General features: G+C 40.0%; 4 protein-coding genes and 2 long non-coding RNA genes across 9 annotated transcripts in view; 4 read left to right on the top strand and 2 right to left on the bottom strand.

Moving 5' to 3' along the window:
• Positions 1-3,378: 3,378 nt before the first annotated feature.
• AUG5 (HAUS augmin-like complex subunit) lies at positions 3,379-14,020 on the top strand. The gene is made up of 10 exons (XM_086588857.1): positions 3,379-4,034; positions 4,561-5,100; positions 5,223-5,364; positions 5,464-5,640; positions 10,293-10,502; positions 10,834-11,019; positions 11,482-11,641; positions 12,314-12,509; positions 12,749-12,881; positions 13,485-14,020. The coding sequence occupies exons 1-10, from the start codon at positions 3,511-3,513 to the stop codon at positions 13,614-13,616; spliced, it is 2,400 nt and encodes a 799-aa protein (XP_086444983.1). The 5' UTR covers positions 3,379-3,510; the 3' UTR covers positions 13,617-14,020.
• Positions 14,021-14,491: 471 nt separating this feature from the next.
• Positions 14,492-15,916, bottom strand: LOC147521838 (uncharacterized). The gene is made up of 2 exons (XR_015210963.1): positions 15,450-15,916; positions 14,492-15,216 (listed from the first exon to the last, which is right to left on the bottom strand). It is a non-coding gene; the product is annotated as an uncharacterized LOC147521838 (long non-coding RNA).
• A 2,062-nt stretch (positions 15,917-17,978) lies between these two features.
• On the top strand, positions 17,979-46,440 carry LOC147521837 (uncharacterized). 3 transcript variants are annotated; one of them, XR_015210952.1, is made up of 6 exons: positions 17,979-18,309; positions 19,273-19,488; positions 19,737-19,847; positions 20,106-21,283; positions 21,452-21,733; positions 22,800-23,193. XR_015210952.1 is itself a non-coding variant. In XM_086588825.1 (4 exons), exons 1-4 carry the CDS (start codon positions 18,034-18,036, stop codon positions 46,236-46,238), a joined length of 1,173 nt encoding a protein of 390 aa, XP_086444951.1. In that variant the 5' UTR covers positions 17,993-18,033; the 3' UTR covers positions 46,239-46,440. The 3 variants fall into 3 exon arrangements, 2 of the variants coding, with proteins under 2 accessions (XP_086444951.1, XP_086444961.1); XM_086588825.1 differs by lacking the exons at positions 20,106-21,283; positions 21,452-21,733; positions 22,800-23,193 and adding an exon at positions 45,669-46,440 and having other exon boundaries at positions 17,993-18,309; XM_086588835.1 differs by lacking the exons at positions 17,979-18,309; positions 19,273-19,488; positions 19,737-19,847 and adding an exon at positions 22,570-22,656 and having other exon boundaries at positions 21,121-21,283.
• Positions 46,441-48,403: 1,963 nt separating this feature from the next.
• GAUT11 (galacturonosyltransferase 11) lies at positions 48,404-52,456 on the top strand. 2 transcript variants are annotated; one of them, XM_086588799.1, is made up of 2 exons: positions 48,404-48,873; positions 50,651-52,456. In XM_086588799.1, exons 1-2 carry the CDS (start codon positions 48,724-48,726, stop codon positions 52,103-52,105), a joined length of 1,605 nt encoding a protein of 534 aa, XP_086444925.1. In that variant the 5' UTR covers positions 48,404-48,723; the 3' UTR covers positions 52,106-52,456. The 2 variants fall into 2 exon arrangements, with proteins under 2 accessions (XP_086444925.1, XP_086444934.1); XM_086588808.1 differs by lacking the exon at positions 48,404-48,873 and adding an exon at positions 50,246-50,284.
• A 4,294-nt stretch (positions 52,457-56,750) lies between these two features.
• On the bottom strand, positions 56,751-58,217 carry LOC147521835 (uncharacterized). The gene is made up of 2 exons (XR_015194573.1): positions 57,535-58,217; positions 56,751-57,331 (listed from the first exon to the last, which is right to left on the bottom strand). It is a non-coding gene; the product is annotated as an uncharacterized LOC147521835 (long non-coding RNA).
• A 1,708-nt stretch (positions 58,218-59,925) lies between these two features.
• The window catches only part of LOC147521834 (uncharacterized), a 2,337-nt gene continuing 1,314 nt past the window's right edge, over positions 59,926-60,948 (top strand). Inside the window, exons 1-2 of the mRNA XM_086588783.1 lie at positions 59,926-60,171; positions 60,242-60,948. The exon at positions 60,242-60,948 is cut by the window's right edge and continues 1,314 nt beyond it. Coding sequence (XP_086444909.1) covers positions 60,000-60,171; positions 60,242-60,948 — 879 coding nt within the window. The 5' untranslated portion in view covers positions 59,926-59,999. The remainder of the gene's footprint in view (positions 60,172-60,241) is intronic.

Here is a 60,948-nt window from a genome sequence, read left to right as displayed (position 1 = left end):
CCAACAACTAATACAAACATACCATACGATAATAAAAAGGCATTTAGTTCCTCCACGAGGCGCCTTAGGTTCTAACTAAACTACTAACCAGCCAAGCATATACAATCATCTATCTAAAGATATATCATTTACCAATATATTACCATAATTATATTAATTAAGGCTTTCTTTGTGTGTCCCTAAAATTCACGTCGTATCTATGTCTTACCTAGTTTCCCTGGCTACCACAATCGCTACCCAATGCCGAACATGTACATCCACATGCCTCCCCTTACATAATGTACCACTCCGTGCGTAACTACCCTGAGCGGGATGCCGCACACCAGGTAACCCTCACACGGAAGCCATTATGCAAATACTGCCACTATTCGGCATAAAATATCGCGCGTCTCGTTCTATTTTGCGAACGGAATAATCAAGCCACTATTCGGCTACACCAGAAGGGCCATTCAGATTTACTGAAACGCCATAAGGGCCAATCACATTACTTACGCCCGAAGGCCATTCAGATTCACTAAAACGCCAAAAGGGCCAATCACATTACTTACGCCCGAAGGCCATTCAGATTCACTGAAACGCCAGAAGGGCCAATCAAATTACACACGTCCACACAGGGCAAATCACATGAGTTGTGGTAGTTAGGTTCTAGGATTTTCGTTATGTAATTTATTCAGGTGTCATACATTTATGACTCATAATCATTTCACTATATCACGTGCATGTTAAATACATTATTGCACTAAGCCACAATATTTAGAAATATCTCAATTATATCTCATAACCACTTTCATTCTTTCACGTGCCAATATATTATTGCACTAAGCCATAATCCCGTGGGAAAATATCCACACATACTATACTATCTCATAGTAGCATCTCACATATAAAATAATGGAGTGTTTATACATTTATTTCTCCAAAACTATTGCATTTAATATATATATATCCCAACATATTATATAATGTCACAATATCAACGTTAAATCTTAATTAGATAATGACCACCAAATTTATACAAGCCTCCACAGCATTTTAGCATTTGATTTCTCCATACAATTTACAACATAAAATGCAGCACAATTAAATAGTCCACAGTCCACAATCAAAGCCCAATATATATATGCTTTACACACTACTCACGTCAAATCTTAATTAGATAATGACAAACAACGTTATATAATTTTCGACAATATTTTATTACTATATTTGTCCATATTCTTAAATATGTGAAAAACTGGAAAAAGTCAACATTCCACAGTCAACGGTCAAAGTCAACGGCCAATGGTCAACGGTCAATGGTCAACAGTCAAAGTCAAAGTCAACACATCATGGTCGAAGTCAAACTGTTAGTGTCAAAGTCAAACTGTCGTTTCCATGTTCGACAGGTTCAGGGTCATAGCCATGGTTCATGGCTAAGGTCAATGTGCATGATTTCGTGGCTTGCCGTGACCAAGGTAATGGTTCGGACCCAACGCCAAGCCCCAAACCTTAGAACCGAAAGTCTAAACATTTAAAGACCCAATTAGATCTATTTTAAGTTATATGGACCCCCCAAAACTAACTTAAAAGCTGGTCCAAAGAAAAGCAATTAAAACTGGCCCCCAACAAGAAATAACCGCCCAACTCAAAAGATTAATATCGCCCAAAAGCGAGAAAATTGGATTTCGCCCAACCAACTAAACAAGCTAGGCCCCAACCAAAACTAAAACATTTCGGCCCAACTAACAAATAATTAGAATTTGGCCCAGCCAGAAATAGAACCGGCCCAACATAAAATAAGGTGTTTGGCCCAACCAATTAAGCCCAAGCCCAAACCGAATTATTGTTCATCTTCTCCAACAGTTTTTCTCCTCCACCACCAGCACCAAACCGACCACCACACCTTCCACACGACCACCCAATTAAACTAAGCGGTTTTACTCCCGGCAAAAACCCCTACCTCTTTAATAAAGCCAAACATCTCAAATCCTTAAATCCAAACATCACCACAACTAGATCTGGAAATAATTTCCGCCGCCATTAATAGCTTCTCCAAGCTTTAACGGTGCCCCCCTCACTCTACTACACTCCCCACTTCAACCAATCATCAATTCACCACACAAACCATTAAAAAGCAGTTCAACACCTTTTCTTTGGAGTGTTTGGGCGAACCGCCATTAACAACTTCCAAGGTTCAGCAACCCCCATCCTTCAGTACACGACCCAATCACAGTTTTATCAACACCCTTCACCCATCCACCCCGACAGTTTCACCATCAATTTCAATCTTGACAATTTAACCATCGATCACTCACCCTCCACCAAATCGCGCAGACGTCATTTATGAACCGTGCAAGCTTCACAGCCACCCCCAATATCAATAACCAACCTCAAATCCACAAAGAAAAAAAACTAAAGACAAGAGTTCAAATAAAAAAGGTCCGGACAGGTGACGCCATTAACGGCCTATTAGCTTCTACAGTTAAATGTCGAGTTTCCGAGTCTCAATAGAGTTTAATCTAATAATACGATGCGACGCCGAAAATAACTAGAGAATGAACAGTAACAATGGACGGAAACATTTGACAGACAAAAATGTCTGTATACGCGTAAAACTAAAATATATGTTCGATGAAAAAAAACAACATAACGACTCACCTGTATTAACAGCTCCTACGAATTCTTCCGAGTCCGAGTCGTCGCGCTCTACCCTCCAGCAATCCAGCTTTTTTCCTCTGCCTCTATTTTTATTATTTTTATTCTCCAAGAACCCTATTATCTAGAACAATGTGATTATATCTTGGAGTGCAAAACCCAAGCCAACACAATTCGACTTCGGGCCCGTAAATCAGGCCTGTGTATTCCAAATCCAATCCAGCCGATTTTTAAATAATAATTAAATTAATAAATTAATATTTAAAATACATATTTTAAATACGGGTGTTACAATACACGCCTATGTATGTCTCAAATTAATGTGCCTACTACCTATCCATATCGTCCATCTCAATCTTTAGTACTTCTATGGACTTATTCATATTCTCCGATGTTCATTTGTTTAAACTGACAGAAAAAGAATTCACGCGCGTTTCACATTTTTGTGCTAATAAGTGATCTTTTTACATACTCTTAAGTACGATTTATTTCTACCCAACTTGCAGAGCACGTGCATTTGGTTAGTATCTATAATTATTTCACCTTTTTTTTATATTATTATTAGGCTAAATCTACTGTGCGCGAAGTGCTCTTATTATTATTATGATGAAAAGAACTAATCAGGAAAGCGAATATGTGAGAATATTTGGGTTTTTTGGGGTTTTTCGTCGGTTTGGGCTTTTGATTTGCGAAATAAGCCTTTTCCACTAAAACTATTTTTTGGGGCTGATCAGCAAATTCAAAAAGAAAACAAAATTAACACACTTATGGTTCAACAACAACTGAAATTGCCGGCTCCAAAACAATGTCAGATCTTAAACCTTAAAAAACCTCAAACAGATCAAATTTCCAACTAAACCCGAAATTACCCTTGAAATGCAGAATCCCATATCAATTGCACAACCAGAAGCAATACTAGAATGGTTACAAAAAGAAATGGGGTACAGACCACAAGTTCAATTTTCATCTACATCATCAAACAAAACAACAGCAACATTGCCTTCAATTGAAACATTAAGAAAAATATGCCGTGGAAATATGGTGCCCATTTGGAGTTTTTTATTACAAAGAGTCAAGTCAGAGAAAACTGTTGAGAAAATTAGAAGGAATATTCTTGTACATGGAAGTAGTAATAATGAGAGTGAGAATGTAGTGAAAAATGATGAAGGGGGAAGGAAAGGGGGGAGGAGGAGAGAGAAGGAGAAAGGGAAGGTAGGGGGTGATGGGGTGAATGAGAGTAGGGAGATTGCGTTGAGGGAACGGGAGTTGGCGGAGAAGGAAGTGGACAGGTTGAGACATGTTTTGCAAAGGCAGAGGAAAGAATTGAGGGCTAGAATGCTTGAGGTTTCCAGGGAGGAAGCGGAGCGGAAACGGATGCTGGATGAGCGGTCGAATTACAGGTTTTGGAAATTAGTTAGATTAGTTTCATTACATGTTATGTTGTTTGTTACTTACTAACATGTTTAGTGTGTTGCGAATAACTGTTGGGGAGTTAGGATAATGGTCGATGTTGTGATTTATGTGGACATTTTCTAGGACACTTTGCTAGATAATGTATTAGTGATAAGTAAGAAGGGAAAGTTTGTAGTGGCATTTAAACGGGTAATATTTGCACTTCAACCCAGCCATTTTTTTGGGTCAGGAGTGGATTGGATTTTAAAGATTACACATAACTCACAGTTAGCACCTTATGGGTGATTGTCATTTGTTGCGAAGTAGTTGACACAAAGCTGGTCTGTTTTGCCGAGCTCCTTTGTTGTACTTAAACGAAGGTTTCTAGTTTTACTTTCTTATACATACTTTAGGAGGACTTTGACAAGAGCATAAGAGTGTTGAACATCCTTCCATTGCTTTAGGCTAGGCTTGTTTTCTGCTAGTAGTTAAACCTGTTTAGCGTCTATTTATGTGTACCCTTCCATCTTGCAGACACAAGCAAGTGATGTTGGAGGCTTATGATCAACAGTGTGACGAGGCTGCTAGAATATTTGCAGAGTACCAGAAGCGTCTTCATTATTATGTTATTCAAGCAAGAGACGCCCAAAGGTCTAGCACTGGCACAGTTGATGCAATAGATGATACAAAAGCTAACAGTGGAAAGGAAGCTGTTTACTTGACTGTCAAGGGAAACAAGTCATCAGATGATGTCATTCTTATTGAAACTACCCGAGAAAGAAATATCCGTAGGGCTTGTGAGACCCTCGCTACTCTCATGGTTGAAAAATTACGCAGCTCTTTTCCAGCTTTCGAAGGAAGTGGCATTCATTTGAACCCGCAGTTGGAAGCTGCCAAGTTAGGGATTGACTTTGATGGGGAAGTACCTGAGGAGGTCAAGGCTGTTGCTTTAAATTCCCTGAAGAATCCTCCTCAACTTCTTCAGGCTATTACAATGTACACATTACGGCTGAAAACATTAATAAGTAGAGAAACAGAGAAGATTGACATCAGAGCTGATGCTGAACTTTTAAGGTCCTTTTTTGCACCCAAGTGTTTAGTCTGGCCATTAGGCCGGCTGTGTAACATTCTTTTTCAGATGAAACTTTATCTCTTTTTTCTTCTCATATTCTAATTACGCTTGTTTTGTTGTGTAGATACAAATACGAGGACAACAGAGTGACAGATGCATCTTCTCCTATCGCAAGTTCACCTTTACAATATCACTTGTTTGATCATGGGAAAATAGGAATTGATTTCCCTGCCAAAGGAACTCACAATCAACTTCTTGAGCGGCAGGTGTCATTTCCCCCTCTAATTTCATCTTATAAAACATAGTGGCTTCAAATAGCCTTATCTCTTTTCTACTCACCACTTCTAATATTTCTTATTTCACAGAAAGCACATGTTCAACAGTTTGTGGCTACTGAGGATGCACACAACAAAGCTGCTGAAGCTAGGAACTTATGCCAAGTGTATATAAATAAATTGCATGGGAATAGCGATCCAGTTTCATCTAACTTAGTTATCTCTGGAGGCAGTTCACAAAATATAGGCAGTCTTCGGCAATTTGAGGTACTTTATGGTTTGCATTTATGAAGATATTTTATCTTCCACTTAGAACTTAATTTATGCTTTACTAAAGACATTAAAAGGAAATTAGATAACGTAAAGAAACAATATCCGACCCACATGGCAGGTCTGCTTTCCTTCTCACACTTTATACCCAATTTAGTCTGTATGTATCTCACATGTGCAGCAATTTTATACGTAGTTTGTGATGTCTCATCTTCTTGCATATATACTTCATGCAAGGCGTTGCGTGCTCAAAGCCTCAAAGCACCTATATCTAGGGGTGTCAATGGATCGGATTCTGTAAAATCCGAACCCGAACTGATAAAAATTTAGTGAACCTGAAACCGATCCGAACCGATAAGAATTTAATGAACCCGAAACTGATCCGAACTGATAAGAATTTAGTGAACCCGAAACCGATCCGACCCGAACCGCTAATTAGGACAAAATATTAAGGATCTGATAAGTAATCCAAAATAACTAAATAAGGGACCAAATGAAAAATTCAAGATCTTTTACATATACTTCCAGCAAAAATTCAAGATCTTTTACATATATCACATCCAACAAAATCTCATAAAGCTTCCAAGCAAATCATCTCCTGCCAAAATCTAACTACCCCAAAATCAAGAGATTTTTTTTGCATATCATTGCATCTGCTGATCACATCTAGCAAACTCTCAAAGCAAGCTTCCAAGCAAAATAAATCCTGTCAAAATAAAACAACCCCAAAATCAAGAGATCTTTGGTATATCATTCCATCTATTTATCTAGCAAATCGAGGACATTGTAAACAAAAGGACTTATGATCAAATGTTAAATATGACATTAAAATACTTTAGTATTTAAAGTGTGTAATAACAAGAAGTAATTAAAACATACCAAGCTTTTTAATTCAACTGATAGTTCCTACCACCGCATCATTCTTTGCCATATGTTTTGCTTGTGCTAATTGAAGAGAATGATGTAGATGAATCTGAGATAAAAAATTAACTGACGAGTTACGTCACTATAAATTACAATAGACACCACTTACGAGTTAATATATTATTCATACATTACAATAGCGAACTTAACTATACGTACCTGCTGGGCTGCTGGAATTGCTGGCAACCAATTTTGTGTGCATAAGAGAGCTTTAACCATGTCAGTCCCCAATGATGTGCGTTTATCACATAACACTCTACCCCAGTACTGAATGCTGATTCTGAAAGAACCAAAGTAACGGGAATACTCAAAATATCTCGCGCCATCCTTGTCAAAGTGGGATACTTGGGAGCGTTAATCCTCCACCAATCCAATACACTTGCACCCTGGAGTGGAAATACAGATTCCTCCAAGTAAAGTTCCAACTCATATTTTGTTTGTATACCAACAATAACTTCTTGCAGATACCAATTTTCCATTCTTCTAGCTTTCTTTCTAACCACACTTTCTGCACTAGTCGATTGTGTACTAGCACAACCGCTTGAACTCATGGACACCTGACTTGTCGAGAGCGAATCATATATCGTAAAAATATGAACTAAGGCATCTTTAATCTTTTTTGTCTGTGACTCGGCCAAAGTTTCATCGTAAATATCTGCAAAATAGTACTCTATAAATCTAATCTTGAACTCTGGATTCAACATAGCAGCCACTCCCAATATCAAACTGCAATCAGACCAGTATTTACTAAATTTTTCCATCATCTTACCTGCCATAACTTGCACACTAAATATAGGATTGTCTTGCCATTCTAAAATGCTCAAGTGAATCTCACAAGCCTCAAAGAAATAAATGTCTGCAGTTGGATACTTTTTACCTAAAGTACACATTTAGAAACATGATTACTCACTTAATTATATCAAACAATAAACTAATTACTAAAAAAAAGGGAATTGCTTATTAAATTATATACCTGAAAGAGTGTTTGTTGAATTAGCAAACACTTTCAAGCAATTGCAAATAAACTCTTGCCATGTCCCATTCTTCTCTCGAAGGATTCACCATAAAATCATCATCTCGTTGGTCTAAACGCATGAAAGCTTCTTGGTACTCGAGTGCAGTTTCAAGCATTTGTTGTGTTGAATTCCACCTAGTCTTGCAATCAAGAGAAATAGACTTTTCTGTTGTTACTTTGACTTGATTAATTGCAGCCTACCATTTCGTCTTTCTTTGAGGTGGAAGCCTAACATACTTACAACACTCTCGAATATTTTTCAAAGTATTTCCTAATACTTCTAGACCATCTTTAACAATAAGGTTGATGATATGGGTTATACAACGTATATGAAAATAATCCCCACCCGATACTAACAAACTATCTTGATTGAGAGTCCCTTCAAGCTTGCAATCAATGTATCATTAGATGAGGCATTGTCCAGAATAATAGCAAACAATTTTTTATCAATGTTCCAGTCAAGTAAACAGTTCATCATTACTTTAGCCAATTCCTCCCCTGTATGACCACAATGAAACTTCAAAAAGTTTGAAATCTTTTACCTCAAAACCCAATCATTGTCAATAAAATGACAAATTACACACATATATGAATCTTTTGTATTTTCAGATGTCCACAAGTCGGTTGTCAAACTGATTCGGCTTGGAAGCTTCTCTAATAGACGATATAGCTCAACCTTTTCGTCTTTAAAAAGTTCGGTAATATCAGACCTTAGTGTATTGCGCTTATTAAGGTCAAAAAGAGGTTGAAGGTTTTGCACAAACTCCCTAAAATAAAGATGATCCACCATAAGAAAAGCATATTCATGTTTCACAACCATCTTGGACAAATCACGACGACTCCTCGCTTGAGTAAATTTGTGATTCTTGATAGAAGCAGTTCCATCTTCTCTCTTGAGTGGTACAAGTTGTTGCTGACCTGACCCTGGCTTCACCCTACGAGAGCATCTTTTCAAGTGTGACCTCAAGTGACTAGTTCCATTAGTACTTTTCCCGTCAAAATTCTCTTTGCAATGCATACAAATGGCTCTATCCACTCCTTTCTCATCTCTTTTCTTGTCAAATTATTCCCACACAATAGACCTCAACTTCGTAGCAGGTGCAACTTTACAAATTTGAGTGCTTTCATCTTTCCCATCATCAATCACAATAGTATTACTTTTAGCAACATAACTAACACTCGACGATGGAGTAGACATAATATGTTTTATAAGCACTGCAATGGAAAAATAAAAAACACAGATGCAATAAATATCAAGTCTACAGAATGTTTGAGTTGTTAAAAATTAAGCAAGTAATATTAAATGGGCATATACCTTGTTTGAAGAGAGAAAAGTCATACCGGAAGAAATTGTGGCTAAAGAATCATGGCTTTGTTGAGTGAGAGAGTGAGAGAGGAGAGGGGGGTGTGAAATAGTCGATCTACATTCTCACTAAAAGATTGGATCTTAGCCGTAGATATTTTTCATTAGTGGATCTCAGCCACATATTTTGTTTTAACTTATACCAAACTAATTACAGATATTAATACAATACCACTCTATCGGTTCGGTGGAAGCAAATACCGAAACCAAACCGATAGCTTATCGGAACTGAAAAGTGGACCCATTACCGAACCGAACCCGAAATACCAAATCCGAACCCGCTTTTTATTGGTTTGGTTCGGGTCGGTTATCGGGTTATCGAAACCCATTGACAGCCATACCTATATCAAAGACTTTCTAGCCATACCTATATCAAAGACTTTTTGCATCATTTTGGCATGTGTTATATGTCTCCTTTGGTACACCCCAAATTTCTACCTCAACTATCGTCACACTTTTAAGTCCCTTAAGTGCCTTGGCATGCTTGTTTATAGAACACATTCAATAGTTCAAAGGAGGTAGAGTCAAAGTGATGTGAGGACACATAATGATTAGCATGTGCAATGCACATGCTCACATATTTCTATTATTTAGACTAGTTGTTTCTTTTTAGCTTGGTTTCTATTTCGATTATTAGTAGCTTCTAATTAGGAATAGAATTTGGTTTCTATTTAGGTTTCATTGATTGTTTATAAATACCATTGTAAACAAGAGATTATCAGACTTGATTTATTATTAGATTGAATTTGTGAAATTCGTTTTTATTCATTAAACTAATTTTGGGGTATTTTCATACATTGTGTATCTATTATTCTTGCTTCTGCGACAAAGATACATTACAAAGAGTATGCTTTCAGCTTTGAGTGTGGCTCTTTTTGTCTTTCATGTGGTGAAATCAAGATATAAGTTACAATGTACAAGTGTTAAATGTTATGCTATATCAAATCTGATTGAGTGTGGGTGGGTATAACAGTTAATAGGATATTCTTTCAATAGATGCATAAAAAACTATGTGAAAACAGTGACCTCTTTCCTTACACAGTGTTGAACATCTGAGTTATGATCACTTGAAATGGTTATAAAAACATATATGTGGATTACGTCCAGCATCCTTATTACGTTTATATATTTTTTTTTGAATCATGGTGCTGTAAAAAAGTCTGTTCTTCGTTGTATTGAGGTTGCTTATTTGAATTTTAAAATGCATTTTTGAAAAATACATTTATATGTTGTTATTTATTTTTTTGCATGAGGATGCTGTAAACAAGTTTGTTATTCTTTTTGTTATGGTTGGTTATTTGAATGTTAAAATGCCTATTGTAGTAATTCTGATTTTCATGTGCACAGCTGGAGGTCTGGGCGAAGGAAAGAGAAGCAGCTGGACTGAAGGCAAGCCTGAATACATTGACATCTGAAGTTCAAAGGTTAAATAAATTGTGCGCAGAGTGGAAAGAAGCTGAAGAATCTTTAAGAAAAAAGTGGAAAAAGATCGAAGAATTCGACGCACGCAGATCAGAGCTTGAATCTATCTATACTGCTCTGCTGAGGGCTAATATGGTAAGCTACCTCAGTTTTTGATAGGTTTCTTCAACAAAAGACCAACTTTTAAGTGTGCAATGTGCTAATCCTCTTTTTTTATTATTTTACTTATATTTGTATTTTTAACTGCTAAATTATTTTGTGCTTCACAAAGAGGGCAGAGCTTGTTTGTTTTATTAGTTGTTGGTGTGTGGTCCAAATGTGGCTGCACTAGATAATCACTACACATCGAATTTTGGCTATTTATTCAAGACTTGTTACATTCTGTGGATTATTTGTTTCATAACATTCGCGACAGTTTTCTTTCTCTTATTTGTTTTGTATTTTAGAAATATTTTTGCCCTTGTAGGATGCTGCTGCATTTTGGAATCAGCAGCCATTAGCTGCATGCGAGTACGCATCAAGCACTATAATTCCAGCATGCAAAGTTGTTGCAGAGATGTCAAACAGTGCAAAGGATCTTGTTGAGAAGGAAATATCTGCCTTTTACCGCAGTCCTGATAATAGCCTTTACATGCTTCCATCGACTCCACAGGTTGGTTGTAGTACGCGTGATGTATGGTTATATCGTAATCGACATGCCGTTAGATAATGACAACAGAATGCCCACACACAGAAAAATATAATTATTTTTTCCAGTGGAAGTAGACAAGGTGGGTAGATAGGTTAATATTTAAAACAGATTCATGGGGGTATGAAACACATCATATTTGCCAAAAAATCTCTTTACTGTTACTCACCAATCAATGATTCTCACTCCCTTGCTACTGAATGCTTTAGATACCTATTTTTTCCTTAATACAATAGTTACTAATTAAGAGGAAAAAAATGCTTTAGATTCTAAAGGTAGGGTCATGGAGTTCTTTATATTGTAAATTGCCATATCTGCAACCACTTGAGACAAAAGTGCACAATGCTTCCTACAGAATGGTAGGAGTTTTAAGTTTTAACGTGTCTGTATGAAATGTGTGTACTTAGTTGGATTCTTGCTAATCAGGCTCTCTTGGAGTCCATGGGTGCTAATGGTTCCAGTGGACCTGAAGCGTTTGCATCTGCGGAAAAAAATGCTGCTCTATTGACTGCAAGGGCCGGTGCTCGTGATCCATCAGCAATTCCATCTATCTGCCGTGTTTCTGCTGCTCTTCAGTATCATGCTGGTAAGTTCTGTTTGCTCTTTGCTTAGATTGCATAATTATAGAACTTAGGAAAATATGGTAGCCACCTTTGGCTTGACCTTCTTTGGTGGAATTGGTTTGGGAGATATTATTGCAGTAAGATTCCATAATCACATCAAATAAATCAGTAAAAGTATACGGTTTATTGAGTGGGAAAAAAAACAAAAGAATGTAGTTAGTAGCTTTTGCTATAAAGTCATCTGTTGCATTTAGAATGGGAAAAATACCATGGGAACTAAGTGCTAGATGGGAGCTTTGCAAGATGTTTTGGATATGCAAAAAGGGAAGCCTCCATGGCTATATATATGCGAGGACCTGAATGTTTTATATATTAGATTCGCCTAGAACTTGGGTGCTTTGGTCCTCTTATGGAACCTTAGTTACTCAAACACAATGTAAATTATACCTTTTCATTAAGATACAAGCAACATACCAAGCCCCAAAAAGGAAAACGTCATATGCTCCTATTTTTTGTATCACTCGATGTGGCTGTTTAATTTATTTTACACTTGCTGCTCAACTGTAGATGATAGTCTTACATGTACCATTATGCCATCTAGAACAGGTCATGACCTTGATTGATTTGAAGTTTTCTATTTCTGTTTTGGTAATTTTGTGTGTGCCTGTCAATAATAGTAATGCTGTGATAATTAGGTTTGGAAGGCTCCGATGCCGGATTAGCATCAGTTTTGGAATCCCTAGAGTTCTGTTTGAAGCTCAGAGGTTCTGAGGCTAGTGTGCTTGAGGACTTATCTAAGGCTATTAATTTGGTCCATATACGTCAGGATCTTGTCGAAAGTGGTCATGCATTGTTAACCCATGCGTACCGTGCACAACAAGAGTATGAAAGGTAAAGCTCTCTCATTTTCTTTTATTTCTTTCATTTTTTTTTTCTGTCTTTTAATATTTTTTTATTTTAAATGCGCCATTTTTCCAGTCATTATCTTAAAAAAAAGGGGGTAATAATAATAATTGTTTCTTTTATTGTTATACAAGTGGTTCATTTCGCTGCATAGGCACGTTACCGTAGCTCTGTTATTTTGATCATCGTGCTTGGGGAGTAGATTAATGTTCTTCCTCCATTTGCAGAACAACTAGCTATTGCTTGACTCTAGCCTCTGAACAAGAAAAGATTGTTATGGAAAAGTGGTTGCCTGAACTGAAGACAGCTGTTTTAGACGCTCAAAATTGCTTGGAAGACTGCAAACGTGTGAGAGGTTTGGTGAGTAACTGCATCCACTGAAACGACTGAAAGTGAAAAGCAAATGTACATGTATCTTTTCTTTCTTCTGAATGATTGATTTTTATTTTTATTTTGCAATCTGCTTCTTGTTGTTTCTCTTTACCTGGTTTTTGTATGAGCCAGTTTTTTTTTTTTTTTTTTTTGAGCCAGTTGATGATTACGTAACAGGCAACATAATAAGTTTTGTCTAAGATTACAGACAGCATCTTGCAAGATGGACTACAACAAAATAAACCCTACACACACATACCTACACAAAACATGTTTTGAGCTTTAACACATTCGTGCGTTAACATTGGAATCCTTTTGCAGTGGTAGTTGATGCTGTATGAGTTTAAGTGATGTATGTGAGCAATGTACTTTTGGTTGTTTGTACTAGCATATATGAACAGTGGTTTATTCGATCACTTGGGAAAATGTCCTGGTGTCATCTGTATTCCTTAAGAAATGGTTCTTAGTGTAGTTATTAACAGGAACAGGAAATCGCAAGTCCTCTTTGTTTGGAGGCTTTTAGTACCTGCTCCCTCTATACCTCTACAAGTAATGTGTTATTGTCTGACATCTCACTGATATGCTCTGCAGGTAGATGAATGGTGGGAGCAACCAGCTGCCACAGTAGTTGACTGGATTAAGGTTGATGGACAAAATGTGGCTGCCTGGCTCAATCATGTGAAGCAGCTGCAAATGGCATTTTACGATAAGGAGCTGTTATAAATGCTAAACACTTCTTATGAAGTGCACTGCAGCAAGCACAGAGTGCGTACAAAGGAGCTCCTCATCGTATAAGAGTCTATTTGAAGTGGACTGTAGCAAGCACAGAGTACATATGAAGGAACTCTTTTATCTATTTGAAGTGGACTGCAGCAAGCATAGAGTACATATGGCAGCAGAAGGGTCAGTATCCATTGTCTTTTGCTCACATGTTTATTGGAAGAGTGGTATTTTCTTGAGGTCGTGTGAGTTAATTGTAGAGATGTTGTTTGTACATTTGGTCTGTACCATTAGTTTGATTAAAATGAGTGTATATAGATTTGTTTGATGTTTTAAATTGTGTTGATTTTTTTGGTGTTCTGAACCACAATAGCGAGTGTGAAGCGATTGGTTTTTTACCCTTTTAATTTTGCTTTTTGAAGACTGCAGCTGCATAATGTTTCCCGTTCTTTTGAGTGTGCCACCTAAAATTGCGTCTCTGCAAATACTAATACCTCAATTGTAGTCATTTTCCATAATGTAGTTACCAATATGGAGTCACTGATTATTGGTTTTACCAATATAAAGCTTTGACCGAGTTTCAATTGGCCATTATCACCTTCATAGGGGATATGGAATAAAATAGGAGCCGAAAATTTTAATTTGTCCTGCTTGTGTAGGGTATTAATTTTGCTCACAAACTAGATTATCGACTGTAAGTTGGTGATCTTACTCTATTTAAGAGTTTACTACGATTCTGAATGGAACTTGTTAGTGCCAGCCACGTTTTCTGGGGCCTCACATTAGTTTCCAGTCAAGAAATATCATTGAGTTTATTATGTACTAATTGACTTATGTGCCTCTTCATGTTAACTAAAAAAGAAGTAGAAGAATGGTGATTATTTCAAATGATACTTAATATTACTTCATCTCCTTGAGCAATATGCATGGAATACAGAAAACATACCAAAGATCTTAATATACAGTCCTTCCAATTTATAAGACTCATCATCACCTATACCAGGACATGGGACACCGGAAGAGTTGCTTACCTACTCATTCAATAACAAAATCTCGGACTTCTCTCCACATAATTTTTTCCTGCGTCCTAAAGTCTGAAAGGGGCTTTCATCGTCTTTTCCTACTCAAAATAAGTAAAACAATCAACCCTGAACGGCTGAACCAACCAAGTAAGGATGTTGTATGATCGTCTCAACAGTGTAAGTCTGGGCATTCTTCAAGTAAGGAAGGACTGCACTAACATCGTTGATCTTCTTAACAGAGTAACTCCCAGCGTTCTTCAAGTAAGGGAGGGTTGCACTAGCAGCATCCTCTGTGAAGCTCACAATTTTCAACACTAGAGTTGATTCCTTTAGCTGTATGATCGTCTCAACAGTGTAACTCCCGGCGTTATTCAAGTAAAGAAGGATTGCACTAACATCGTTAATCTTCTTAACAGAGTGAAGCTCACAATTTTCAACACTAGAGTTGATTCCTTTAGCTCACTCACAAGATCTCTAGCTAGGACAAGTGCTTCGTTCATTTTCTGTGAGATGAAGATCCATACAGTCTCCAGTGGAGGTAGAGTCTTTGAATGTTTTTGAGAGATGGTGTACCTCTCCACCTGCCATTTTGTCACATAAACCAGAAAATAAATTTGGTGAGTAACCCTTCTCTTCTTCCTTAGCTAGAGGAACCCTATGCTGTCAAAAGTGCAGAGGCTCTGGCGCAAGCCTAGGAGACACTAGTCACAAACTCACGATCCTAGGCAGCTAGGTGCGCTTTTGACTGCTTAGGGGGGATGGCGATTAATTCCTAAAGAGTAATGGAATAAGGAAAAAAAATTAATGAATTTACCAGCGTCCTTTACATAAGGAAGAGCTGCATTGACTCCAGAGTCCACACTTTGTGAATCCCAAGATTTTCATCATCACCGTAGGACATTCCTTCAGCTTCTCCGCAGTAGAACTTGCAAGATCACTTGCTAGGGTGAATGCTACCCATAGTTTCTGTGACACAAGTCTGAACTATTTTCCAATGCTTTACGGTTTATGTCCATTATGCAAGGCCAGAAGAACATAACAACCAGGTATTAGAGGAAGGAGAAAAAAGGAGAAAAGAGAAACATACCACATCATGCGCGTAACAACATGACTAGGTCACTGAATTTCTTTTTGGGATTATTTCAATTTTCACAGGAAATTGTAATTTGATATGTTGATGATCATCTGATTTTAATGTCAACTGGGTATATCGTCTTTTGGATCCTTCACCTTTGTGCTTAGAAGCAAACACTCCTTTTAGCTCTATACCAAACATACATCAAAGGCTTTTCTCAGAGCATTTTGAAGAAGTCTAGAGTCTAACTTTAACAGAGTTACCCTATGACCTGAAATGGTGCTTCTTAGTGTGGTTTCTCTGAAGTTTTCATGCTTGAAGGAAATATCTGTATAATCTGCTTTAGTCCATCCTTCGAATTGGAAAATAATAATAATATAATTCAAACAATTCTGTAGGGGGTTCTTTCTAAAAATTCTGTATCAGTATAACCATGCTTGATTCAATTGATTGATTGCAGAAAATCAACAAAAGATAAAGAACAAAAAACCATACCCATTTCAATTAGGCACTCCTAATTTCTTTTGATCATTACTTTTATTTTTTTATAAGAAACTCCAAATTTTATATATATAACATAAGTACATAACAAGACTCCGAAACCATAAAGAAGCATGAAGTAAAATGAAAATAAACAGCCACACGGCCCACACCACACTAACAAAGATTGGAGAGATAATCAACTAGCACTCATCGAACCCAGTTCCACCACTCTTTCCTCTCAAATCCAGAAAGTAAGACCTGGGATCCTTCTCAAAATCACCTCTCAGCATCATATAATCTCTTCCAGGGGCCTTCATCATTTTTCCGCGAGTACACCTGCATCTACACTTCCACAAAACAAAAGCAAAAACAACAATAAAGCCAGACATGTAAGGGTGTTGCTTGATCTTATCAACAGCGTAACCCCCATATTTCTTCACATAGGGAAGAGTTGCATTTACACCATCCTCCATAAAACCCACTATTTTCATTGCAAAAGGAGATTCCTTCACCTTATCCATAGCAGAACTAACAAGATGACTTGCTAGGTTGATTGTTTCTTTCATTTTTTGACAGATGAACATCCATACACTCTCTAAAGGAGGCAGAGAGCCTTTGAATGTTTTTGCGAGATGTTTTACATTAGCACCTGCCATGTTTCTCACAAGTCCACAGTAACAAGTGGGAGAGAATTAAAGACTCTTCACTTCTTCCTTAAAGGAACTAGTGGAATCTGAAATTAAAGAGAGAGAGAGAAAAGAAAAAAAGGATGCAGACTTCAGTGGAAGTCTTCAAAAGCAAAAGTAGGGCACATCCGCACATCAAAGGCCGGACTTCGGGGCTGGCTTTTGGTCTACTGTAAAATCCCAAGCCCGTTATGGATTTTTTTTTTTTAAAAAAAACAGTGTTCATGTGCCATCATATTTTAGTTTTAAGGAAATTTTGTTCAACATATACTAAAATCATGAAACTCAAAATTTCGGTGGATTCCTATCGTCTTCAAAAAAAATTATTTTGTAACGGGGATGTTTATCCAAAAGATACTCCTTATTGATCAAATAAACAATATACATTATCCAAAAGATACTCCTTATAAGTACCATGTTTGGTGTTTACAACTTCACGTAACCCAGAGTATCACATACGGTCTTAAAAATGGCGTATGCAGTGCTACCTAAACGTACATGATGATATAGTAAAGTTTCGAATCTAATTCTATATATATATGTAAAGTATGAACCTTATTAATTAAATTAAGTATGAACCAACTATAAAGGTTGTTGCATTGGTGAACTTTATAGGAAAAAAAAATCTATAAAATCCCACTTGAGTGGAGCTAGACAGTGAGTGAAAGTACTAGCTAGACAGCCAAAATATCGATATCGATCAATATATTGGTGTACCCAAAAACCGATATATATCGGATATTTCGGATATATCCATTTTTTTGGTAACCAGTCCAAACTATTTAAAATATCGAAAATATCGGATATATCGGAAATATAATATCGGAAATATCGGATATATATCGGAAATATATTGGAAATATCGGATTTATATTTTAAAATGGTCAAAAAGTCAACCGATATATATATCGATTATATCGGAAAATATCGATTATATCGGCGATATAAAGTTTCATATCGGAAATTCCGATATATATCGGAAAAATGGTTCTATATTCGGTGGATATATATCGGAAATATCGATGTCGGTGTACCAAAATACCGATATATATCGGCGATATATCGGATATATCGGCGATATTTTGGTCCATGGGTACTAGTGATCACTGATCACAGCTTGTGTGGTGGTTAATTGGCTTTGTTGGGGTTACAATATGGGTGCAGCAGAGCGTAGGCAAGGGGGAGGAATTGATCAAGATCATGATGATCGGAAAAAAAAAAAAAAAAGGAGAATCATCCACGGGTTTTGGTGCAGGAACTGCTCTTGCAAGTGCAGCACTATGGACTGCCCTACTTGGCGCTGCAGGGGTGTATCACAATATAGATGGAATGATTCTGCTGTTACCGTTGAGTATGGTGATCGTGTCGTGATTGTGATCAGGATCATCTGGCTAAAGTGCCTATTACCAATTATTTCCAAGATTTGTTTGGTAAGAATATAGAGTGAGAAATCAAATATAATTCTAATCATTGTTTGTTACATAGTACAAAATATCCCGATATATCGCGATATTTGGGGATATCTATCCGGATTTCATAAAAAGATATATAAATATCACGATATGTTCAGAGATATATACAACTACAAATATCGGTGATATTTTAACAATGTTTTTGATATTTGTGATATTTGGAGATATTTTGCGATATTTGGAGATATTTGGCGATATTTTATGTATATAACAATTTTATTTAATATTTACCATTATATTTCAAATAAATATAAATAATGTATCATGATATATCAAGAAACATCTACAATATCTACGATATTTATCGATATTTTAGATATATCTACGATATTTGCATGTGAAACAATGTCAAATATCCCCAAAGAGGGGGATATATCCACGATACATATCCAGAAATTAAATATCGATAAATACCCATATCCTGATATTTTGTACTATGGTTTGTTATGCTTGGTGGTACTGGTATATCTCTACTTGATTATTATTTGTTTAGTTCCCCGAGATTGAACTTCTGTTTCCCGTGGTTTGATGCCAATATGCCATATTTTTTTCATTTCTTTTCATTTCATTTATTTTTCTTGACATATTGATCGTGAAGCTGGACCACCCAAGATCAAGCTAGTTCTCCACAAATATTCTTTTAGTTTGATGTTATTTACCCATTATTTCATGGATTTCTGCATGTAAGCTAGATTTTTAAACCAAAATACCTTAAAATAAAATGAAGTGGATGCAATTTAAGTTGCTGAATTTTTAGTTTATAGAAGCAGGGGTAATCCCTTGCTGGAGTGAATCTAATTAAACATACAGTTAAACATATTTAAAAAGATAGAATATGGCCTAATAACCTTTTTCAGTTGTTTTTTTTCCCCATTTTGGTTCCTAAATATGTTAATTTTTAATTTTTATTTTTTTTGCTAGGTGCTTAATATGTTAGATAATGAAATGAGGAAACTGGAACACTCACCGACTCCAACTCCAAGCCCAATAGTACAGCCTATTCCAGTTACTACCAATACCACTCTAAAGATTTTGAGTTATAACGTTTGCTCGCGAGAAGACGTGGAGATTCGGAAGAGGATGGAAGCAATTGGTGAACTAATTCAACTTCATTCTCCACACTTCCTTTGCTTCCAGGTTTTGCCTATTTTTAATTCTACAAAGTTAGTTATTGCACAATTACATAATTCATTGTCACATCTTATAACCAAGATTTGTAGTTAAATACAAAATTTACGACATTAGTACAACTTCTGTAGTAGACCCAAATTAAAAATAAACGTGGCATAGTTTGGATGTGGATTCATCAGATTGTGCAGGTGGACCTTTTGATGCTTACACTAATGGTTATAGACTTATAGCTGAACTTGTCAAAATGCATGCAGGAAATCACCCCAAATATATATAAGATTTTTCAGCAATCAAGTTGGTGGGGAGATTATTGCAGTTCCATGTCAGAAGAGGAGGCCAGCAAGAGACAATATTTTTGCATCTTGGTGATGTTTCTATTATCTTTAATTTATTTTCTTTGTTCATCTATCAGTAGATATTGAATCCTGACTTGAACTATGCTCTTGCTGTTAAACAGCCAATCTAAAAGCCAAAAAAAATGTTTGAAACAACCCCATTGTAAGGCGGTTAGATTACAAAGTGAATAAATACACATGTATAAAGATTGATGTTGATATTTTTTATTGCGCAAGTGATTGATGTAAACATGCTTCTAATCACTGTCTTAAATCGATGGCTTGCAGTTGAGTAAATTTCGTCCAGTCAAAGTCATTACTGCACCCCTCCGCAATTCCTTGGTGAGCAGAGAACTTTCTGTGACTGAGACTAAAGTCGGGAGCAACAAATCACTAGTGGTTGCTACTAGCCATCTCAAGAGCCGGCGTGCTGACCCCAATGACCCTAATAGCCAAAATAAATTATTCAGTAGGGTGCGTTTGCTTCAGGCCAAAGAGGCACTTACCATTCTCCAAAAGTATTCGAATGCATATGATGTCATATTCTGCGGTGACATGAACTGGAATGAGGTGGAGGATGGTGAATTCCCCCTCCCTGATGGATGGGTTGATGCGTGGACTGAACTGAAGGGTGAAGAAGAAGGGAACACTTTCGATACCGAGTCGAATGAAATGCTGAAGGATCATCCATACATCATCAGAATGCGGTTGGATCGAATTCTATGCAATTTGAAGGGTTTCAGATTGGTTAACATTAAAATTATTGGGAAGGATTGCATCCCAGGTGTTTTTTATAGTAGGAATAAGAAGATTAATCTACCTGTCCTGCCCAGTGACCACTATGGACTACTCTTAACAATCCGCACCTAGCAACAATTATTCTGAGTTTGAATGCTTGATGTATTCATACTTAGAACTGGGTGTAACAAGTTTGGTGTGTCTATGACTTGGGCTATTCAGGTAGTTTTTCCACATATAATGCCAACTTCTCTTTGGGTAAGAACAGTGTTCGTGTAACGAGATGTTTATCCAAAAGATACGCCTTGCTTATTGATCAAATCAACAATATACATAAGTACCATGTTTGGTGTTCACAACTTCACGTAACAAGGTTTGAAATCATGACTCGAGTTTGGTGCTGCCAATAGATCTATATATACTCTCTACTTATTCCACTTGAGAGTAAATTAAACACTTCACCAAAAAAAGAGAGTAAATTAAACACTATGGTCTTAAGTCAAGCTGAATTGCAACAATGTACTATTGGATGTTTGAAAGTAGATAGCCTCATTTAATGGTTTCCATGGACAGACAGACAGACTCATGTATTGAACCAAAGTCAAGACATCTGGTCAACTCAGATTTTCAAAAATGAAGGGATGCAGTGGAAATTATCGTAGACTACGTACACACCAATTATAAGGTCTTAAAAATGGCGTATGGCAATGTGCTACGTACATGATAAGGTAAAGTTTCGAATCTAGTCTCTAACTCTCTGTTCATGAACCAAATATAAAGGTTGTTGGTAAACTTTATAGGAAAAAGAATCTATAAATCTCACTTGAGTGAAGTGAGAGTACTAGGACTTTGACTGATCACTAGCTGTTTGTGTGGTGGTTAATTGGCTTTGTTAGGGTTACAATATGGGTGCAGCAGAGAGTAGGCAGGGGGGAGGAATTGATCAAGATCATGATGATCAGGAGAAAAAAAGAGGAGAATCATCCACAGGTTCTGGTGCAGGAACTGCTCTTGCAAGTGCAGCAGTATGGACTGCCCTACTTGGCGTTGCAGGGGTGTATCACAATATGGATGGAATGATTCTGTTGTTACCGTTGAGTATGGTGATCGTAATCGTGATTGTGATCAGGATCATCTGGCTAAAGTGCCTATTACCAATTAATTCCAAGATTTGTCTGGTAAGAATATATAGTGAGAAATCAAATATAATTCTGATCATTGTTTGTTATGCTTGGTGGTACTGGTATATCTCTACTTGATTATTATTTATTTATTTAGTTTCAAGGAAGCCCCGAGATTGAACTTCTTTTTCCCGTGGTTTGATGCCGATATGCCATGTTGGATGCATTTTCATTTATTTTAATTTCATTTATTTTTCTTGACATATTGATCATGAAGCTGGACCACCCAAGATCAAGCTAGTTCTCCACAAATATTCTTTTAGTTTGATGGTTATTTACCCATTACTTCATGGATTTCTGTATGTAAACTAGATTTTTAATCCAAAATACCTTATAATAAAATGAATTGGATGCAATTTAAGTGGCTGAATTTTTAGTTTATAGAAGCAGGGGTAATCCCATACTGGCGTGAATCTAATTAAAGATACAGTTAAACATATTTAAAAAGTTAGAAGATGGCCGAATAACCTTTTTCAGTTGGGATTTTTGCATTTTGGTCCTACTATTAATAACGAAATTAGAGTTTAGTTCATAATTAATCGTTTATTGAACTTTAGTCCCAAATTGACAGCGGCAGTTAGTTGACTTTGAGTTGATTGTGAATTTGGCAAATGGCCCAAAGTGGATATATGCTAGCATTTTCCAAAATGGCAATAGTACCTTGAGTATGTCTTTCACGTGATTGTTTTTTTATTTAATTTAGATCATCAAATGAAAAAGGCCAAATCCCAAGATCCATCCAACAAGCACAATAAACTAGTCATTGGTACTTGTGTTCTTATTTCACCTATATAAAATGGTCATCTTATACATCTTGTCTTCAAACTTGTCAACCAACAAGTAAAGTACCCATTCATCCTGTCGAAATACTCAAAACTGAGATGGGTGGATCTTCAGTTGCAGTTTTCTCTCCATCAAAAGTAAGTTTTGAAATCTTATTTCTATCCATTAATGGTGGATCTGAAGGACCAAACACTAAATATACATATAACAGGTAGGACAAAAGGCTAATTATATAAAACACAATTAGGACTATTCACTGATATGTTGTTATGTTTTACAGGTCTGTCAGTTTTGCAAAGAAGAAGGGCATTATGCTTCAGAATGCCCTTACATTGGTCTTCACTGCCCAAATGCACCTTGTTGGGGCTTTATGCGTGTGGCTATAGAGTATAATGAAATGGGTACACTAGAAAACAAGTATCTGAAGTGCTCAGTGAACTATTGTAGGGCTGTGCAGGAGATATACACCAACAAAGAGGTGATTGTTTCAGTCTGTCAACTGTGCAAGGAACAATTTCCTCTCTGCAAGGAGTGTCACCTATGTGATCAATGTCATTTACCTAACACTTGTGCAAATGTGTGTGAGTGAGTAAGACGGGATCAGTTTCCTATTGTAATCAGTAGTGTTCCCTAATCAATACTACTCTACATGAATAAATATGAACTTTCTTCCATTTAACACATCAATAAATCACCAAAATGTATTTCTTCATTCATTCAGCAAGTCAGAGCAATGAAACACCAATGAAATGCTACAAAATCTACAAAGCATCATAACTAACCTACATCATCTCAAAACAAACCAAACAAAGTACCATAACCGAGTTTAATATACATAGTATCATAACCAACATAAGAGGACACCAAAAAGTACTGCAGTCATTGTCTACAAATACAATGCAAGTGATCATAAGTACTGAGGCTGGGATTGAGTCAAATACACACTGACAACAGGGGTAAGAGTTTATGGTCTTGGTGTGGAGGGTGTTTATGCATCTTCATCAATCCCAATCCACCAGCCTAATCCTCTACCATTGCGTTTACCACCTCTCTTGCCACCTCTAGCACCACCATTTCCTTCAACTTCATTCTCCTGCACATTCCCAACTTCAAAATTATTTTGTTGTTGGTCCAAATTAACATTACCAGTTTCTCCTTCATTCTCATGCACATTCCTACCACCTCTAGCTCTACCTCTAGCACCACCTCTCCTGCCACCTCTAGTTCCACCTCTAGCACCACTATTCCCTTCACCTTCATTCTCTTGCACATTGTCAACTTCAAAATTATTTTGTTGGTCCACATTGTGCACCCTACCACCCCTTGTACCACCTCTAGGTGCCCTAGGTATATCATTAACATTAGGATTTTGATGTTCTTATTCTTCTTGTTGTTGCACATGTTCACCTTCAGCCTCCACATTTTCACCTCCAGCCTCTACCCCACTTTCAACTTCATTGCAGTTAGTTGTCTTTTGTTTCTTTCTATTATTTTCATTCTTACCATGAGGACATGTCCTACTATTGTGCCCTGTCTCCTTATATTTTATACATTTCCTTCTTGCTTGTTGCTCTCTCTTCATTATCACCTCTTATCCTTTGTTTTCTAGGTCTTCCAGCCTTCCTTTCAATGGTTAGAGGTAGAGCCTCATCACCAGGCATAACCTGTAAGTCAAAATCCTGTAAATATATAACTATAATATACTAAATAACAAGTAAACTTAGTAAAACATTCTACCTTGCCCCATTCATCCTCATTGTCAGAGGGAAATATCCAACCAACATAAGTTGCCCTAAATGTATTGACATGGTAATAAGGACTGCAGTACCTGCATATCCCCCAAGTCATCAGTATGCAACTTTATTATAAGTTAAATTGACAAATACAAAACTTAAATGAGACTAACTTGGCCCAACTTTCTTTGGAAGGTCTGAATTGTTTTATAACTATTAACACATGGTACCCCAGTCATTTGCCAAACTATGCAGGTGCATTTTTGCTTAACCAAGTCAATTATAAACTTCTTATCAATCACTCTTGATGTTAATGGCACAATATGAAGTAGGTGACACACCATGGGTCTTGTACCTAGTGGACTTCGTCTCAAGCTTTTTAATGATGAGGACAATAGCTTGAATCAAATCATTATAATCCATCTCTCCTTCTATCATGCAATAGCCCCATCACTGCTAAACTGTACTTGTCTATAAAATTAATGAGGGGTTTATCCTTAATCTTTAGAATCTATAAGTTAAATGGCTCACCAAAATTGTTGGTTATAGCATTACATTTTGTTGTGTAGTCAAAATACGATCTAGTCCAAGTACTTTTGGCTTCTCTTTCCAACCACGCCTTTGCATCAGGTTCATCCTCCTCCAACTGATCCATAAACATTTCATGTTCCACTAGTTTATATGACTTTGCTGCACCCCAACTCAAACTTTCCAAGTAGTCACCCTTAAAAGTTTGTATGAAATTCTTATACATATGTCTAAAACAAAACCTAAGCATTGAAAGTACACAAAAGTTAATACTTGTCATGTAATTTAGCAGTTTAAGAACAATGTAAAACATAAAAACACATAAAAATATACTTGTGATTAGACTTAGGAAAGTTTACATGAACAACTTCTATAAGTCATTTATGCCTGTCTGAGATAAATGTAAGCTTCTCTGCATGTTTGTTCACATGTTGTCACACCCCGAATTTCGATAAAACAGATAATATAAATGATATCCGACTCCTCGATATCCGAGATGTGACAACAACCTCAAAACCCAATCTATATCATAACCCTAATGAATAATAACACACGCGGAAAACTAAACAATAAAATACTCAAAACAATCACTCATCATTATGGAAACTTGTGGTCAAAAGTAAGTTACAAACTTCTTCACTTAAGAATTCGGAAAAAAAAATACATTAAACATATGTCCCCAACAAATTCCACTACATCTCTGAGGAAAAATGAAACGACATTTTATTAAAAATAAATGCTAACATCAATCACGAGCAGCACGCCCCCTTCTCGAACATCAGCTAACCCTGTCCAGGTTGATCGACTATGTTCATATAAGAACACACCCGATTAGCAAACATGCAAATCAGGTCAACATTATAAATAATGCTGGTATGAGTAGCCTTAGTAAAACCATTTAGATATACATAATATTTCATTCTTTACATGGCAGGTAGTTCCTCCACCGAGGCGCCTTAGCTTAAGGTAGTTAGTTCCTTCATAAAGGCACCTTAGCTTCTAACTAAGAGTAAATAACTTATGGCAGCCTAGTACTTACCTTTGTGCATGCTCTATCGCAGAGTGGGTCCTCTCTGCAAGAATAATTAGTTTAACCCACTCTCCTGCAAGCAATTTGTAATAATCATAGCAAAAAATGAAACTTAACTTGAAAGTCTTAAATCAATAACCACACCTGAGGAAAATATTATGGCAGTAACCTTTATCAAGTGTCCCTAGTAACACGTCGTCTTTATGTTTTATCTAGTTTTTCTAGCTACCACAATCGTTACCCAACGCCGAACATGTACATCCGCATGCCTCCCCTTACATAATGAACCACTCCGTGCGTAACTACCCTGAGCGAGATGCCGCACAACAGGTAACCTTCACACGAAAGCCATTATATAAGTAATGCCACTATTCGGCATAAAAGTCATGCGCGTCTCGTTCTAAAGTTTTGCGAACGAGATAATCAAGCCACTATTCACTCGCCCGGAAGGGCCATTCAGATTTCTTGAAGCGCCCGAAGGGCCAATCAAATTACTGCGCACACGGGGCAAATGACATGAGTTGTGGTAGCTAGGTTCTAGGATTTTCGTTACGTAATTTATTCAAATGTATATATCTATGCATCTTAAAATTTCCCTCTCTTCACGTGTCAATATTCACACAAGATCAACGTCAAATCTATATTAGATACTGACAAACAAGTTTCTGAAAGTGTCACCAACATCCTATCATCGGATTGGTCCATAAAATTCAATCTATAACATTTTGGAAAAAGTCAACAGTCAACGGGTCAACAATCAACCCAACAGTCAATGGTCCTAACCAGTGGTCATCCCAACCGGTCCTTACCCAAACCCATATTTAAAAAGAGTTCAAACCCTGGTCCTAATCGTCTAGGCTAAACTGGCCTGGTTCAATAACTTAAGCCTTAACCCGGCCCATAAACTAATCTGGCCCAACTTGAAATTATCTAAACTCAACAGATATAAGAATAGTAAGAATACTATCCGATCCACTTAGCCTTCTAAGGACCAGCCCACACAAACCTTTTTAAACCGGCCCAAACCAAAAACTGATATGGTCCGGCCCAACTAATTAGTCCCAAGTCTAAAAAAATTACACAGCGACAGGGAGCACTAGATTGCTTTCACGGTCATCCCCTTCGCAGCAACAGCCGCTAGCTTCCAACCACCCCCAAAAATCCTTCACACACCACCCACAAATAACTCAGCGAAATTTGTGTGGGTGAAAAACCCCACAACTTTACTTCACTAAGCGACCCCAAATTTTCAGTTTTCGCAATCCTTCTCAAATCACAGATCCGACCGCCGTTAATGTTCTTGGAGCTTTCAACCCACGCTCAAACTCCCCACTACCACCATTCATCAAACCACCAACCCACAATACAAAATAGCAGTTCAAAAAAAAAAAACAACAACACCACCACAGTATCACAGTATTACCATTCAACCATTTACAGGACAGAGGTTTGGGGCTCGCGCCTCCCTTAATAACCACCTAAGAGTTTTTTTGATAGTCCTATAATCTAACAAGTTTTAAACACTAACAATAAGAATAATTGTTGAAGAGAAAAGAGAAGAAAATGAAAAATGAACGAAACATGGTTCTACAGTAAAGTTGTCTGTGTCTATATACGAGAAAATGAAGAATGAACTACTCACCTCCTGTGTTATCGGGAAAAAGAAATATCGAATACGACAACGCGAGAACCAATCCCAACTAGCTCGCAAAATCCGCCGTTCTTCTTCGTTTTTGCTTGAGTGTGCTGTTTGTGTTTTTGAGAAAAACCTCCTTTCTTCGTAGACACCATATATTTAGCTCAACTTCCTATTTTACTAAATATTCTTATATCAAAACTATGGAATGTTATTTTCTATTAAAAGTACTATATCTATTAAGTTCCTTATGTTACTATCTTGTTTCCTTCTGATTTAAAACTTTCCGAAAATTAAAGATAATCTATACCCAACATTCAAAATTCAAATAATAGTTTCCTATCTTAACATTATTCGAAATTACTATTTGGTATTCCCTCCTTTCTCTTTCTATCAAAAGTCAAACCCACATATTAGCACGTTGACCAGAAAAATACAATCAAATACAGACATACTAAATATTGTTACGAAAAATAATGTAAATAGAAAATAGGGGTCTTACACATGTGCTCTCAGATTGAGTAAAAACTTATTCCATGTGAACTTATCTTCACCTTTACATATGTAGATAGCAAGGGGAAAGAGCCTATTCATTGCATCTAGACCAATTGCACTCAGCACACAACCTCCATACTTGCCTTTAAGAAATGCACCATCCAGACCAATGATAGGTCTACATCCATTAAAATCCATTCAATGATGTCTTATAGGCCAAAAACAATCCAACAAACTCACCTATTTCCCCATGTCTGTACCACTTTGCAATTGATCCTTCATTCCTTTTCAGTATTTTTGTTTTTAGTATAGATATCTTAGTGTAACTCTCTTCATAGTTTCCATTAATCCTTTCTAGCATTCTAGACTTTGCTATACAAGCAGTCCAATATGAAATATCAACCCCAAACTCATAGAGCACTTATGCCATGAAGTCCTTTGGTGACAAATTTGGATGAACTCTCACATATTCTTCTAAATTATCAACTACCCAAGGGGTCTTGGCTTGATCATACTTGTTACTCCCATTAGCCTCACAAGTGTGAGTAGGTACAAACTGAAAGTATGCTTACCTAACAAACCACAAAACACCCTTCACCTGCATTCAAAATCCTTACATCTTAACCCCAGTCTCTGTTTGTCATTTTTGATATGGTGATAAGTAAACTTTTGATCAATGGCCAAATCCTTCATGAATTACCTACATTCCTTATATGTCTTCCACTCTATCCCAGCAACTAATTACATACCAACCACTATACTCCTTTGGCCCTCATTTCTCTCATTGTCTTCAGCTTCATATTGGTTCTTAGCCAATTTAACAAAAAACCTAACTTCATCATCACCATCATCATCTTCAGAATCAGCCAAGTTAGGATCCACATCATTACTATTGTCACTATCATCATTAGGGATAAATTCTCCATCTTCAGAGTCAGATGATTCAGCACTTACATAACCATTCTGGATGACCACATAAGGGCCAAATATATCCCCAACTTCAAGCACCCTATCAGCTTCATCATCCTCACTAACTCCAATATCAAATTCCTCAACTTCATTGTCAAATAAATCTTCAAAAGCCATGCCACTCTAAAAAATCTCTTCAACCTGAGTACTCACAGGATCCACATTATCAGACTGAACCCTAATTTCACTAATAGGCTCTTCAACCTCAACTTCACTAACATGCTCAACCCTAACCTTTGTGGCTGGAGTACAAAATTGAAGTTTTTTTGTTGCTTTGATAGTGGTGGGAGGTGATTCATATAAATGAATAACAGGGTTAAGTCTAGGGGATTTTCTCAGCTTAAAACTGATATTTGGTAGTACTGGAGAAAGAGCGTTTAATCTAGGGGATTTCTTCACTTCATTGTGAGTGATAACTGATTTTGGAGTGGTAACAACAGTGGTTGCTGAGTTTAGAGTAGATAGGGAAGGGGGAAAAGGTAAAGTGGGATTTTATGTGGCTCATTAGTTAATGGATTCAAATGGATTGGGTTTTATGCATGTGGAGGCTTGGTGATGTCAACATTAATTATGGACACAAATAAGTGGTACTTCTTATCTCTCTCTTAGCCTTGATTAGATCCCACATTGACAACATTTTTCCATCAGACTTGAATGAACACAAGTTCCCTCTACTGATGTATTTAACACATGAAATAAGTGCATCCCCAACATGTTTCATAATCTCCTTAATCATATATAAGTAACACATCTCATCACCATCTATAACTGACTGACTTTGTGTGCCACCTCTAAAGTTAGAATACTTTATTTTCCCAGGTAAAAGTTTGGCCTAAAAGCTATTGTAGTGCAAAATGAAGTCCCTCTCACCCCTCAGAGAACCCATGTAACTGATATATACATATTGATCACATGAGTTATAACTTCTTTAAGTGACACATCATCACCATGTTGATCAACATATGCTCTAGTAAACTGAAGTTTTAGTATAAGTGGTAAGTTCAAAGATATTGATGAGGTTCACCATAGATTGTTTGGAAGATGGATTGGTGGGAGTTGTGAAGAAGACAAGATAGTATTATTAGCTTTAGGACTTGTTTTTTTTATGGCTCTACTTGTATTGAATGAACAACTTAAATTAAACAAATTGATTGATGAAAGAAAAAACTTTGAGTGAAGATTGAAACATAAACTTGGAAGGAAAAACTTTAATTGAATAATTGAAACACAAACTTGAAAGATAAAAGGTGAATTGAAGAACAAAAAGTAAAACAAAACTTAAATGTAAATGACTTGAAAATAAATCATATACTACTCCTACGACACTAGAATAAGTCTAGGTGTATTATCTCATCCTAATTTTAGGTTCTTATACCCCTACTTTTACAAAAGACTGATATGCTGCCCTCTCCCTCTACAATTAAGACACCTCACCATGTTTGCTTTATGTTTTTCCTTTTGTTTTTTTCTCTCTTCTTGACCAAGCTAGGTTTTGAGCAAGTCTTCTTTTGTATCAAGGCCATTCATCTCTAGTCTTCTTAGTTAAGGACATGACTTTCAATTTTCTTGTGTAGAGGCATTGACCTTTGACCTTTGACTTTGATTTTGATTTTTTTCAGCATTTTTTTATAGTAACTTTGAGTCTTCATAATAAGCGTTAATAAGGCTCATTTTGGTGCTAAGATGCAGTTTTTATGATAAGTGGTTTGAAATGTTCTCTGAAACAGGCAATAAAAACTATAAGTTATCTTTTCATTATGCGTAAAAAATGTTGTAATACAGTAATGTAAGAGTAATAAAATGCACATTTGAGAGCTGAACTAACAAGATGACTTGCTAGGTTGATTTTTTCTTTCATTTTTTGACAGATGAACATCCATACACTCTCTAAAGGAGGTAGAGAGCCTTCGAATGTTTTTGGGAGATGTTTTACATTAGCACCCGCCATGTTTCTCACAAATCAAAATAACAAGTGGGAGAGAATTAAAAACTCTTCACTTCTTCCTTAAGGAACTAGTGGAATCTCAAATTAAAGTTTACCACTTTTGACTCATCAGTTAATTTGCCTTACAAAAAGAGAGAAAAAAGAAAAATAGGAACTTCAAAAACAAAGGTAGGGCACATCCGCACATCAAAGGCTTCAAAAACAAAGGTGGGCTGGCTTTTGGTCTACTGTAAAATCCCAAGCCTGTTATGGATTTAAATACGTATACTCGTACTAATCCAACGCAATTTCATATTGTTTTGATATAGGGTTGCGATTCAGGTAGTTTTGTCAACTTCTCTTTTGGTAAGAACAGTGTTCATGTGCAATCATATTTTAGTTTTAAGGAAATTTTGTTCAACATATACTAAAATCATGAAACTCAAAATTTCGGTGAATTCTTATCGTCTTAAAAAAAAATTATTTTGTAACGGGGACGTTTATCCAAAAGATACTCCTTATTGATCAAATAAACAATATACATTATCCAAAAGATACTCCTTATAAGTACTGTAAAGGTGTGATATGATATTCCCTTACAAACAGTCTCTGGGGACTGGTATGAATGGATAGGTGAGACCGAGTTCGGCTTTTGGGCGAAGCGCCTACGTATCTTGCTTTCGGAAATTTTGGGCTCGAGTAGAATCAGTCTGGCGTAGTTCATAGGATTGGTATTTATAGAGACGGAGTGTATCCTCACCCTCCGTGTAGAGGATATCACCGGCGTGGGTGTGTGGATCATGGGGCGTGTGAGAAATATCTACATAGGTCTTGCTGTGATGATGAGGAGTGATCGAGCAAGTAGCTGCGGGCCGTGTCGATGGCCCGCCGGTCGGGATTAGTGCAAGTACTCCGTCAGTCATGATTGCTTATGGATAGGGAGTATGTGTCACTGCCTGATGTAGTTCGCGTGATGATGCGATCTGTCTTGTGGCGCGTTGTTGGCTCGTGGATGCGACCTGATATCACAGGTCGGTGCCTTAGTTCCACTATGCTAAGCGCGTGCTGTATAGAGAATATCACTCCCCTACACAGCCCCCTCTTAGTAGGTTGTGAAAACGACCTGGCGAGAGAAACGATTAACGTGGCGTACTATGTGATAGTTGGGGATCGGCCACGATCAGTGTAGAACGACTAGTGCTAACCGCGTGAGTTGGTTAGTGTGATCGTCGTGTGGCGAAAGACGCGACGTGGCGAGGATCTGGCGATTGCAGCAAAGGAGCGTGGCGCCCGTTTTTCGGGATGTGAAAAGACAAAGGCGATTACTTGGAAGTCGTGGGGGCTAGGACTCGGTGTAATCATAATGCCTTGGAAATTGGGAGGCGGTTGTTCAAAAATCTTACTTGCTTGGTGAGGCTTCATTTGGCTCGCCGTTTGGTAGAGAACTTCATTAAGCGCATCAACCCTCGGGTTAGTTTTCGCCATTTTGAACCCGTTTCCCTTGTTTAGTGTTAAGCTTACGTGCTAGAGTAGTTAGGGTGCTCTGTTAGATACCGGTAGCTAGGTTTGTTAAGTTTAGAGGAGAAGAATGTCGGTTCGATGACACTCGTTCGGACGAAGTCGCGTGAAGTTTCCTTGGTTGGGAAGAGGAGGAGGAGACGGATGAATCGGTTGGTAAATGGGTGAGTGAGGAAGATAGGGATGAGGTCGAAATTGTGTGAGTGAAGAAGGCGATGCTCGATCCATACGTGGTTCTTGGCGTTGGCCGAGGGGGCGGTGAGAGGTCGGCCGGCGAGCTACCGCCCTAGGGCTGTGGATAAAACGCCTTGAGGCGTTTCCATATCGAGGAAAAGATATGGTATAACCGTAGAAGATGCGGAGATCCACGAGGCGACCGGCGTCTGGTCTTTAGCGATAAATGCGTCCCCTACCGGGGTGATCGTCTGTGAGGGGCGCGAGGGCGCACATGGCGATACCGCACCGAAGTTGGTTTGTCAATTTTGAACGGCTGTGGCAAAGCGCTGTCGCGGTTCGTGGGTAACACTGGCGGTTGTTAAAGGTGTTCGACTGTTGAGCGCCGGTGGTGAATACCGGTCGAAGTCGGCCGATATTATTGAGCACTTCACTTTGAGGCGATCTAGGGCATACAATTTTAGCTTGCAAACCCGAGCTACTCATCGCCCGTTACGGATGGAGTGAATAGCGAGTCTTGGGATAAAAGACCGTTCTGCTAGTCGGTAACTCTTTCGCGGCGGGTTCGGTTGATGAAAAGCGTGTGATTTCACTGGTGGGTACCCGATCGCTTTCTTAGGTTTTTATTGATATCGATTGATTTTATCTTGTCGAACATTTGGTGTTTTGTCTTTTTATACGGATACCGACACCACAATGACGAACGAACAAGCGATGTCGAGAGATTTTTTCGGTGACTTCGGGACGAAAATCGCCAAGTAAAGTTGGAGAAGTCGCCGAATTCTTTAAAGGGCGTGGAGGACTGTTGTTGGAAGAAGAAGCTCGAGAAAAGTAGGGCTCGTGGTAAGGGGGCGTCAAAGCACGTGTTATGGGAAGCGTGGAAGTGATTTGGTGACCGGGGAGGATAGAAACCGGGGGCCGTCTTGGGGTGAAGCGACCCACCGAAGTCTTTGGGGCCTCGGTCAGGTCGGGCATGGGTGGGAGGATGCTCCTTCGGCGTTGAGGGCGTTCCTTCCGATGTTCGATCTACCGACTGCTAAGGCTGCGAGGGTGGCCCGGATCGCCTGAGGTGGTGAGGTGCGAATGGGTGGGAGGGCGACTCGCGGAGAGTCGAGCCGATGCGACTTCAGCGTTCTAGGCGAGGATGCAGCGGAGGTTGCCCGAGGAGGTCATTCGACCCGGGTGGTTGGAGATGCCTCGGGCAAGATGAAGGGAAGGTTGGCTCGAGGAAGGCGGTAAGGAAGCCGTCCGGTCTTGGCAAGGGCGGAGCCGGGCGCAACGATGTATGTTGATGAAATGGCTTGGGAAGAAGCGGCTGTGAAGAGGTCGGTTGCAGCTACAAGTCCGCACCCATAGCCGCTTGCTTGCTAGAAGGGATGACACTTGATGGTGGTGGGGAAAGACCTTGACTCCAAAGGAACTAGAGTCGAATGTGAAGCGGTGGATAAAGGCGATTTGCACGGTAAGTGGAAGTGTTATTGCGATTGTGTTATCCCTTATTGTACTGCTTTATTGCTTATCGTTTGTTTTGCGGTAATATGCGAAGCTGCGGATGGTTTGCGAATTATCGTAAAGCCCGAAGACAAGCTGCCTTGTTCTTTGAGATGGAGAAGTCGGAGGTTGAGGCCTTGAGGCTTGAGGTCTCCGATCTCGAGGCGATATCTCAATCGGAGAAGGTGGAGCTGGAAACGGCGGAAGGCGCATGACTAGTTACACTTGTCTCACGGAAGGGCGTCGGCTGTGAGCGAAGGCGGGGGAATGAGGCATGAGGTCGATGATCGAAGAAAGAACATTCTTTGCTAATCGCTCGCTGCCGTTGTAAAAGCTCTGCAATGGAGGCGGCGCGCCTATCTTGCCATCCGTCTTTGAAATAGAGGCTGGGCGAGGTATGGCGACTGCCGAGGAGCCATCTCGAGGGACTGCAATAGATCGGCAAGTCGACTTCATTTCGAGGTCGGTCGTCTTTGGATTCTGCGGTCGTTCTTGCTCCTGCTGGTGAGGTGGTTGCGGATCAACCTCCCGTCGTTGGCGGTCTGGGAGGGACGCTAACTGAAGCAGTATTGGCGTCTTCTGGTGATCCGAACTGTTCCCAAGTCTTTGGGCGTCCCTACGGTTGAAGGCTTTGAAGATGTTGTTTGAAAGTTGAAATACGGTTTTTGCGTTTGTAAAGCGGCCTGCGGCCTAAAACAATAAATTTCATTTTCGGGGGTTACAGGCGATTCGTCTTTTCTTTATACGTGCTTATAATCTTGATGTTTTTAAATTGGATTTTTCAGGTAGACCAGCCATTTCGGCTTATCTGGCGACTTGGTGGAATTTGGTCTTCAGTTTGCTAACTGTTTTATATTAATGCCATGTTGTTATCCGTTGTTTTCTTCCTTGCGTCTTGTATATACGTTTGATTTGTATGCCCCGCAGGTGGTCGACTTGTATCAATCTTGAAGCTGTGTTTTGCGTGAGGTCGGTGTTAAGCGTCCTACGGTTACTTTCGATATTGAATACGGAGCGTCTGTGAGCAATGGTCACTTCCATTTTCCGGTCGTGCCAGCGCGTGTGCGGAGATGAAACGGTTCGCGAAATATGAAATGATGTTACCCGGTTGGATTGGCGTTTGGCGTCTCGATGCCTTAATGAGCTGCCTCGGGAAGAGGCGTTTCTTTTGCATAAATAGAAGCTGTTCGGGAGGCGATGGCATTTGGGCTTCTATTCTTCTTTGTCTTCACTCATTTGAGCGTGTTTGCTTTTGGTGGTCATCTCACCGGGTATGGTGGTTCTGTTTCTCTTTTGATCATTGTAAAGGTGTTATCTCTTCCTCATTGCCTCTGTTTTGCTCTTTGTGCTTTAGCCACATTCATATGGCTCGTTATTACGCTTTTGGTGTGGGAGTGGGGCGGTGGCGAGAGAGCTCTCCTCTGGCGATGGAGGAGATGGAATTTCATCCACATGTGCCGCGGCGACCGTGGCAAGAGGAAGGCAAGTAACAGCGGGGTCCAAAAGCTAAAGCGGCCCGGAGGTCAGGCGAATTCTGGAGGTGTGGTGATCGAAGTCCCCACCGAGGGGGGGCCTCCCTCCGGGTCGCCCGAGCGGATGGGCGACTGGAGCGGGGGCCACGTCGCTAGTGGGAGTTCGCCCTCCGCGTTTGGGGCGTGGGGGCGAAGTTCTTCTACGTCGGGAGGTCGGGGAAGAAGCGTCTTTGTGAAGCGTTCGATTGCGGCTTCCACTCTGCGCTATAGCGGCGGAGTCTTCGAGGGGTATTATTGTCTTTGGGCCGGGGACAAAGGCTGAGGTCGAGGGCGGCGACATGGATCGCTCTTGGGACCATGGACATGGCGAAATTTGTCACGGTGAGTCTGTTGTTTGTTAGTTTCTCGGTCGTTCTTTTCGATTGATTTTTATTGCTCTTTCATTACTTGCGGTTTCTTCTTTGGTTATGATAATAAGTTGAAGAGCGTTATTACAGCGCTTCGCATCGATGTTGATGCCAAGTCGGTGGGATGTCTGCGAGCTTTCGGTGGCCCGATAATAAAAGGTTTGGAAGCTATGTCGGCCAAATGTCGTCTTTCATTCGATGAAAATGAAAAACTTGCTGCGTCTGTTGTTGATCTGCAAATGGAGATCCGCGGAGGTGACCGAAAGTCTGTGAAAGCAATGCGGAAGGTTGCTTTCGTAAAGGCTCGAAGCAGCGTATACCACTGCCTGTAGTGAATGCGCAAAAAGGCTGGGACGCGAAATATTGTCGGTGAAGAAGGGGGTGGTGCTCAAGAGGTCGGTATGCGTGTTGCTCTGCGGTACCGGACATGTTCCCTCAACCAAAGACCGTTCACGAGGATAAACATGTGGTCGCTCCGTGATGCTGATTCTGTCTATTGGTGAGGATATGTTTTTTGTTTTGTTTGATCTGACCGCGCGTTTTCTTTGCCCCTATGAGGGTTAAACATTAGAGCTGCGTTTTCGGGTTTACCCGACCAGCTCGCTTCTATTGACTTGGAGAACTGGTTTCCACGAAAGTGGCAGTTCGTTCCATTTGGTATTTTGTAACTCGGTAACCGACCTGGATTTTCTGGGTAGACCCAGCAGGTCGGTGCTCTGGAGATGATTTCACTAGGTCCGATATGTGTGCTTGTTTTGGTTAACACTTGACTAATCTTTGTATATGTTTTTGGTCCGACTTGTTCATGGCTTTGATTATCGTATGCGCCTTTTGCGAAATGTATTCTTGCTACATGTTATCTTTGCTATGATAATGTATGGGAACACGCCATGTAAAGCGTTTGATCCGTTTGATCTTTTAGGGCCAGCGGGGCTTTTGCAAGTTCGTGGGCTCACGGTGTTCACCGGGGCGTTCTTTCTTTGATTAACCTTAGGAGGATCGGTCCTTGTCTAGTGAGGATGAAAAAGAGGCTCTAAGGCGTTCTCACTTAGTTGATTCGAAAAGTGTATGCCCCCAACTTAGCGAGACTTCGGGCGTTGAGTCTGTAAGCTCGAGGCGTCTTGCGGCGTATGGTAGCGTTTAGCCCCCCGAGGGCGTTACGCTCTGGCGTTCGCTTAGTTGAGTCGAAAGTATATGCCCCCAACTTAGCGAGACTTCGGAGGCGTTGACTGTAAGCTCCCCGAGGCGTCTGGCGGCGTATGGCGTGTTTAGCCCCCGAGGCGTTACGCTCTGAAGGCGTTCACCGCTTAGTTGATCCTAGAAGTATAGGTCCTCAACTTAGCGAGACTTCGTTGAGGGCGTTGAGCTGTAAAGCTCGAAGGCGTCTAGCGCGGCGTATGGTTTAGCGTGTTTAGCCCGAGACTTCGGCGTCGTTGAGCGCTCTGAGGCGTTCACCGGCTTAGTTGAGTCTAGAAGTATAGGTCCTCAACTTAGCGAGACTTCGAGGCGTTGAGCTGTAAGCTCGAAGGCGTCTGGGCGTATGGTGGCGTGTTTATACGAGGCGTCCCGCTCTGAAGCGTTTCGCTTAGTTGAGTCGAAAAGTATATGCCCCAACTTAGCGAGACTTCGAGAAAGCGTTGAGCACTGTAAGCTCTGAGGCGTCCTGGCGTATGGCGTATTTAGCCCCCCGAGCGTTACGCTCTTGAGAGGCGTTCACCGCTTAGTTGATCCTAGAAGTATAGGTCCTCAACTTAGCGAGACTTCGAGAAGCGTTGAGCACTGTAAGCTCACGAGGCGTCTTGTGCGTATGGCGTGTTTAGCCCCGAGGCGTTACGTAGGAGGCGTGGTTTGGAGATGTGAGTAGGTCCGCCATTTATGATACCATCTTGACTTTCTTTCATTTGAACTTTGTTGTGCACGGGAGCGGGGAATTACAATGCGTAATACAACTATTGGAAAAATTGCTTTAACAAGTATGTGTTCCATGGTGGTGGCGGCATCTTTCCTTCTTGGGTTTTAATCAATACTGGCCGTTATAGCGACCGTTCCGCGATGTAAGGGCCTTCCCATGTTGGTGCTAGCTTAGCATCATCTTGAGTTTTCTTCAACACGAGATCGCTGGTTGAAAAGATCGTGGATGTACTCGTTTGTTGTAAGATCTCTTGAGGACTGTTGGTAGAAATTTTGCTACTCGGACGGTCGCTAGGTCGCGCCGTTCCTCGAGGAGGTCGATCTCGAGCTAGAACTGAGTCATTAAGGCTGTTTCGACAAGTTCAGATCGGGTTGTCGTCATTGTCATTTCGGTGGGTATGGCGGCTACGTGCCATAGCATAGGAGAATGGTGACTTCGCCCGGTGCTTGAAGCGGTAGTCGCGATGAGCCCGTAGTATGTTCTCGGTGATTTGGGCGGGCGGCTTTTGTTCTTTTCAATTTTCTTTTCAAATTCTCGAATGGCCTTATTGGCGGCCTCTGCTTGTCCATTGCTTTGAAGCGTCTTGTGGTGTAGAGAATGCATGAGCGATCTTCCATTTGGCGAAACTCTTTGTTGTTTTGCCCTTGGGCTGGGAGCCATTATCCATCACCGGTGTATGTGGTAGGCCAAAACGGGTGATGAGATGAGTCCAAATGAAATTTCGACATGTGATTCTTTGGCGTGTTAACGGAATTGCTTCAACCCACTTAGTGAAGTAGTGCATTTGCAGCTAGGACAAAGCGGAAGCCGGTGCTCTTACGGGGATGAATGGTCCCATAATGTCCATGCCCCACATGTGGAGCGCCAAGGACTCGCCAATGTTAATCGATTTCATTTGGTTGCATGATGTTGTGACCAAATGTTTGGCATTTGATACATTTGAGGACATACGCTTTAGCATCGATCTGCATACGAGGCCAGAAGTACCCTTGGGAGATCGCTTTGTGGGCTAGTGACCGACCTCCGGCATGGTTGCCGCATTCTCCTTCGTGAATTTCAGCAAAAATTAGCTGGCCTTGCTCTGGGCTGATACATCTCAGATGAGGTCCGCCTGCGGATTTGCGGAATAATTTGTCGTTCACCAAACAATAGCTACGTGCTTGGTGTGGAACCTTCTTGGCCTTAATTGCTCCTGCGGGAGTGTGCGGCTGGATATCTTGTATAATAGGCTGCATCCATGAGTGACTCGTCTGATCTTCAGAGAGTGGGACCAGGTCGCTAATTGTCAAGACTTGGTCCGCTTGGTAAGTCGATCGACTCGCCGATAATCGGTTGTCGAGGGACCACGGTTCGATGTCCGGGTAGCTAGATATGCCAAGCTATCTGCGTGGCGGTTCGTCCACGCAAAAAATGAATAATATCGACGCTCGCTAAATGGCGGAAGCAAATTGTTAACAACTTTGAAGGTATTTAGAGAGGTTACCTTATTTGGTAGTGTACTCTTTTTTTGCAACTGGCGAGCGACCGATTCGCGAGTCACTAAAGATTTGGATCTCCTTTACTCCCGAATTTGGATCGCAGCATCATTCCCATTATTAGTGCCGTGACTCGCCGTTGTTTGGCGTTGCGAAGTCTATCCGAACTGCCTTCTCTACCATAGCTCCCTCGGGGAGACTAAGGCGATTCCCATACCTTTGCCTCGGGGTTCTTTGGAACCATCGGCGTAGAGGACCAATTTGTTTTGCGTGCTCCTTTCTTGGGTGCGACCTGTTTTCGACCTCGATTAGAGATTCGATCAAGCTGGGAAATCTGCTAGGAAGTCGCAGCGACGACCCTTCCGTGATATCGCGGCGGATGAAGTCCATATGGTGTTAAGCCGACTCTTACGCCCATATTGCCATCCCGGTAGTCTTGTTGTCTTTGTGAAGAATCCTCTTCAAAGGGAGATCGCTCGGCACTTTGATTGGATGAGCACGGAAATCTGATCGAATTTTCTTGCCGAGTATAACAAAGCAAGGACCGCTCTTTCTATATAAGAGTAGTTCTTCTCGGCTGGAGTGAGTGTCTTGCTTGTGAAGTAGATCGGCCTTTCGAATTGTGTTCGATCCTTGAACGGGGACCCGGCCCGATGGCGAAATCGGATACCGCCGGATAGAGCCCCGAGTTTCTCCGTCGGTTGGTTTCAGCGAGGGCGGAGGTGTTGTGGAGGTACTCTTTGAGGGTGGCGAATGCTTGGTGGCATTGATCGTTCCATGAGAATTGCTCGCGCCTTTCTTGAGTATTTGTAAGAATGGTCGGCACAATGTCGATGCTCGGATATGAATCGGTTGAGTCGGTGACCATACGACAACTTTTGTATCTGTTTCTTTGTTTGAGGGTCGGGCATGTCGATGAGCGCCGAATTTGGTCTGGATTTAGCCGATACCTCGTTCGCGAGACACGGTATCGAAATTTTCGGAGGGCGCACCAAAAAGACACTTCTCGGGTTCGGTTTCATTCCGGTTCGTCAGTAGTGCGGAGAGGCGGCTTGCTTTCGAGGTGGGTGAGGTGGTCGGTGCTTTTTGCTTTTGACAACCATATCGTCAATGTAGACCTCCATGGTATCACCTAACATGTCTGGAACATGTTAGTTACTAGTCCCGTGATAGGTCGCTCAGCGTTCTTTAGTCGAATGGGAGAACGTTGTAACGATAAGTTCCTTGTTCGGTGATGAATGATGTCTTCTCGATCTTCTTCAGACTAGTGGTATCGATTGTACCCACTATCTGGCGTCCATGAATGATAGCGGCTTCGTGCCCACAAGTCCGGTCGACTAGTCGTCGATTCTTGGTAGGGGAAATGTTCTTTGGAGTTTCTTGATTGGCGTTGGTGAAGTCGACGACAAAACAATAATTTGTGCCATTCTTTTTCGGGACTGCCACTATGTTGGCGATCCACTCTGGGTAGTCGACCTTGCGGATGAAACCGACTTGTTTGAGCTTATCTACCTCGTCGTTGATTGCTTTTTGAAAGCGTAGTGACAATCGTCTAGGACGTTGTCGAAGTGGTTTGGCACCAGGGTTGACGTTTAACCGGTGGCATGCGACACTAGGGTCTATACCAGGCACATCAATATACGACCAAGCGAACACATCTTTATTCATGGACAGAAACTTTACAAGTTGAGCCTTAAGTGTGGGGTCGAGGTTGGCTCCCACATAGACGAGTTTAGGGTCGTCTTCGGTTCCCAGGTTCACTTGCTGCTTGTCTTGAGTCGGTGCTTGGCTCTGCGGCGTTGGCAGCTCACGGAGGATTGTTCTTTGTAAAGTCGTGCTAGTCTTGGTTGGTTGGGTATGTAGTCGTCCGGAGGGCTGGGGCGTCCTCTGTGGTTACGACAACAGGGTCGGGCGGATTCTTTGTTGGCGTGACAACGGGGGAGCGATTCCACCTTTCTTCTTCCGGTTGGAGGAGGCGGTGGTGGTGTCCGCGAGACTTTGCTTGTTAAGTGATGCTTTCGATGGGGCGACCTCCATGATTCGTCTTTGTTAGTGCTTCTTTGCTTTGGTAGTGGTCGAGATCGGGGCTGGCGAGTGGAAACTCTTGTTGGATCCCCGCCGTTACGTTTTTTGTCTTTCGCTCTCACCTCGACCACTAAATCTTTAGCCATTGTATAACTTGTGGGTTCAGTAGGCGATGGTGATGGGAGGTTCGTGACCTTGCTTGCTCGCGATGATCTGGGTTACAATGATGGGCCTCGGTGATTGCTTGAAGTTCCATCATTCCCCGGGCGGAAAGCGGATGACGATGTAGCGTGGAAGGTACGGCCTGCATTTGATGTATCAACGTCGTCCTAGAATTGCGTTGTAGGGCGACTTGGTATCGAGACGCCTAAAAGCGTGTTGAAAGGCGACTTTGTCTTCCGGGATCCCACCGAGACCCGGGAGGATGATATCTCCTATTGGGTCGGCTCACGGAGCGTTGAATCGAAGAGGGGTGCAATGGGGTCTATGAAGACCGACTTTGGTAAGTTCATCTCTTGGATTGTGTGGTAGAACAGAATATCGCCAAGAGCTGCCGAGTCGATCGAACTTCGCCAGCCGGTCCGATCATCGATTTTGGCGTGGACCACGAGAGCATCGTTATGTGGGGAGGCGGACCTTGTTGAGGTCGACCTCGAGAAGGTGATGTCTCTGTTCATACGAATTGCGTGGGCCGCATTTCGTGAGGAGAAATTGTATACTTCATGGAGGGCACCTCTGGCGCCTTCTTTTCCGTGAACTTGAGGCGGAATCATCTTGGATGGTGATCGTGTGGATGGTTCTCGTCTTGGTCGCGACCTCTCGATGGTTGGCGATCGATAAACGCGTTCTCTGGGCGCCCCGGTATGAGAGGCGGCTTTGAGGCCTCGATGGCTCCGCCGTGGTGGGGACACCGTGTTGGCGGGCCATCGGCTTGTGGCGCAGTCGCCGTCGGGTATACTAATGTATCTTGCTTGATGTGGCGGCCGACCGGATCTTGTAAGTAATGCTTGAGCCCCAAAGATCACGTCGGTCTCATTGGCAATTGGCGGTGGAAAGCCTTGATAGGAACGGTGCAGGCGTCTGGCGGTTGTCTTATCTGCAGTTACGTAGAATCGACGCAGCGATCTTTTCTAGTATGTGGCGGGAGATCGGTGGCGTGGCGAATTCCGATCATTTCTTGGTTTGGGTCGGGAGGGTTGCCCTTGTTGTCGGGTCGTTTCACGGAGGTCTTTGCTTCGCCGTAAACCTCTCCCTCTTCGCTGCTTCTTCTTCTTCTTTTTCTGCTTTAGCAAAGCCTCTTGCAGCTTGATGTACTTATCCACTTGGCGCCGCATACCGCCAACGTTTCGGTTGGTCTTTCAAGAGCGACTGGTTAGGTCGGTTTTACGTGTCGCGGCGGCGGTTGTGAAAGCCACTGCGGCGAATGATTCCTTGAGGCCGCTTTCCATGTCCAAGAGTTACGTTTTGAACCGGCTAAGAAGAAGCTGTGGGTTTCCTCCCGCCTGCAGTGAGTTGGAAGAGTGAATTGAGGTCACCCCTCTTTGCGTGCATTTATTATGCGATCGAAACTGCGAGCAGGTCGGTAAAAGTTTGTTGAAGCTTCTTATGGAGTCCGGTTCGAGGGAGAAAAACCAATCGAGTGGGCGTCCTTCAAAGCTTCTTTGGAAAGAGCCTGCATCGTAGATGGTCGAACTCGGTATTTGTATAAGCGCAAGGCTTTGAGCATATCGTGCTATATCTTTGGCTTGGGCATGTACGACCGTCATACGATGGAAGCGTGGTTGGACAAAGTCCGGAGGTGAGACCTTGTGAAGGACTTCGGCAATTGAATGGAAGGCGATAGGTTTTCGGCATTTTCGCACTATTTGAGTGGAATCTTTCTTGACCGCATTCTTGTCGAGCCTTTGATTTAGCTCGGTGATTTGTTGGTCGACGTTGATAACGTCGTTGATGCCGACTAGTGGGCTTTGTGTATCTACTTGTGCCGCGTAAGGTGGCGTTTTCTTGCCCGAGTTGTGCAATTTGTTCGTTCATGGTAAGCCGGCCGGCCAAAGAGTTGAATTGAGCCGAGGCTTGCCATGCCGTGGGCTTGAGAATCTTTACGGTTTGGTTTTGCTAATGATTAGTGTGAAAGTGGTTTGGTTTCTCAAGTAATGTCGAGACCACGGCGCGCCAATGTAAAGGTGTGATATGATATTCCTTACAAAGCAAAATCTCGGGGATTTGGTATGAATGGATAGGTGAGACCGAAGTTCGAAAACTGGGCGCCCTCATTATCTTGCTCGGGGAAATTTTGGGCTCGAGTAGAATCAGTCTGGCGTAGTTCATAGGAGTGGTATTTATAGAGATTCGAGTGTATCCTCACCCTCCGCGTGTAGAGGATATCACCAACGTGGGGTGTGGATCATGGGGCGTGTGAGAAATATCTACATAGGTTGGCTGTGATGATGAGGAGTGATAGTCGAGCAAGTAGCTGCGGCCGTGCGATGATGGCTGGCCGATCGGGATTAGTGCAAGTACTCCGTCGGTCATGATTGCTTATGGATAGGGAGTATGTATCGCCCGATGTAGTTCGTGATGATGCGATCTGTCTTGTGGCGCGTTGTTGGCTCGTGGATGCGACCTGATATCACAGGTCGGTGCCTTAGTTCCACTATGCTAAGCGCGTGCTGTATAGAGAATATCACTCCCCTACAAGTACCATGTTTGGTGTTTACAACTTCACGTAACCCAGGGTATCACATAAGGTCTTTAAAATGGCGTATGCAGTGCTACGTACACGTACATGATGATAAAGTAAAGTTTAGAATCCATTTCTATATATATATATATGTAAAGTATGAACCTTATAAATAAATTAAGTATGAACCAACTATAAAGGTTGTTGCATAATTGCATTGGTGAACTTTGTAGGAAAAAAATCTATAAATTCCCACTTGAGTGGAGCTAGACAGCCAGTGAGTGAAAGTACTAGCTAGGTACTATTGATCACTGATCACAGCTTGTGTGGTGGTTAATTGGCTTTTGTTGGTGTTACAATATGGGTGCAGCAGAGAGTAGGCAAGGGAGAGGAATTGATCAAGATCATGATGATCAGGAGAAAAAGAAAGGAGAATCATCCACGGGTTCTGGTTCAGGAACTGCTCTTGCTGTGGGTGCAGCAGTAGGAACTGCCTTACTTGCCGTTGCATGGGGTGTATCACGATATAGATCGAATGATTCTGATGATCGTGATCAAGTGCCTATTACCAATTATTTCCAAGATTTGCCTGGTAAGAATGTATAGTGAGAAATCAAATTGTGATCATTGTTTGTTATGCTTGGTGGTATATCTCTACTTGATTATTATTTATTTAGTTTTAAAGAGGTCCCAAGAATGAGCTTCTGGTTCCCGTGGTTTGATGCCGATGCATTTTCATTTATTTTTATTTTTATTGACATATTCATGAACCTGGGGTGTTGGACGCCTGGACCACCCAATATCAAGCTAGTTTTCCACAAAAATATATATATACAGCCCAGCTCCTAATTTTGGTGGGGGCAGCCCGCCGCCTTTCTCGCTGCGACCTTCCCCTGATCCTATTCCAATTACTACCAATACCACTCTAAAGATTTTGAGTTATAACGTTTGGTCGCGAGAAGACGTGGAGATTCAGAAGAGGATGAAAGCAATTGGTGAACTAGTTCAGCTTCACTCTCCACACTTCATTTGCTTCCAGGTTTTTCTTATTTTCTTATTCTACAATGTTAGTGGTTGCACAATTACATAATTCATGGACACATCTCAGAAACAAGATTTGTGGTTAGCATACAAAATTTACCACATTATTACAGCTTCTGCAGTAGACTCAAATTATTAAGGGTAAGTAAACGTGGCAATGTTGTTAGGATGTTGATTCATCAGATTGTGAACCTTTTGATGCATTCTAATTAATTATTCCTGAATTTGTCAAAATGCATGCAGGAAATCACCCCAAATATATATAAGATTTTTCAGCGATCAAGTTGGTGGGAAGATTATTATTGTTCCATGACAGAAGAGGAGGCCAGCAAGAAACAATATTTTTGCATCTTGGTGATGTTTCTATTATATTCAATTTGTTTAGTTTATTCATCTTCCTGTAGATATTGGATCCTGTACGTATGGAATTTGAATTATGCTCTTGATGTTAAATAGGAAAGCTTAAAAAAAAAGGTTTGAAACAAATCCAGTATAAGGCAGTTAAATTACAAAGTGAACTTGATGATCGAATAAGTAGGCACGTACAGAGATTAGTGTTGATATCATTATTGCTAAAGAGTAGAGTTCTGATTGGTATAAACGTGCTTCTAATCACTGTCTTAAATCGATTGCTTGCAGTTGAGTACATTTCGTCCAGTCGATGTCATTAGTGCACCCCTCGGCAACTCCAAATTGGGGAGAGAACTTTCTGTGACTGAGACTAAAGTCGGGAGCAACAAATCACTGGTGGTTGCTACGAGCCATCTCAAGAGCAGTTGCGCTGATCCCAATGACCCTAATAGCCAATATCATCAATTCAAAAGGGAGCGTTTGCTTCAGGCCAAAGAGGCACTTACCATTCTCCAAAAGTATTTGAATGTCATATTCTGCGGTGACATGAGCTGGAATGAGAAGAAGGATGGTGAGTTCCCCCTCCCTGATGGATGGGTAGATGCGTGGACTAAACTGAAGGGTGAAGAAAAAGGTTACACTTTTGATACCAAGTCGAATGAAATGCTGAATGGTAATTATCCACACTTCAGAATGCGGTCGGATCGAATTCTATGCAATTTGAAGGGCTTCAGACTGGATAACATTGAGATTATTGGGAAGGACCGCATCCCAGACCTTTCTTATCAAAGGAATAAGAAGATGCTCCCAGTCCTGCCCAGTGACCACTATGGACTACTCTTAACAATCTGCACCTAGTAAAAATTATGAGTTTGAATGTTTGATGTGTTCATATAGAACTGGTGTACCCCGTTTGGTGTGTCTATGACTTGAAGCTATTTTAGATTAATTGTTACTAGTCCTGTGTGACTGCAGCACCTATCTGCCTATCTTTGTCCTGTAAAGGCTTGTTTGAGTCTTGTAAAAGCTTAAATGATATGAGGAGTGGTATGTTATCAAATCTTGAGTTTTCATGGAATCGCTAGTGCAAGGTAATAACCATGGCCCTTTTATCGGCCAAATGATCATCTTATTAGAGTATGAATGTGTGCTATCTTTCAACTCATACAAGAAGATTACAAGTTCTGAACCGGTAATTGACTAAAACTATCAGTCTATCACTTCATCCAAGTCAACTCTGTTGTGGAAGCTTGCTAATGAACTCACACTAATCACTAGAGGTTTTTTGTAACAATGAATCCAAATTCATGAGTTCCAGGATGTATGCTAGTTCCAAAACCAGAAAATTAAAGCGTACTTTCCCAATGGTTCGGTCTACCTTCTGATGAGCAATATGTTGCATGGTTCATTGAATAAAACAGGCTGTATTAATGGAATGTCTGTCCACCTAACTTCAAATTAATGAACTCAGATCACACTCCCTTTTAAAATAATCAAACGGTTGTTATTCATCCTTATGAGAAGAGTTTCAATTCGCTATAAATTCTGGTGTATATGTGTCCACATTTGTGTACTGTAGTCATATTCACTTGTAAATCCATTATCTTTTCCACCATTTTTTGGTTTGAAAACATAAAACATGAATGGATCAAAGAGTGTTCAAAAACAGGTTACTGAAAAGAAGGAGAATGAAGAGTGGATTGGATTAGGTACTGCTATTGCAGTAGCCTCCGCCGGTGCTTTAATTGTATGGGGTTTATCTAGTTTATTTTCATCAGGTTCTGATGCTGACAAAATGATGAAGGCACCTGGTAGAGATTCGTACATGAGAAGGAGAGACTTTGAGAACCACCCCAGTGGATATTTTCGTGATTTGCGTGGAAATAGGAAGTAAATTAAATGGCTGAAAAGTTATGAAAGAGAATCTATGTTAAACTTAGTAGTAAGTAGTCTAAGTGCTGTGTTTTGTTTTGGTTTTCCCATGCAGGATGTGTAGTGATCGTTTGTGTGGCTCTTCGTTATGCTTCTTGTGTTTTTCTTATTTAAGGTTTTTTTTTTTTTGCTGTGATGTGAATGTTGGTTCTGGATCTTGTATTTAACTATTTACTGATGTTATCATTGAAGAACCGTTTTATTACATTGCTAGTGAAGAGCAGAATCTCCCTAAGCTGTTCCCACTTAAAATCTGTGACAAAAACAATGCTGCATACCAAGTTATTTTACCTCAAGATCACAATTAATCTCCTACTAAATGATAACCCTTTGTCGGTCGTCCCTTTAAAGAGTTGATTGGTCCAATTTTGTGCATGGTATCTGGCCTTCGACTCAAGGTTCCCCTTTTAGGCGTAAGATCACAATCTCGCATTGATCGGTAATGAAAGTATTCAACTATTTAATGCAGGTCCTCATATTTGGAGCGTCACATTAAGGGTAATCACTAATCAGATTTTTAAAGAAAGTCCAATGCAAATGCGTTTATTTTTAAGTCATGTATGTAATTTTGTTTTATATGCTTCAAAGCACACTGGAGTAAAATTTTAAATAAACAGACATTCTCTCTTTTTTTTTCGATAATCATTAAAAAAAAATGAAAATAAAAATGTTTCGGGCCAATTCATATTGTGCTATGTTCTCACTTTTGGCGGAGGATGATCTCTCATCTAGATCCATACTACAAAATAAATTCGTTTTGAAATTTCTGACCTTGCAATTTTCAGTAACTCTGAAGTTGTTTTCATCAAAATATTTTTCAGGCAATATATTTTAGCTATTACACCATCCTAAAATGTCTTTGTGCATCACATTGATTTTAATCCTAAAATTGCATATACAAAATATGTCAAGTTATATTTTCTTTTTTTAACGACCCTCACAACAACCTAATTTGTCTTTCCTAATAATCAAGATTCAAGATTGATGTGTACCGTTTTGGATTTAAACGCAAAATAACCCTCTCTGTCTTTGTCTTGACTCTCGAGGGACATAAGACACACCTTAACTTTGTCTTCAAATTGTTCATACTTGAAGTTTTCCTAGTAACATGGTCTCATCATTCTCATGTGGGCAGTTCCTTCCCTCTCTCTCCTTTAATATACTTGGCGTGTTTTAAGCCTTGGTGAAAAAAATATATAAAAACGAGCCCAACTAAAATATTTTTTCTCCTTCCAAGCAGACATAGAAACAACTTCAAACACTCCCATATTCCTTCCTTCTCTCTCTCTCTTAAAGACTTTTAAAACATTACTGTTGCAATACAAAATTACCCCAAGAAGCGTTTTTTTTTCAATGGGTTGTTTAGAAATTGTGATTTGGTTGTGAATTGGTGGAAAGGGGTTCTTTGAAGATGCGGAGACGGGCAGCCGAGTATCGGCGCCCGGTTAGAAGGAGGTTTTCTAATTGGATCTGGGGTCTATTTATATTGTTTTCAATTGCTGCTTTACTTCTCTTTGTTGTTCATCATAATCATCAAGAGAAGATTGAACATCCCATTACAGTTTTTTTTTTTTTTTTATCTTAGTTGAAATTTATATTACTTATCACTAATATATTGGAATTGGGTCAGCTGAATTATTTAATTTGAGGTCATGGAAGTTTGAGTCTATTTTCTATGATGATTCTGAAATCTGAGTTTCTATTTGGGTTTGTTAAAATTCAATAGCGATGACATGAGATGAATCGTGAGGGACTAAAACTCTTATTATATTCAATACAGTGAGTTTGCACCTCGTTATGTAGATGTGGTTAATAATCTAAGACATTAGCTCAAACAGAATAACTATCTTGTAGTACATTTTACATAGAATGTGAAGTGCTTTCTACGGAGAGAAAGAGATTGACATTCTGTACATGCCTAACGAGTAAGGAATGATAAATTTATTCTATCGCTAGACGTTCTCAGAGAGTCAAAGGGACGAAGGGTGAGGGTTAATTAGTCCATAAGGGAATCCAGTTAGACCGTTATGGTGGGCTTCTGGGTTCCATTAGTGCTTAAGCAAGGAATGTGTTCATTTGGTGTGTTGGAAGTTTGGTTTCTTAAGCTCAGTTAGGAGCATTAAATGTGAGTGCTTGCGTGTGAGAAGTGATGATAATGGACCACAGCTAACTATTTTTTCATGTCGCTGCTACACAATAACTGAATGCTTGTGAGTTTGAAATCCCGATCCTAAAATAAATCCTTGGTTGGAGCGCTATGAGTGGCAATTAATAGTCTTGGAAGTTTAATTGGAAGATCTGTATTGAAGTTGTGGTGTTTGGTGTAGGATGGTTGTTGAGGCGGAGGCCCTTCACTAGTAGAGACAATTTGAAACTTGGAAAAGGCATAAGTAATGCATAAGTAGAGTAGGGTTTCCTTTTTTGAACTGATTGAGTGTGGAGAAGGCATGCGCTTGTTTCATCAGAAGAGGCAACTGCATGTTGTGTAGGTGAGAAAAGGCAACCGACTCATGAGTCTCCGAATGATGTGACCTTAATGTGCACATTTCTGGGATGGCCTTGAGCTCCTTTAATTTACTTTTGTCAGATGCCGACATTCTACTTGAAGCTGGGTTCGGCCATTGCTTGTAGCACCGCTTTTCCATGTCTTGGGCCCTTGCCTTAACTGTGCTGAAGGATTTACATACACCATGTCCTAAGGTCTTGAGTCTTGACATCACATTTGCGGTTGAGAAGTACATTTAGTCAATTAACTGATTCAGTTAAAGAATACATTGAGCATGAGAAGACTACTGAACCCACAACTAAGATTGGTTAATCTCTCCTACTGCATCTACAAGATTGTGTTTACTAAAGATCATTAAACCTTAAGTGTCAAACTCACAGGATTCAATTTTCTTTTTCCAAATTTTTTATGCAGACACGGCAAAAAGCAGCGAAACAACAGATAATATGAAATCAAACCGCCATAGGCATGATCCCTTTATCTCTCTACTTCTTCTTTTTTATACTACTATAAGAACAATAGAACCTCCGTGATTTTTTTTTTTTTTTTTGGCTAAGATAGTAACCCCTATGGTAGTATTCTTTACTACTTGTTATTGAGTAAACACAATTTTCCCGGTCTTAACCTATACTAGACAGAAATGGCTCCTTAATAACTCCTTGATGTTTCTGGGTGAATTGGACATTTTATTAATCCTCCTCAATATTTAGTTCCAAAGTAGTTTGCCGTTATGAAGATAAATTTGATATATGAATGAGCCTACATGCTTGATTATCTTTCCTTGAACAGCTTCTCCTAGAGATATACTCATTGGTTTTGCATCTTTTTCTAGGTGGAAAGTGCGGAAGTTGAAGACTTTCGTCATGAGAAATCAAATTTTACAGAGGAGATATTAAGTGTGACCTCATTTGCTAGGCAACTGGGCGAACAAATGATACTGGCCAAAGCTTACGTGATTATTGCAAAAGAGCACAATAACCTTCAGCTTGCTTGGGAGCTCAGCTCAAAGATCAGGAGTTGCCAGCTCTTGCTCTCAAAAGCTGCCATGAGAGGAACACCCATCACACTTGATGAAGCACAGCCATTGGTTGGAAGCCTTTCCTCACTAATCTACAAAGCACAAGATGCACATTATGACATCGCCACCACAATTATGACAATGAAATCACATATTCAAGCCCTTGAAGAACGTGCAAATGCAGCAACGGTGCAGAGTACAGCTTTTGGACAATTGGCTGCAGAAGCACTACCCAAGAACCTTCACTGCCTGAACATCAAGCTCACTTCAGATTGGCTCAGAAACCCCATGATGCAGGTAGTTGCAAAGGAAAAGAAGAACTACCCTCGACTAGTGGACAACAACCTCTACCACTTTTGCATATTTTCAGATAATGTGCTGGCGATTTCAGCTGTTGTAAACTCCACTGTATCCAACGCTGACCATCCTAAGCAGTTAGTCTTCCACATCGTCACAAATGGAGTCAGTTATGGGGCGATCCAGGCATGGTTTCTTGCAAACGACTTCAAGGGTTCTACTATAGAAGTTCAGAACATTGAGGACTTCTCTTGGTTAAATATCTCCTACTCACCTGTGTTGAAACAGCTTCAGGATCCGGAATACAGGACTTACTACTCTGAGGCGTCTCAAGATCCAAAAGGCGAAATGAAGTTTCGGAACCCAAAGTACCTATCTTTGCTGAACCATTTGCGATTTTACATCCCAGAGATATACCCATTTCTGGAGAAGGTGGTCTTCTTAGACGATGATGTTGTTGTGCAGAAGGACTTGACCCCTCTTTTCTCCTTGGATTTGCATGGAAACGTAAATGGAGCAGTGGAAACTTGCCTAGAAGCATTTCATCGTTACTACAAATACTTAAACTTTTCGAATCCAGTTATCAGTTCGAAATTTGATCCACAAGCCTGTGGATGGGCGTTTGGGATGAATGTGTTTGACCTTATTGAATGGAAGAAAGCAAATGTAACTGCACAGTATCACTTCTGGCAGCAACAGAATGGTGATCGAACACTATGGAAGCTGGGGACCCTTCCTCCTGGTCTTCTTTCATTCTATGGGTTGACTGAGCCACTTGATCGAAGATGGCATGTCTTGGGATTAGGTTATGACATGAACATTGACAATCGTCTTATCGAGAGTGCAGCTGTCATTCACTATAATGGTAATATGAAACCATGGCTAAAGTTGGCAATCGGCAGGTATAAACCTCTATGGGAACGATATGTAAATCAGTCCCATCCATATGTCCAAGATTGTGCGACAAGCTGACAATGCACCTTCCCTTCTGGGTCATTTTTGGGGCTTAATCTTCAGCTGCCTTAAACGCTTGTTTAATACATTCTTACAGAGTCAAAGAGTGAAGTTTTGGCTTGATAGGCGCACCTCCTTTCTTTTCTTTTAAATCTTGAAAGGAAGTATTTCAACATCGGAAACAAGATGATCTTGGTGTGTGGGAATACATTTTTAGTGTTGAGGTTTTGTTTTTTCTTCTTTTTTTCACAAAGATTTAGGATTCTTTGTTATATAGCAAATTTTGTAATAATTTCTCTTGTGGATTACAATGTTCTCGTCCCATAATTTATTGTTATTCAATCAGATAATCAAGTTATAATCTTGAAATATGTTTTACTCGACCCTACTTTCTGGGGTCTAGCTGAGATTTGTGTATTTTCAGTTTGATCCCATCATGCTGGTCCAAATTGACTTGGCAATTCAGAGGTACAACAGGACACCAAAATGGTTGATGATTTCCAGGCACCAGAATACCAGATGCAACTTGAAGACAATTAGGCTGTTACCCTCATATTGATTACAGGTAAGACTGTAAGACTTCCTGTATTGAACTAATAACAATTGTCCTATTTCATCGTTACGTTATTCATTTACTGTAGAGAGACGGAGACAGGGAGAAATAGTTCACAGAGAGAAAGAGTTGGGTTCGACGGGTGTCTGCGTGTTTGGGGGGGGGGGAATTCTTTAAACAGACCATTAAAAGTTTAGGAAATATAAAACACATGGTTGAAAAATTCCTCAAAGTTCAATTGTTAGGAATTTCATTGACGGAAGAAGAGGCCAGATGCTATCCACTGTATCATAAACCTGTTCAAAGTTTTGGTGTGTGGTTCAGCAATGGATGCTATATAAGGCGCCATTATTTGTGTACATTGGAAATGGCAGTTTGCAACTGTTTGAAGGGGTAGGCTCTTGCTGTTTCTCTTACACATAATTGCCTGAAGCTTATTGCAAAGTCGCCTACCATTTGCATTACTTGCTCCACTGTCTAACTGGTCTAAGATTTAGATGGTTCAGTCGGGCAGCTGGGGCAGGTGTGATAGGTTGAGAAATCGACTCATTAAGCACTTCAAAAGTATTAAATTATATGGCGCTTCAGAATTCATATGATCCTGAAATATCTCCTTGCGCTAATGATATACTCGGCAGGTTGCATATCTAATATCCAAAAACCATTATGCTATATCAATACTCAGTATCTGTATGTGTGCTCGGCGTTATAGGGTTGGCTAGTGGGTCAGCACCTGGTGACTGGATGGTCAGGAGGGGAAGTGCTGCTACAGCTCGCACTATGATCTTAAAATCATGCAACACAAGGATATATGGGTGCACAATTTCATTTCTAAAAGTTATTTTGCATGATCTAAATAACTTAACTGAACTAAGTATTTCCAATACAATCCTACCAAAGTACTAAGAAAAGACAGTCCATGTCTACTAAATATTCGGCAATGCAACTTGATTGTTGCATAGGAAATATTTAATATAATGCAACATGTTGGATATTGTGAACTTGAAATCTTATAGTCCCATATGAGAGAAGAAATCAGTTCATCATAGGTTGATAAAGTGGGAAGCTCACTAACTAGTACCGATGTCTTTTCGGATAAAACCCCACACCTATGGCCAAGATGTGTCCCAAGCCTAATGAGTGGTTAAGTGGAGGACAATATCGGTACTAGTTATCCTATGGGCATGAAGGCCCAATGTCAAGTTTTATCTATTTAGGCTTGAGCGCGGGTCGCGTCCCACTGTATTTCAGCACGAATTTGACTTATTTCTTTTTAAAATAATATAAATATAGGTTTTTTCTGTAGAACCTAACTTTTCCAAAACCAAGACAGAGAGAGATTATAAGTGAGCAATTCTTTGTGAGTTGAGTGTTCACAAATTGCCTACGTCCACACTGTGAGTTTCAAGCTTTACTAGATGTCAAGAATAACAGATTACAAGTCTTTTAATTCACTCACAAAGAATGAACACTCAACTCACAAAGAATAAACACTCAACTCACAAAGAATTGCTCACTTATAATCTCTTTTTTTTTGGTTTTGGAAAAGTTAGGTTTCTACAGAAAAAACCTATATTTATACTATTTCAGAAAACTTCCAAAATAAGTCAAATTCGTACTGAAATACGGTGGGGCGCAACCCGCACTCTCAGCAAGGCAAAGTCAAGCGCAGGGTGCGCTGAAGAGCCTGGAGTTCGACCAAGACATGAGCGCGACCCGTGCCCTTATCCATGCAAAAAAGAGCGCAGGGTGCGCTCAAGCCTAAATAGAGAAAACTTCGTCTTTTTCTCTAGACAACATCATCCATTTTGCATCTAAAACACGGGGTTGCTGAGTTGCTGTGAACTTGATGTTGCCATTGGTTAAACAGAGGTTCTAATACAAAATTATTTATTTTTCCCAAAATCTATAGATGTCTACTTGCAGGCGGAGTTGTGTGGAGGCAAGGTAGGGCGTAGGCTCCCCCTGAACATGTGACCCAAAAAAAAAGTAGTGGTAGTACTTGTTTAAACCCACAGTGCTACTTTGTTGGTCAATACTAAGGGTTTTGCCTTGTGAGATACATAGCTATTTTGCTTGCCATGCCTTCTCAGTGAATATTGTTCCACGGGGAGAAAAAAAAAAAAAAAAAGTTGTTTAGGTTCTGCAGTGTACTAAGCACTAGGCCCCCTGGAGATAATTCCTTGCTCCGCCTCTATGTATAAGAAGTCTACGTGGTAGAAACTAGAAAGTACATAAATAATTTCCGGACTCTCCTAGGACAAGAATTCTTTCGCTCTTCAACTTGAATATCTCTTTCCGTTTTGTCATACAATTTTTGTAAACTTTTAACCTCCTTGCGTAGCAGGTATTTATGTATATCCGATGCTGGGATCATACACCAGTTTGAAATGCCATGACAGCCGTCATCTCAGCCTCGTCTAGTTTTTCAACTGACTGTGCTTCTGTCTTGAACCTAGCGAGAGAATCTTTAAGTGACACCTTTTTCCCTTGTTTCAAATGAAATAAAGCTAACACCTGCTTTGGTTTTATTTGCTGATGGCCATAATTCGTTAAGAATCTTTCTTCTACTTCCCGATAACAAGCAATTGACCCTTCTGGCAACGAATAAAACCATTTCAATGCCTTACCCTTTAGGCTTGATGAGAATGACCGACATAACAAGAAATCCCAGTACTCGGTTCCTTGATATACAGTAAATTGGTGTCGGTAAGTGAACAGATGATCCATGAGATTCGTTGTCCCGTCATACTGAGTATACTGAGGTAACGGCATCAGCTCAAGTCCCTTTTTAAGAGGGTTACGACTAACGTCATCTGCCAATTTTTGCACCGATGCCGATACCTTGTCTGACAATTTGTTTCCAAATTGTCGTTGCATCATTTCTTGAACCATTTCTTTTGTGATTGGCTGCGGCGTTTGCTTTAACTCCTCTTCATGCCCCACTTTCTGTGATGTATTTGCTACAAATTGTGCTTCTTCGAGATGACTTTTCTAGCCACTAGGGTGACCAAGGTCGACTCTTCTCCAGCCTTCTCATAGAATTTTTCGTGCGTAAGCTTCTCATTCAGTTCTCTCATTGCCTTATTTTCTGTGATTAATGCCCTATTTTGCTTCTCCAATTCAGTAAATTTCTTCAATAAGGCGTGTAGAGAAATTTCTTCTTCGTATAGCTCTTCCACTTCCTCCACTACTCTACTTACATATCTTCTCGTTTGTCGTTCATCATTCTTGGATGTACTTGTTTCGTTCACTGCTACCTTACTAGCTGGTGCTAGTGGTGTCAAAATGGTTGGGCCGGGCCAGCCCTACCCTCATTTATCTCGAGGGCCAGGTCGGGTCAGGCCAATGCTTAAATCTCAAAGCTTTTACCCACCCTCAACCCTCTCGAGAGGGCTTGAGGGCCAATGAGAGGACCGAATACTATGTTATACATTTGATATACAAAATAAATTTAGAAACATTAGTTAAAAATGATAAAATCGAATGCACTTCACAATTAAACTTTCAAACTACTAAAAAAACTTATTAAAATTGTATTAATCAATTAAGATCAGTTAAATTCATTTCATAAAATATTATAATGAAATTATAAGGTTGACAAACTTAATAGATAAACGTTATTTTAAGTGATTTTTAGCATATTAATGCTAAAATGAAATATATTGTAAAAAAAATTATTAAAATATATGTAATAAATGTTGAGGACCTAGTAGGCCGGGCTTAAGTGAGGGCTTAAATTTCAAAGTCTATGCCCTTACTCTCCCCTCAAAAGCTTGAGGGCCGGGTAGGCCCAACCCACGAATGTGTGAGGGCCTCATTTTGAGAGCTTTTTTAGCCCATGGGCCGAGTCGGGGCGGGCGGGCTAAGAGTTTGAGGGCCATTTTGACACCCCTAGCTGGTGCACGTTTACTAAGAGCCATTGAATAACTATTGATTAGAGAAAAACTTCAACCAAAAACTCACACCAAACTGATCAATTAAGTTGCACAAACAAGGGAGAAAGATCAAAACTTGATCTTTCAAGCTCTAGATGCACGGACGGTGCCAATGTAATGATCAGATGTGATCGATGGATGAAAATGTTTATGATTGAAGATTGAAATTAGATTTGGTATGAACTGAACAAAGTTTTATTGATCTCTAATGGTGGTTACAAGACTCTCTCAGTTTTCTCTCTTTCTCTCTCCAGTTTACAATATTTTTGTGGGGGAGAAGATAATGATCTTTTTCTTCTAGTTCTTTCTTTATATAGCTTTTCCAAATGTATTTGCTCAAATCAGTTGATTACGCGTATCCATTCTTCTTCTTCCTCCCTTTCTTCCGCTCATACCTGCAACATTCAACATATGTCGATATCTCGATATTTATAAATATATATAGGCTAAAATATCAGCTGCCAATATTTGCCCACTACAATAATATTACGTGATTTACGTCTACTAGTTCAATTCTGTTTCTGTCCAAGAGAAATAGCTTGAAAGTCAAGCTAAGATCGTTGATACCAGCTTCACCCGATCCATCATAGCAAGCAATGCCGACTTCATTGAGATTTTTCCTTTGCTCTTGTTACGTTCTCTCCGATTCTCTCTCAACATTCGAGAAGAATGGGTTTTGATAGGAACAACACAACTCCGTTCATGTTGTTCTCGTTGGTCTTTATTTCAGGTCGAGTCCAATGGTTTTAGACTCTGCATCTCAAAAATAAAAATAAATAAATATTTTAAATTGGGTCCAATGGTTTAGAACATACTACACCAGTACACCCTTTTCAAATGGGGCAGTTTGAATTTATTATACTATTTAGACTAGCGTAAAACAAAAACAAAAATAATAATAATAATAATAAATAAATAAATAAACATTTTGATAGGAAAAGGCGAAGGATAGAAACCCAAAAGTACGAAAAGACGACAGTGCCCCGCGCCTTCTTCTTATTAACAGCACCCATTTTCTCTTCCTTCACCATTTTCTTCCAATGTCGTGCAGAGTATTAAGGATGCTTTGAAGACACTCATTGATATGGGGGCTGATAGACTAATCGTTCCTGGAAGTTTGCCAATGGGATGCCTGCCTAGCTACCTGGCAATGTTCCCTGCTAGCTAGTGATGAGACCAGGAACTACGACGAGAATAAGTACCGAGAAGGCTTTAAAAACTTTACAAAGCTTCAAAACGATCATCTTCAGCAGGGCCTTAACAGAGCTCAGGCTTGAGCACCCTCGTGTTCACATTGTGTATGCTAACTATTACGACGCATAACGCATTCATTGCTCTCCTTCGCAACTGTGCTGTTCTGGGCTTCCAAATCTTTCTCTATTTGTAATGCCGGCGTGGTCACAAATACGTTCGCACAATTTTTTTTTATCTCTAAAAAATGGACCCACTAAGCAAAAACGTGTCCTCACACTTATTCAATTCTATGCGTTTTTCTCCCCTAAATAAAAGGCTCACTCACCCACTATATTTTTTTCCTTTGTGTTTCTATCCAGATTTTAGTTTGCAAGTGTTAAACAACTAATAAATCCATTACAATAGAATGGGTATTGAATCTAACGAGGAAGTGAGGATTGTAAGATTGAACAAAATGGGAGGTGGACGGGTGGTGTGAGAAAGAGGGGTGTACTTGGTAATATATAAATTTTGATTTCCCAGAAATTACCTCCGTTCATTCAGCACAAGAAAATAATAGTTAATAACAATAATAATAATGATAATGATAAATGGACCCTCAAGTTCCTTTGTTAATTCAGATTTCAGATACACAGTGCCTCTACTTTTGGGGTTGTATGGTATATTTGTGACGTTAACTACTTCCAGAAGTTGTATTAATTGTTAGTCATTAAATGAAAAGCAATCTTTCAACATCTTCTGCATGATTTTCTTTTTGCAATGTAGCATATTCAGAACAGTGACCACTTATCCTTTCCTTAATCACGTACAATGGTCGCGGTATGTACTAGACTGTACGTCTGTACATGATGTTCAGAAATGGCTAGCTATCCTTCATGTTAGCTAAGCCTCATTAGGAGTACTAGACTAGATATACAGTTCACAAATCTCGCGTTTAGCTAGTCATTTTGCATTTCGTAGGCTCTATTGAGAGAGTTTGTTTTCCAGCGCGCATAACAGTAGTCGTTATTATTATGCTGAATGCCTGAATACAACCAAGGAATATTATCAAGTCGGTGGTACACTGGTACGCATTGGAGACTTGTATCACGGATTCATATAAAAGATATGTCTTTGTCTGTTTGTCATCGAATGGTTCCAAACCTCCACCGCACTGAGAGTCGTATGACTTCTTCTATCTGCTCTAAGTTAACGCACCCGTGAAGAGATTATAACCCCTTAAATGAATTATGAATCGATCCCCAAAACCATATTTCATTCTCCCCATAACGATAAAATTTTGAAAGAACTGATCGAAAGTCTCACAATCTCACTGCTTATCGACGTATAGAATTTTGCTATAGTCCTATATATAGACCTATTCTTTGACTTTGTGTGAGTATCTCCTTAACTTTACTGAAAGGTTCTATCATAGTCATGCAATATGGAGACAAAACTCTCTTCAAACCATACTACATTCTTCCAAATTTTGCTTCCCACTGTTTTGCTTAATTAATTTTATACATGGCAAGGTCTATCAGTGATCACAGTGACACAAATCATGTTTCAATACCATGATATTCAATTGAATTTTGTGTGCATATGAGTATATATATCGAGATAGATGAATTTTGTTTATTAATATTAATGTTTATTCGTTTATCTCTGACCAAGATCACTAGATGCTAATGTATCTTAGATCCCAAGTTCCAAAAGCTTCAAAAAATTGAAAGGGATGGATAATGTAATTCCAAGTGATGAATGTAGTGAAATCCTTCAATTCTCCTAATTCTCCTTTATGGCTGTGATTGGTCCATCTACTATGTGGCTATCAACATATCTCGTGAAGTAGTGAGCCAATTGGGCCCTAACTGCCATCCTTATATCTTTACCCCAAAGATAGAACATGCAGTAAAATACAAAGACAATTAATAATACACGTTGTAGTTATGGACTTCTAAGCAAGTGCCACTTGGATTCTTTCTCTTTGTGATTCACATTTCTTCTTTAGGATGAAAGAAATAAACCATATTCACTGCTTATTGTTTGCAGTTAGACTAGTTTTTGCATGATCGACATAAAGAATATGGTGGGTCATGTTGCTTAAGCAAGAAATTATGATAGCATGTACTGTCAATAAATTACAGAGTTAAGCAAGAGAACTTCAAAACAACTAATAGTAGCGAACCCATTCAATATAAACTATAAAAAGCATACTACTCACCAAGTATTGTTACACTCAGTCAGAATGGCCAGTAGCAGAGTACCTTGGTTTCTGATATTCTCCTTAAGTCTTCTCTTCATCGATCTTTCAGAAGCTAAACATGGGAAGCAGCTTCCATCTGCAATTGTTGTTGGTACTGTGTACTGTGACACATGTTTTCAACAGGATTTCTCTCGACCCAACCACTTCATTTCAGGTTCATCTCAGAATTAAAATAATTTTGTTTTGGTTTGGTTTCACCTACTTACTAAAAGTTATCTATGCAGGTGCTTCTGTTGCGGTGAAGTGTGGCAGTAGGAACTCAAAAACAAGTTTCAACAAGGAAGTGAAGACTAATGAGCATGGAGTCTTTGAAGTTCATTTACCTACTGCAGTGAGCAAACATATTAACAGAATCAAAGGATGCTCAGTTAAGTTAATTAGAAGCAGTGAACCATTTTGTGCGGTCGCCTCATCAGCTACAACGTCTTCACTCCATTTGAAGGGTAGAAAGGAAGGAACGCATATTTTCTCAGCTGGGTTTTTCACCTTCAAGCCACTAAAACAGCCAGAGTTTTGTAATCAGAAACCAAGTTTACCGGTGCCTAAGGAATTCCGTTCTAGCAAGACGTTTTCCCTCTCTCCTAATATACCAACATTATCTCCTACAAGCCCAAAGCCTACAATACCAACTATACCAACAATTCCGACTGTACCTACAAATCCATTACTGTCTACTCAGTCACTTCTCCCTCCCCTCCCCATCACCCTCCCCCTTCCTGCCCTACCTGCCTTACCCGCCCTACCTGCCCTTCCTGCCCTACCCGCCCTTCCTGTCATACCATTATTGCCAACTGTGTCAACTTTAGAACAGCAATCAAATGTTGCAATTCAACCAGAAGTTACTAGGTTATCAAAAATTCCGACTGTACCTACAATCCCAACAATACCAACTTTACCTACAAATCCATTACTGTCTACTCAGTCGCTTCTC

This window comes from Coptis chinensis, chromosome 1 (assembly GCF_015680905.1).
Source record: "Coptis chinensis isolate HL-2020 chromosome 1, ASM1568090v1, whole genome shotgun sequence".
Classification (NCBI taxonomy): Eukaryota; Viridiplantae; Streptophyta; class Magnoliopsida; order Ranunculales; family Ranunculaceae; genus Coptis; species Coptis chinensis.
This window is presented reverse-complemented; position numbering and strand designations above follow the sequence as displayed.

What these genes read in the sequence shown, in the direction of transcription:
- AUG5 (XM_086588857.1), top strand. Translation starts at nt 3,511, where the DNA reads ATGCAGAATCCCATATCAATTGCACAACCAGAAGCAATACTAGAATGG. An exon ending in GATGAGCGGTCGAATTACAG is followed by an intron (nt 4,035 to 4,560) that starts GTTTTGGAAATT and finishes TCCATCTTGCAG; the next exon opens with ACACAAGCAAGTGATGTTGG. An exon ending in GCTGATGCTGAACTTTTAAG is followed by an intron (nt 5,101 to 5,222) that starts GTCCTTTTTTGC and finishes TTTGTTGTGTAG; the next exon opens with ATACAAATACGAGGACAACA.
- GAUT11 (XM_086588799.1), top strand. Translation starts at nt 48,724, where the DNA reads ATGCGGAGACGGGCAGCCGAGTATCGGCGCCCGGTTAGAAGGAGGTTT. An exon ending in AGATTGAACATCCCATTACA is followed by an intron (nt 48,874 to 50,650) that starts GTTTTTTTTTTT and finishes ATCTTTTTCTAG; the next exon opens with GTGGAAAGTGCGGAAGTTGA.
- LOC147521837 (XM_086588825.1), top strand. Translation starts at nt 18,034, where the DNA reads ATGGGTGCAGCAGAGCGTAGGCAAGGGGGAGGAATTGATCAAGATCAT. An exon ending in TTATTTCCAAGATTTGTTTG is followed by an intron (nt 18,310 to 19,272) that starts GTAAGAATATAG and finishes TTTTTTTGCTAG; the next exon opens with GTGCTTAATATGTTAGATAA. An exon ending in GACAATATTTTTGCATCTTG is followed by an intron (nt 19,848 to 45,668) that starts GTGATGTTTCTA and finishes GATTGCTTGCAG; the next exon opens with TTGAGTACATTTCGTCCAGT.